The sequence below is a fragment of the Bos taurus genome, chromosome 2 (genome assembly GCF_002263795.3).
Source record: "Bos taurus isolate L1 Dominette 01449 registration number 42190680 breed Hereford chromosome 2, ARS-UCD2.0, whole genome shotgun sequence".
Classification (NCBI taxonomy): Eukaryota; Metazoa; Chordata; class Mammalia; order Artiodactyla; family Bovidae; genus Bos; species Bos taurus.
In genome coordinates this window covers 15,310,382-15,382,470 of record NC_037329.1, presented here as the reverse complement: position 1 = coordinate 15,382,470, position 72,089 = coordinate 15,310,382, and the positions used below count along the sequence as shown (strand labels likewise).

Here is a 72,089-nt window from a genome sequence, read left to right as displayed (position 1 = left end):
AGTACTGGAGTGGGGTGCCATTGCCTTCTCCAGTGAAACAAACTAGATAAAAGTAAAAGATCGTCATGTAGTCCAATTGCTTTTAAACAAGACTGCTCATTAGAAACATCTGGAGCTCTGGAGAAAAAAGCAATACTTGAGCATTTGTATTTTTCAAAATATTTCAAGATAATTCTGATATGCATCTGGATTTTAAAAGTAATTACAGGTTTTTCTATTAGGTCCCAGTTTTGGTGATATAGAGTTCTATTATTTTTTTCTGTTGACCAATCATGATACAGTGGTATTAAGTGAGTAATAGTTACATAATCACAATAGTAAAAGATGTTTATCAGTTTTCATACTTGATAGCCAGATGAAAAATAAAAGATAAAAATAATTACAATTGCAAGCCATAATGGGAACATGATTAACCTAACAATATAAAATAATCACATACAATTTGGAGGGGATCAAGCAGAGTGATGTGGTAAGAGGAAGTGCATACATGCACTTGTTTTCATCCACCCAGTCAGTCTATGTCTTTTGGTTTGTGCATTTAATCCATTTACATTTAAGGCAATGGCACCCCACTCCAGTACTTTTGCCTAGAAAATCCCATGGATGGAGGAGCCTAGTAGGCTGCAGTCCATGGGGTCACTAGAGTCGGACGTGACTGAGCGACTTCACTTTCACTTTTCACTTTCATGCATTGGAGAAGGAAATGGCAACCCACTCCAGTGTTCTTGCCTGGAGAATGCCAGGGACGGGGAAGCCTGGTGGGCTGCCATCTATGGGGTCGCACAGAGTCTGACACGACTGAAGCGACTTAGCAGCAGCAGCAGCATGATCCTATTACCATTTTCTAAATTGTCTTGTTTTTTTTCTGTAGGTCTTTCCCTTCTTGTGTGTTTCCCGCCTAAAGAAGTTCCTTTAGCATTTGTTATAAAGCTGGTTTGGTTGTGCTGAATTCTCTCAACTTTTGCCTTTCTGGAAAGGTTTTGATTTCTCCATCAAATCTAAGGAGAGTCTTGCTGGGTAGAGTATTCTTGGTTGTAGGTTCTTCCCTTTCATCACTTTAAATATGTCATGCCATTCCCTTCAGGCTTGTAGAGTTTCTGTTGAGAAATCAGTTGATACCCTGATGGGACTTCCCTTGTATGTTATTTGTCCTTTTTCCCTTGTTGCTTTTAATATTTTACCTCTGTCTTTAATTTTTGTCTGCTTGATTACTATGTGTCTCAGTGTGTTCCTCCTTGAGTTTATCCTTCCTGGAACTCTCTGTGCTTCCTGGACTTGGTTGACTATTTCCTTTCTCATGTTCTGGAATTTTTAATCTATTATCTCTTCAAATATTTTCTCATGTCCTTTCTCTCTTGTCCTTCTGGGACCCTTATAATGCAAATGTTGGTGCATTTAATGTTCCAGAGGTCTCTGAGTCTGTCTTCATTTCTTTTCATTCTTTGTTCTGGGACAGAGATTTCCACCATTCTGTCCTCCAGGTCATATATCTGTCTTCTGCCTCAGTTATTCTGTTATTGATACCTTCTAGTGTATTATTCATCTCTGTTTGTTTGTTCTTTAGTTCTTTGGTAAACATTTCTTGCATCTTCCCAATCTTTGCCTCCATTCTTTTCCCGAGATTCTGGACCATTTTCACTATCATTATTCTGTATTCTTTTTCTGGAAGGTTGCCTATCTCCACTTCCTTTAGTTGTTTTCCTGGGATTGTATCTTGTCCCTTCATCTGGGACATAACTTTCTTCTTTTTCATGGTGATTAACTTTCTATAATATGGTTTTTGTTTTAGCTGCTGTGAGACTGTGCTTCTTGCTCCTTCTGTCTGCTCTCTGCCTTCTAGATGAAGCTAAGAGGCCTGTGTAAACTTCTTGATGGGAAGGACCAGTAATGGAAAAAACTGGGTCTTGCTCTGGTGGGCAGGGCCTTGCTTAGTACCGCTTTAATCCAATTATCTACTGATGGGTGGGATTGTACTCCCTCCCTGGTAGTTGTTTGGCCTGTGGGGTCTACAGGCTCTATGGTAGGGTTAATGGTGAACTGGAGGGTTTACACCAAGGGGGACCTTCCAGTGCCCCCATTCCTGTGGTGAGCCCCTGCCCAAGCCATGCCTCCACAGGAGGTCCTCCAACACTAGCGGGTAGTTTTGGATCAGCTTCCTGTGGGGTCACGGCTTCTCTCCTCTGGGTCTTGGTGGATGCAGAATTTTGTTTGTGCCCTCTAAGACTGGACTCTCTGGTTACCTTAGTCCTCGGGAAGGCCAATGATCAAATCCTGCTGCCCTTAAGGCCAGATTCCCTGGGTATTCCCAGTCTCTGTTGGATCCCCAGGCTGGGAAGCCTGACATGGGGTTCAGAACCTTCACAATAGTGCAAGAACTTCTTTGGTATTGTCGTTTTCCCATCTGTGGGTCACCCACCTGGCATTTCTGGGATTTGATATAATTGTGATTGCACCCCTCCTACCAACTCACTGCAGTTGCCTCTTTGTCTTTCGACGTGGGGTATCTTTATTTGGTGGGTCCCCACATCCTCTTCTTTTTATTTTATTTTATTTTTTAACTTTACAATATTGTATTGGTTTTGCCATGTATCAACATGAATCTTCACAGGTATACACGTGTTCCCCATCCTGAACCCTCTTCCCTCCTCCCTCCCCGTACCATCTCTCTGGGTCGTCCCAGTGCACCGGCCCCAAGCATCCAGTATTGTGCATCGAACCTGGACTGGCAATTCATTTCATATACAAAGGCTCATAAGAGACTACTATCAGCAATTATATGCCAATAAAATGGACAACGTGGAAGAAATGGACAAATTCTTAGAAAAGTACAACTTTCCAAAACTGGACAAGGAAGAAATAGAAAATCTTAACAGACCCACCACAAGCATGGAAATTGAAACTGTAACCAGAGGAGGGTTCAGGGTGGGGAACACATGTATACCTGTGGCGGATTCATTTTGATATTTGGCAAAACATACAATTTTGTAAAGTTTAAAAATAAAAAAAAAAGAAAAAGGAAAAACTTAAAAAAAAAAAAAAAAAGAAAAGAAATTTTCCGGCAAACAAAAGACCAGGTCAAGATGGCTTCACAGCTGAATTCTACCAAAAATTTAGAGAAGAGCTAACATCTATCCCACATCCTCTTCTTGATGGTTGCTCAATAGCTAGTTGCAATTTTGGTCTCTTGAAGGAGGAGATGAGCACACATCCTTCTATTCCACCATCTTGAACTGAAAGCCTCCGAACTCATTCTTTTTTTGAATACTTGTATTTAATATTAAGTAAGATGGACATAGCTAAATAGTTACTCAGTATCTTCTTACCTTGTGATATAACAGTTTTTATTGATGAAAGATTATATTTCATGTAATTTTCCATGATATATTTCCTGAATATGTGAATTCTGTGTCAGAATGGCACTTTTTGAGGACTCATTTAGAAATTGTCTTGTAGCCTAGGAGTACACTAAGCTCTTATAAAAGTCCTGTTATAAACCAGACTCCTAAGATCCTTGAATGCTCAGTCCGAATCATTTTAGCAGCATATTCCTGGGAAAGAATGCATGGATTTGCAAAGGAAACTTTGCTATTTATTATTTAACACATACTTCCACAGCAAGGTCACTGTTTTGAGAAGGTTGACTTGGTGTTGAATAATGGAAACTTCAGTCTGCTGTATTTGTGATTTTCAAATCCACGTATTTCTGTATGTGGCAGTAGTGCAGTACTATTTTGTTTTTGACATTTCTTTTCAAATGCTGCTGGAGGCCTTCATCAAGAGGATCCTTGAAACATAGCCACTTGACAGTTCGGGGACAATTCTCCACTCCGCAGGAGTGAGAACTTTTCAGGTTGTTTGATTTCGTTAGAATGGAATAATCTACCTCAGAGTTGATGTGGTCATATTTTACAGCATAACGGGTACAAAAGGTAGCAATACCAAAAATCAGAAAGTCAGATCTTCAGTTATAAGTGTTTCTTGTGGCTGCGACTCTTTTCGAAGTTTAAAGTTGAATTTAAGACCCCTTTTTTTGGTCATTTTCTATATTTTCAATCTTGGTGAATAACTCTGCCCTGAGGGCCAAAATATTTTATTTGACAAGCATTTTAATAGTGTTTATGAGCCCACGTATATCCTCAAATAGGAGAAAGAAGTGATGGTATAACATTTGCTGGAGGCATTCTTGTAAAACAAATGATTTTTCTTACATGATCTTAAAACACACCAGTTTCAGAATATATATGTTAAAGATACCCAAATTATGTGTATGCATACATGTTTGTTTATATTATGTAGTTCATAAATTGCTTGAACATTCCTTCACCAAAAGGAGCTATGTTTATCTTTGAAAATATTAAATGTTCAAAGAGATGACATTACTCACAAGAACTAAAACTGTGCTTTTATTATTTGAAATAAGTATGTTATAGAGAAGCACTTAATTTTTAAAACTGCATATTTCATAGCATTAAGTTCATAATGTGGTGGGAGCTGCTCTATAAAACTTTATCATTCCCAAGACTTTCCAATAAAAGTAATCTGTCATTCAGGGGAGCCACCATTTACTAATACTATTCATATGAAGAAACTATATGGGATACAAAGATGAACAGGGCACTGTATTTGGAAAGTAGCACACGTAAGACTGTAATCTTTTTTAAAATAAATGAATAATTTTTCTGAGACTTAACAAAATACCATGTTTTCTATTTCTTTTTCTCACAAATGAAACTCTTTGATTTTTCCCTGATTGTTGTAGTTCAATCACTCAGTCATGTGGAATTCTTTGTGATACCATGGAGTGCAGCACACCAGGCTTCCCTGTCCTTCACTATCTCTTGGAGTTTGCACAGACTCATGTCCATTGAGTTGATGATGCCATCCAACCATCTGTCCTCTGTCACCCCTTCTCTTCCTGCTCTCAATATTTTCCAGCATGAGGATCTTTTCCAGTGAGTCAAATCTTTGCATCAGGTGGCCAAAGTATTCGAGCCTCAGCTTCAGCATCAGTCTTTCCAGTGAATATTCAGGGTTGATTTCCTTTAGTTTTGACTGGTTGAACTCCTTGATGTTCAAGAGATTCTCAAGTGTCTTCTCCAACACCACAGTTCAAAAGCATCAATTATTCAGTGCTCAATCATCTTTGTGGTCCAACTCTCACATCTATACATGACTAATGGAAAAATCATAGCTTTGATTAGACAGACCTTTGTCAGTAAAGTGATGTCTCTGCTTTTTAATATGCTGTCTAAATTGGTCATAGCTTTGCTTCCAAGGAGCAAGAGTCTTTTAATTTCATGGCTGCAGTAACCATCCACAATGATATTGGAGTCCAAGAAAATAAAATCTGTCACTGTTTCCATTTTCCCCATCTATTTGCCATGATGGGACTGGATGCCATGATCTTTGTTTTTTGAATGTAGAGTTTTAAGCCAGCTTTTTCACTCTCCTCTTTCACCTTCATCAAGAGGCTCTTTAGTTCCTCTTCACTTTCTACCATGAGTGGTGTCATCTGTGTATCTGGGGTTATAGATATTTCTCCTGGCAATCTTGATTCCTGCTTGTGATTTATCAAGCCTGGCATTTAGCTTGACGTACTCTGCATATAAATTAAATAATCAGGGTGAAAATATACAGCTGTATCATACTCTTTTCCCAATTTTGAACCCATCAGTTGTTCCATGCCTAGGTCTAACTGTTGCTTCTTGACCCACATACAGGTTTCTCAGGAGACAGGTAAAGTTAAGGTGGTCTGGTATTCCCATCTTTTGAAGAATTTTCCACAGTTTATTGTGATCCACACAGTCAAAGGCTTTAATATAGCCAGTGAAGCAGAAGTAAATGTTTTTCTGGAACTCCCCTGCTGTCTCCATGAGCCAACAAACATTGCAATTTGATCTCTAGTTCCTCTGCTTCTTCAAAACCCAGCTTGTACATCTGGAAGTTCTTGGTTCACATACCACTGAAGCCTAGCTTGAAGGATTTTGAGAGTAATAGGCATAATTGTATTGTAGTTAGAACATTCTTTGGCATTGCCCTTCTTTGGAATTGGAATGGAAACTGACCTTTTTCAGTCCTGTGGCCACTGCTGAATTTTCCAAACTTGCTGACATACTGAGTGCAGCACTTTAATAGCAATATCTTCTAGGATTTTAAACAGCTCAGCTGGAATTCCATCACCTCCACTAGCTTTATTCATGTAATGCTTCCTAAGGTCCACTTGACTTCACACTCCAGAATGTTTGGCTCTAGGTGAGTAATCACATCATCATAGTTATCTGGGTCATTAAGACCTTTTGTACAGTTCTGTATTAACTTATGGACTTTTTTTTGCTTTATTATTGTTATTTTCCTGATAATAAAGCAAAAAGCATCCATAATAAAAACAAGTCAAACAAATACTGTTTTGTGGAGTAGAAAGAGTATCTTATCCTTCTTGAACTCCCCTGCCTGTAAACCTCCTCCTTCTATTCTCCCATTCTTTTCCAGTACTCCCACTCCCCCAGGATAATAAAAGGTTGAGGCGTATGTTCACATGTATTTGTGAATATGTACTGACATGAGTGTGTACTGGAACCTGTAGCACTTGGTGTGTATCATAGTACTTGTCATGTGGTAAGCACACGATAGATGTGAGCTAAATTATAATTGCATATTTGGTTTTATAAATTTTATTTGTAGTTTATGTATTTAACCCTATAACGTAGAAGTAGTTTCTTATACAGTTTATATTGTCATAGATTTCTCTTATAAGTTTTAATGAATATTTAGCATTCATCTTATTGTTATATATTAATTCATTAGTCAAGTCCCTTTTTTATTGAGGGATAACTGACAGACATTGTATTAATTCATGTGTACAATATAAGGATTTGATTTTTATATATCAGTTCAGTTCAGTTGCTCAGTCATGTCCAACTCTTTGTAACCCCATGGACTGCAACACACCAGATCTCCCTATCCAACCTGGAGTTGACTCAAACTCATGTCCATAGAGTCGGTGATGCCATCCAACCATCTCATCCTTTGTTGTCCCCTTCTCCTCCCACCTTCAATCTTTCCCATCATTAGGGTATTTTCAAATGAGTCATTTCTTTCTATCAGGTGGCCAGGGTATTGGAGTTTCAGCTTTAGCATCAGTCCTTCCAATGAATATTCAGGACTGATTTCCTTTAGGATGGACTGGTTGGATCTCCTTGCAGTCAAGGGACTCTCAAGAGTCTTCTCCAACACCACAGTTCAAAAGCATCAATTCTCTGTGATGTGCTCAGCTTTCTTTATAGTCCATATATTATAACACAATTACCATAGTAAGTCTAGTTAACATCTGTCACCATACATAGTTACAGAATATTTTTTCCTTGTGATGGTAAATTTACGATCCACTCTTTTAACAACTTTATATATGCAATATGGTACTGTTAACTATAGTTGCCATGCTGTAATTACCTCCCCACAGCTCACTTATAACCATAAGTTTGTACCATTTGACCTTCTTCACTCATTTATCCCACCCCCACATTGAACCTCTGTCAACCACTCATCTTTTCTCTATCTATGAGCTTATTTTGTTCTTTATCTTGTTTTCTAGATTCCACATATAAGTGATACCCTTTAGTATTTGTCTTTCCTATTTCACTTAGCCTAATGACCTCAAGGTCTGTCCATGTTGTTGCACATAGCAAGTTTCCTTCTTTTTAATGTCTGAATGGCAGAAAGTGAAGCGGAACTAAAACGCCTCTTGATGAAAGTGAAAGAGGAGAGTGAAAAAGTTGGCTTAAAGCTCAACATTCAGAAAATGAAGATCATGGCATCTGGTCCCATCACTTCATGGGAAATAGATGGGGAAACAGTGGAAACAGTGTCAGACTTTATTTTCTGGGGCTCCAAAATCACTGCAGATGGTGATTGCAGCCATGAAATTAAAATATGCTTGCTCCTTGGAAGGAAAGTTATGACCAACCTAGATAGCATATTCAAAAGCAGAGACATTACTTTGCCAACAAAGTTCTGTCTAGTCAAGGCTTTGGTTTTTCCAGTAGTTATGTATGGATGTGAGAGTTGGACTGTGAAGAAAGCTGAGCACTGAAGAATTGATGCTTTTGAACTGTGGTGTTGGAGAAGACTCCTTAGACTCCCTTGGACTGCAAGCAGATCCAACCAGTCCATTCTAAAGGAGATCAGCCCTGGGTGTTCTCTGGAAAGAATGATGTTAAAGCTGAAACTCCAGTACTTTGGCCACGTCATGTGAAGAGTTGACTCATTGGAAAAGACTCTGATGCTGGGAGGGATTGGGGGTAGGAGGAGAGGGGGATGACAGAGGATGAGATGGCTGGATGGCATCACTGACTCGATGGATGTGAGTCTGAGCAAACTCCGGGAGTTGGTGATGGACAGGGAGGCCTGGCGTGCTGCGATTCATGGGGTCGCAAAGAGTCGGACACGACTGAGTGACTAAACTGAACTGAACTGAGGGTTAGTTCTCTGGTAGTCTAGGGTATTGGAGTCCGTGCTCCCACTCCAAAGGCTCAGAGTTTGATCTCTGGTCAAGAATGAAGATTTCACAAGTGGTTTGTTATGGCATTAAGAGAGATTAAAGTAAATATCCAAAAATGAGAAATGAAAGGTGAACCTCAGACAAATGGCAGTTACAATATCAGGCAAATAATAATTAAAATAATGGAATATACACCCATGAGCAAAGTCAAAGCAGTGTAACAAAAATAAAGTGAGTAGACTGACCTGATGAACAAAGGAAATAAAAACTTATACTTACCAGTTAAGAACAAAACTAAGTAAAACACACACTGGAAAACAAAACTAAAGCAGGGTGCCAAGTGGGGAATAAAGCAATGGAAACAAAACTAACAAATATGTTGAGAGGAAAGGAAAGAAAAGAAAGGAAAATAGATATGCAAATTTAAATAGAGGTAGGTGAAGATTTATATACATTAAAGGTTAACTGCAAGGGGAAAAAAACAGTAGGAAAGGCAAACAAGGAATAAATATAGAAAAAATATGGTAGGTTTAAAAAAATTAAAAATCAAAATTAGAAAAAAGAGAAAAAACAAAACAGAAGAAAAAAGGAAAAAATAGGAAAGCTCCACAGAACTGCAAAAGCCCAAGGGAGAGGCAGATGTTTATAACAACAATAAAAAATGTGACTAAATATATACATATACACCTATAAGCAAAATCAAAACAATCCAACAAAAATAAAGTACAATAGATTTACCCAGCAAACAAGGGAAACAAAAAATTATATCTACCAGAACAAAACTAACTAACACACAAACTGGAAAATAAAACTAAAGCAAGGTGCCAATTGAGGAATAAAGCAATGAAAATAAAATTAACAAATACTTTGAGAGGAAAGGGGAGAAAGAAAAGAAAGAACAAATAGATATGCAAAGTTAGACAGAGGTAGATAAAGAAGATTTATATATGTCAAAGATGAACTGCAATGGGAAAAAAAGAGTAGGAAAAGCAAACAAAGGAATAAATGTAGAAAAAATAATAATAGATTTAAAAATTAAAATTAGAGAGAGAGAAGGGGAAGAAAAAAGAAAATTCCACAGAACTGCAGAAGCCCAGCGTAGAGGCAGAGGTTTATAACAACAATTAAAAAAGAAAAAAAATGTGAGTGAGAGAGAAAAAAGCTCCAAAGCTTAATTGGATTTCACAGTGCCAATAAAGTCGACAACTACAACAGAGAGGGATTAAAAAAAAGAAAAAAAAATCCAAAAGAATCTACAGAACAAGTCAAAAAATAAGAATAATAAATGTTTTTCTTGGAAAGCCACAATCTACAGGGTCACAAAGAGTTGGACACGACCAAAGTGACTGTGCGCATAGATGCAAGACTTCTTTTGCCTGTGGCAGCTCTGCCCCAATGAGAGTTGAGCATGAAGGTGGCACAGCTGCTTGGCTTGCAGGGACCCTGGTGGCACCAGGTGCGCAGGGACACGGACTGTCTATGCCACAGGAGTTACAGCCCTATCAGAGTCTTTTTTCAAGCCTCTTATAGCTGGCAACCAGAAGGTCTTTTTGGCCCGTCTTTCTCTGTAGCTCCACTTGTTCAGGCACTTAGAGGGCTCCCTTGCTTGGGGTCCTTCTCTGTTGTTCAGCGTGTCAGGCACATAGAGGGGCCCCCTTGGTTCAGTGCGTCAGGTGTTTGATGGGTCAGCCTCTCTACTGTTCAGCTGCCGATGCCGGCATGTTGCGGGAGAGAGGCTATGGTGATGGCTCCACCCTCTATGCGTGACTCAGCAGAATCGCTGTGCTACCATGGCTGCCTGGCTTTCCTCCATTGGCATTTCCCACCACTATCTCCTCCCTCACATCCCCTTAATCCATCTCTCTACAGTTACAGGAGTCCTCACCCTGGGATTGCTTCACAATCCCTAAACTTCAGTTCCCAGCTGCTGTGCCTTCCAGGGGACCAGCTTTCCTGTCCGGGATGTGTATGGCTGTGGCAAGGACTGTCTGATTCTCATCCCATTTAGGCTGCCACAGATCAGCTCTTTCACTCTCAACCTTAAATGTTTCTCCTCTGACTCAGACAATTGCCCTGATGTGGGGATTGGACCCTTGCTTCATTTCCCTCACCGGCCAAGGGCAGGTCCGGCCCTATTAAGACTCCTTTTTTTTCCCCCTAGTTCCTTTGTCCTACTGAGTTTTGCTTGGTTCTGTATATTCTTCTCCACTGGTCAGGTACTCCTGTCCAGTTTCAGCTGGTGTTCTGCATACATTTCTGTTTCTGAAGGTATCTTCCTGATATATCCATGGAGAGAGATGTACTCCACATCCACCTACTCCTCCGCCATCTTGTCACCTCTAGTTTCTTTTTAACAACAGGGAGTATGAGAAAAGAAACAGTTCTTTCAGAAATATTTGTTTATTTAGTTTTTGTTGTCATTTTGAAAGCTTTACTGTGAACTCTACTCATTGATAGATGTTTTATACACATTCTCATGGCAACCCACTTCAGTACTATTGCCTGGAAAATCCCATGGACGGAGGAGCCTGATAGGCTACAGTCCATGGGGTCACAAAGAGTTGACATGATTGAGCGACTTCACTTTCACTAATCTTCAAAAATAGGCATGACCATTTCCCTCTTAAAGAAGGGAAACTGAAGTTAGGAAAGCCAGATAATTTGTCCAATTAATACAGCTAGTAAGTAACAGATTTGAAAGCTAAACCTATAGTTGATTGTGCTGGAAAGTATATTCTAATAACTCTACATACTGCTCTATTCTCTTTCTAAATTAGTATCATATCATTATCCATTTAGTTTGACTGTCCAGTACATTTATCTGGAAGCACTTACTGTTATTGCTTTTTATGAGTGAGGTACTTTTCTAGATGTTGAGTTTATACAGATGAATAAGACATGGTCTCTGCATACATTCTAATCCTTGAAGAACTCCTAGTTCAAAGGAAAGTAGACAAGTAAACTATTAAATTACAGTATAGCAAGTGCAGTACAAACAGTCCTACAGTAACATAGAGGTTGAATATTTATGACACGTTAGCCCATCAGTGTTCAAGGTTAAAGTAAATAGAATGTAAAGATATTAAAGTACTTTTTATTATTTTACACATAGAATGGAGCAAATGTTATCTTTAATTTGAACTGAATAGAAAATAAGAAACTACTAAGACCAGACCTAATAGGAAATATTGGAGCATCAGACTTGATCATACTCATCATCATTGTTTATCTGGTCACATCTCATTCCAGTACAGAAAAGTGACTAATGAAGACAAGTCAAGCCAATTGGGGTGCATGGGACATAGCTAATGTGCTTTTCTCTTATTTTTATTCAAGGCGAAATATTTCTCTTGGAGGATCAATTTGACTTTTTTTTTTTTAATTGAGATCAACAAAGGTATTAATTTCTCTATCATTTTTCTGAGACTGAATATTACTATATTAAGGGAAAAAAAGACAATTCCTGAAAATTTCCCACTAGCTTTACCCTGTATTGGAAATACGGCCAGGAGTAAATTTCAAATGATCCAACTTTATGTGGTTTCTTAACTCTAGAGTAACCTAAGACTTTCAGAGTCTGTTCCCACCTTGAATATTCTGAAAGGGCATGTCATTTTGGTTCCTTTTTACATCAGGGAAAGTAAAAAATACCTTAAGACACCAAAGATCACAGAAGTGCATTATGTCTATTGTGTCATAATTAGTATTATGCCCTCACAGACTTCATGCAGAAACAATCTGACTTTATAATAGACATATTTTACATCATAGAAGTAAATGATATTTTGTCTGAGGAAGTTTTGGATTCAGTGGTATTCCAACATAAATGAAGATTAATTCTGTGTGTGCAAAGCTGATGGGGATTAGATATTTTCATAAGGACACCAGGTTTAAAAGTTAATCTAAAAAGTTAACTTGGAATCCTGGCCTCAGTGAAAAGGGATAGGAATGGTTGATAAATTAGACATGAATAAGCAACTCATATTTCTTGAACTATTAGAAAATTTTACCACAATTAAGTAGGCCAATTTCATAATGTTATATAGCAAATGTGACAAGTGCTCATGTTTCAGAAAATACTTGAAGAATTGTGTATAATAATATATATGGCCTGGGATTATTTTCTTTGTGGTATATTATTTTAGTTTAACATTTAATTCACAAAACATGCATGGAATCTTATTATTTTGGTAAGGTTCAATTCAGAGTCTAAAGATTGCAGAATGTCCTTTTTAACTGATACAGCCATACAAAGATCAGACATACTGCAGTTATTGAGGTCTTGTTTGCCCTTAAAGGTCTTGCCAAAGGTTAGAAACAAACCAAAAGCTCAAGTCAGTAATCTCTTTTTTTATTGGCTGGTGTAGAAAAACTGTTTGGTGAGGAACTTGAAAAATGGGCCATTGTGAAATGAATAATCATAGTCATCTTGACAGGTAATTTTATCTGTAGGAAATTAGATTTTTATAATTTCAGTTGAATAACTTGGTTCTGCAGATCTGTTTTTTTGAATCACAAGTAAATAACAAAATGTGTGGTTAGGATTTAACCTCATATCTCATGCTGTTTGCATGGCATAAAGTGAAACTGACTGGCCCAGAGAGTAGTGTGTGGTAACTTGAGGAAACCACACTGTGAAACAAAAGGATGTTGAAAAGGTTAGAAAGCAAAATCAATTTACATCCTTGCCACTGCTATGCTGTTGTTAAACAACATCGCTTCATGCCATCAAATCACGCATTTTCAGTATTTCAGTTTTTCAATAAGGCAATATCTCTCAGTGACCAGTTTAGTGGTCTGGAGATCCACGTTCCTCTGCTCTTCCCTCTTCTTCAGTTCAGTTCAGTTCAGTTCAGTCACTCAGTCGTGTCCAACTCTTTGCAACCCCATGAATCGCAGCACGCCAGGCCTCCCTGTCCATCACCATCTCCTGGAGTTCACCGAGACTCACGTCCATCGAGTCAGTGATGCCATCCAGCCATCTCATCCTCTGTCGTCCCCTTTTCCTCCTGCCCCCAATCCCTCCCAGCATGAGTCTTTTCCAATGAATCAACTCTTTGCACGAGGTGGCCAAAGTACTGGAGTTTCAGCTTTAGCATTTCTCTACCTTATCTCTTGGATTGATCTTACACAATCAGGGCTTCAGTGATTGCCCTGGTCTAGTTCCTTTATCATATCCATGACATCCTTCTTACTGAATATCCTCAGTTGGATGGCCCATGCAAACCTCAAACACATCTCAAAGTACACTTATCTTCTCGGTCTTCTCCTTCCTTTCAAGCTACAAATCTGTTTCTCCTTCTGTGCTCTGATCTCAGTAAATAGTACCACTAACTACAAATGCTGTTGCACATGAAACTTGATCATTATCCTGATTCCTATCTTTTTCCTACATCTAATGAACCACCAAGGCCTGTCAATTCTATGACCTGTATCTAAAGACTATCCACTTCTCTCCAATCTCAGTACTATTATAGTAGTTCGGGCTCTCATTCAATTTCTTCTAGATTACTGCAGCAGTTTTCTAATTATTGAAAATACCACTTATGCACAATTTTTTCAGGATGTCCTTATAATGAAGCAGGTATTATTATAATATTTATTATACTTAAGCAGATTGTATCCTATGTCTTTGTTGTTTAGTTGCTAAGTCATGGAAATGGCAACCCACTCCAGTGTTCTTGCCTGGAGAATCCCAGGGATGGCAGAGCCTGGTAGGCTGCCATCTATGGGGTCGCACAGAGTTGGACACAACTGAAGTGACTTAGCAGTAGCAGCAGCATGTCTGATGCCTTTGCAATCTCATGGATTATAGCCCACCAGGCTCCTGTATCCATGGGATTTTTCAGGCTAGAATACTGGAGTGGGTTGCCACTCCTTCTCCAGGGCATCTTCTGATCCAGAGATCAAACCTACATCTCCTGCATTGGCAGGCAAATTCTTTACCACTTAGCCCAGGGAAGCCCATCCTATGTGGTGGTTATTAACAAAAGTTTGGCATTGGGCTTTAGTGTGAATGACTAATTCGGGCATAAAGATCTTATCCCTGCATATGACTAAACCTGTGTATGTGTAATTTGTAGTTATTACCCTTCAGTGATTCCCTCATCTGAACTGTGAGGTCAGCTTATTGATGGTTCCCAAGATACGCCATTTGAGAGTTTTGATTTTAACTTCAGTTCTCACCCAGTATTAGGCTGCTTTGATAGCTGGAGAATCATTTCAGCTTATGCTAGGAATGCCAGACCAAGAGGGAAATAGGTAGGAAACACCTTGTGTGAGCATGTTTTAAGGAACATGCTCACATGTAAATTTCAAAATTCTTCACTCTTGTTTGCAATTAGGAGTAGTGAAGTAGTGAAGAGCTACTAAGGGTCTACTCAAGCTGAGGGTCATAATAATTTTAAAAAACTACTTCTTATTGGAGAAGATAGAAAAATAACACTATAATTTTGTAAGAGTAGAATTTGTATCCCCGCATTAGAAAACATTACTTTTCTTAACGTAATTGTTCATTTCCAGTAATTAAAAAGAGATGTTCAGTATCATGCACCTGTATCTCAAATAATGGGATCAGAACTTAAGCACATCCGTGTGGTTCAGTTCGTCCTATTGTGAGCGGCATGTGTGGCCTCTCAGCTTGACCCGTTTGAGTTACTTTTCTCACATGTAATGTATGATAAACACTCTGGAGAGATCGAAGATGAACCAAACTTGGCTCCTACTCTGGAAGAAACTAAAAATTGATTTCAAATAAGAGTAAGTTAGCAGTATGTGCCCTCTAATGTGAAGGAAATCAAACCTCTGGGTTGGTTGATTTCATTCAGTACCAACATGAGAACACAGCTCTTCAGTGCTTTTCACTTCTGTAAATATTACCATAAGCCATAGGAAAAACTATTGCTTTTGAAGCATATAGCTTTATAAATTATAAACATCTTATGTTTGTTTGGTCTGTTTGATCAACTGTGTAATAAATTCAGTGAATAAAGCATGAATAATCATTTAAGCTGGTTAGTTGGTAATAGTTTTGAGTAAAATAATCATTGACTTTATATTTGTAATAAATTCAGTGAATAAAGCATAAATAATCATTTAAGCTGGTTAGTTGGTAATAGTTTTGAGTAAAATAATCATTGACTTTATATTCTTTTTGTTCAATTGGTTGTTAGATTATGGCTATATATTTTTCTCTTTCTAGGCATAGTCTAAATGCAAATATAATATTAAAAAACATAAAATATTACCCATGATGGTTTACATATATATATATTCCACTATTCACCAGCATAGGTCCATCGACAGAAACATGATGCTCATTCACAGAGGAGAAATAGTGGATCCACTTGTCAGCTCTTCACTACTCCTAATTGCAGACAAGAGTGAAGAATTGTGAAATTTACATGTGCAAGACATGCTACAAATTCTAGTGTAAATTATGAGAGTGCCTATATCCTGTGTTTAATTATAATTCATACTCTTATGATATTCTTAATGAATAAGAGAGCTATTATTGTTTCTGTCTAGTCGCTGAATCGTGTCTGACTCTTTTGTGACTCTAAGCACTGCAGTCAGTGAGGCTCCTCTGCCGATGGGATTTCCCAGGCAAGAATACTGGAGTGGGTTGACATTCCCTTCTCCAGTGGATCTTCCCAACCAAGGGATTGAACCCATGTTTTATGCATTGGCAAGCGGATTCTTTACCACTAAGCTTTGTCATAAAAACAAAATGTAAAAAAAAAAAATTGAAGATGACAAATATCATTATTTCAAGTTATGACTGGATCATAATTTTATTTCTGTATATAGAGGTTGTATAGTCAATGACTGTACTTTGCACAGCCAACTTTCTGAGATCTGATTTTTTTACTACTTAACAATAATGCATGGCATGTTGATAAGAGCCAATTATAACCTTAACTGATACATTATAGGATAAAAATGTTATGAACTATACAAAAGCATTGTTTATATAGTGTACATATATATTCACAGTAAATACTTCTTTAATCTGATCTTGAAATTGAACACATTTAAAAGCAGAACCCTGTATATTAACATATTAAGTAAAATAAATAGTGTATTGAATGTGGTTTATATATTTAAATATTAAAATATATACTATTTATATACATGTATTAATTAATGCTTATTAATATAAGCGACATAATATTTCAATCATTAAAAAACTTTCTGACTTCTTACCTAGTTGAACTTGAGATTTTGATCTAAATCTTATGTTGTTTTTCTGAATATCTTGGTGCTGTCCATGAGGGGGGTAGACTATTTTTATTTAAGAAACTCTATCAAAGAGCCTCCTGAAGCCACCAGCGTTCCAGCCGCTCTACAGATACTAATTCAGTTAACCCTCCTGACAATGCTGGGAACAGCAGCAGAAACTACTCTAGTGCCCAGTTTGTAGATAAGAAAGTTAAGTAACCTACTATAGGCCAGACAGCTGATTGGCAGAATCAGAATTTAAAATTACTTCAGAGTCCTTATGATATTGCTTCAATGTGGAACCGAAAAAAAAAAAAAAAAAGGATACAAATGAACTTAGTCATAAAACAGAAGAGAGTCACAGATGTAGAAAACAAACATGGTTACCAGGGAATAAAACGGGGAGGGGTAAATTGGGAGATTGGGACTAATATACAGACACTGCTATTTATGAAATAGATAACTAATAAGAACCTATTACATTCTGCTCACCACTCTGTAATGCCTATATGGGAAAAGAATCTTAAAAAAGTAGTGGAGGTATACCTGAAACTAACACAACAGTTAAAATTAAAACAACAACAACAAAATTACTCCAGAGTCCACCTGTCAGTTTGAAAAGGATTGACAGTTGTATCTGAGCATTGTGTGCTCAGATATTGGTTTGACACCAAGGGCACAGACAATTCTACCCAACCCTTGGTAGCTTGGTGGCAAGACATCCAAATACCTGGAGTCTCAGCTTTCTGTTGCCAGCCTGTGTGTTACCCAAGAGTTAGAGCCACGTCTTACCTGCCTTCCTCTGCAGAGCACCCTGGCAGCAAAAAGGGAAAGCTGGCATCTGTAGTAGCCCTTCTCTTTAGGTGACACAAAAATGACCTCTTGTTATCTTTTACTGACTCCACAGCTGCTATAGTATTCGGTTAGCCATGGTTACGAACTGGGTTTTGTGGTAAGTTTGACTTTTGTAATTCTTTGAAGCCTTTGCTAGAACTAGAGATTTGAGTCTTTATATCATTTCCCTTGTTAGTGACATAAATTTGTGAGTTTATCTAGCTATAGATCTTTACATACTGCAGCTTAAGCTTGCTCCTTCAACAAGATATTGAGGACTGCTCTTTATTACTATAGGATGTTTTTCACTGTCTTCTAGAATTTAATTAAAAGTTTAAAAAATCTCTTTTCTGTTTGGGTAGTGATGATGAGTTTTAGATTCTTTTTCACGAGCTTGGGTGACTTTAAATGTAGGTTCCTTATACTAGAAAAGAAAATAAGGTTTTAAGTGACAACTATACTTAATATGTAACTTTTTCCCATTTTACCACTGAACCTTGAATAATAGAACTTAAGTAGTTGTTTGGATTTAAATTATTCCTATGTCTTAAATTATAGTTCAAACACAGTAAAATCATCATATGTCTTATTTCAGAAAGTAAAAAGCCCTCAAAATTGCCTCAAAAATTTTATTTCCTTATAATTTAAACTTGGTAGTTTTCCTCAATAATTAAAAAAAAAAGTTGTTCAAAGGTAAATACAGCTTGTAAACTTAGTATTGTTTTTCCACATGAGGGAGAAGGGCCAACATTTACTGTGTATTCACAGTACGGCAGACGCTTGACCTCACTTAAACCCCACACCAAAGGTATGAAGTGGGTATCTTTCTTCCCGTTTTTATTGAAAGAATAACTCTCAGAGATATTAGATGAATAGTCTAAGGCCACAATGGGTCTTCCATGGAATACAAACTAGAGTTATCATGACCGCAGAAATTGTTCTTTGTTCATTACAATTTACTTTGAATTGGGAATTTAAAAAATACTGGTTATTTTCACCTTTAAATTAATCATCAGTATCAACAGTGCACCTTAAAGAAGGAGTGCATTTCTAGAAAAAGTGTGAGCTATTTACTGTTATCATTGGAGGCAGAAATCATGCTGAATATGAAGTCTGATTTACCTTGGTAAGTGCCCTGGTTTAAATTGACAGGTGCTGGTGGACTTAGTTAAATGCCTCTTTGGAAACAAGAGATTCCTTGTGGACCCAACGCATACTTGTTGTAGTTGTGTGCTCCTCAGAGTCTTCTTACTGATTGCTCAGAGGGATTACAGGGGAGTCAGCAGGTAAGAAGCATGAAAGGTGACTGCTAACAGTGTCCTTTACCGTCAGTGCAGGCCAGAGGCTCGGAGTAACTGCCAATAGAAAAGAAGCTATCGTACAAGAGAATTGCTTAAAACATGTCCGTTGCTCTCCCTGCAGAGTGGAGGCACTGTTTGTGGTTTGGAAAGCATGGTGACAGTTGAAGCTGTTTCACCAATTCAGAGTGTGTGTATATATATATACGTCTGCAATGCGGTATGCTTTCTTATCTTGAGGAGCATGTGTTACAACAGTTGATGTATGTTGACAAAATGGGGTCTGTAAGGAAAGATCAAGTCTTGATATTTCCTCACTTCATAGTTAGTGTTCAGTTGGTAGTGTGAGTGTCGATAAAGGACAGCATTAGTGCCCGTTGGAGATGAGAAGATATCAGTTAAAAGATGATCAATTATGGATAGGACTATTTCTGGTTTTCTCTATCTCTTGACAGCTGTGAGCAAGGCTATTCTAAAGTTCCATTATAGTATAGCAAGTTTATTACTTCCCTGGACAAATAAAATACAAATATAACTTCACCCTGAAAAGAGACTATTAAGCTAATGTTGCAAAAACTTGCTAATCTTATTAATTTAACAGTTCATAGTACTGAATAGGGAAACTCAAGATAACATGATTTTAGATCCTGAGGGTGTGTTGCAAATCATATATTAAAGGCCCCCCCCAAAAGTAAGTATACATAAATACAATTCTTGCTGAGAGTTCTCACTTCTCAGTTGTATCTCCATTTCTCTGTGTGAAGTGGACATATTTATCTCTGATAGTTTTAGGTTTGTCTTTCAAGGATCTTGAGTACTTCAGACAAAGTGACCATACTGTTTGTTATACCAGTCACACACACACACACACACACACACACACACACAGAGGCACTAACCAGGAACCTCTTGCATATTTGGGAAGGTAAGAATACTTGTTTTTCCTGTGACTTAGCAATCAACATCTTCTGCCTTTGACCACAAGAGTAGGAAAAGTCTTGTTTACCACGGATGTTCACTACTGAGCCTGATGAACAAACCGTCAGTGGTGTTTCTGGATAGTTTGAGTTTCCATAAGCAAGCCACCTTTTGAAAGGGTTGTCCTAAATGCCAAGTTCATAGAGTCTAAGAAGAAGCTACCCTGAATTTTCTTTGCCAGTATCAACTATTTTAGTATTTCCTGAGCAGGATTAATTAGACCTGAAAGATATATCTAGTCCCTTACAGAAAATTCAGTCAAAATGTTCCTGCTTGTTTAATACATAGTTTGTAAACATATCTGAGAGTTTTCATATTATTTGTCTTTTTCCCTTTCACTATTGATTTAATTCTCAGTTCTGCCTAAATATCAGACTTCAAAAACTGTTCTTAATTTGTGCTTAAATATGGTTAGAAGCTTGATACTGAAATTATTCAGTAAATACTGAGTTTTGAAAAGTATTTACAACTAACCAAGGAAGGAGAACTTAATTCCTTACTCCTAAACTGAGTGTTTCTAATAAAGAGTTGTTTTTTATTGCAAAAAGTTGTTTTGTGATCTCACGTACTTGGAGAGTGAGATGTGGAGAATTTACCAAGGCACAAAGATGGACAAAAGAGAGTCGATGGGCAGACAGCGACTGATAAAGAAGGCAGATAAATGAGGAAAGGAAAAGAACATTTTGAAAAATTTCTGTGATATCTTTACTTAAGATAATATTTAAGAGAATGTTGTTCACAGCTGCAAAAGAGATTCAGAAATGAAACATAGAAAAGATATTGAAAAATGGGAAAGGGGGGGAGTGGGAGGGAGAAAAATGATACATAGATGGTGAAAGAAAATGTCTAGAAGAACAAAGGTATTTATAAAATAGCTGTGAGTCCTCTGCTCTTCAGTCTTGAAAATCCTCTGGTTTCATAGTCTCTGCTTCTTGACACAGGATGTACATTTATAGATTGTTTACTTAGTAACTGGAACCTTTGCTTTTTTTCTCTTCAAAAAAAAAAAAAAATCATGAAGTTAGAGGGAGAAGTGTGTTCCCAATCACTTAGAAATGGAAACCTCATCTACGGGCAGTTGTAAAGAGTCAAAATATACTTTAATAATAAAAGTGATAAACTGTTAAAATGCTCAGGCTATTTCTCTTGGTTATTGAAGTTCTTAGAACTTTTTTTTCTGCAAAATATTAGAGTGATATCAGTGGCATTGCTTGAGAATCAATTTAAGCACAGTAGTGACAGTTTTGTACTGACTCAGTGGACAAGCATTTGAGCAAACTCCAGGACAGTGGAGGACAGAGGAGCCTGGCGTGCTACAGTCCATGGGACATGACATAGCGACTGAGCAACAACAACAAATGGCCATTTTTGCTATACAATTATTTTAGAATTTTTATATTAAGTCAGTAAACACACATAACCCAATAGCTGTTAGGAAACTGTGACTATATTCCTTGAATTTAAGAGACATCATCTTAAAAACTCTCTTTAGAAAACTGTCTCTTTGCTGAAGACACAGTGGTAGGCTCTGAGCCCAGGCTGTCTGGGCTGTAGACCCAGCTTTGTCTCTTACTGTCCGGGTAACTTGGAACAGTAATTTCTCCTCTCAGAAGGTACAGGTGATGTATCATGAGGCTGGGCTATTGGATAATTAAGTGCAAATAACTCAGAAGAATGTCTGACGTATAAGAAGTATCCAATAAATTTAAGGTATCAGGATGCGTTGTTCAATAGAAAAGAAAAAAAAAATCACATCAACATATAAACAGAAAGCCACAAAAGAAGTAAATATGTTTGGTAGTCATGCAAGGTGACTATTATTCTTTAAAAAAAAATCTATCAAAGTATCTTCCACATAGTTAGCAGTTTAATAAATATGTACTGAAAAGATGAGTGGTTAAGAGAATAAAATGTGAAACTGGAGGTACTCATCAGAAGTATTTATTGAGATCTCATACACACTTATAACTATATTGGATCTGCTTTAGTTAGTGGGAAAATATGATATAACATATCTTCAAGGTTGTTTCAGCTGGTTGCAGAGAGATTACATATATGTATGACAGACATAAGATAAGCCTTTGCAAGTAGTAAGCACTCAGTAAGTACTCAAGAACTCACTCAATGAATGAATGGGAAAATATGAAATAATTCTAAATGATAACAGAAATATAAGGAATTATAACATAGGTAGTCTGGCAATCATAAGACCCAAATGAGTTGATGTAGTTCTGAAAGTAGGATTCAGGCAGATATTTAAAGAATGTGTATTTTAAGCTTGTCATTTTCAAGCCTGGGGCTTCCCTGGTGGCCTCAGATGGTAAAGAATCTGCCTGCAATGCAGGGGACCTAGGTTCAATGGGAGGGTCCCCTGGAGGTATACTCTAGTATTCTTGCCTGGAGAATCCCAAGGACAGAGAAGCCTAGTAGGGTACAGTCCATGGAGTCACAAAGAGTCGGACACCACTGACTAACACTTTCATTTTTCACTTTTTCAACCTTAGTTGCACACTGAAATAGTGAATATCCATAGCCATCCCAAGAAAATCTTATTTGACTTATGTGAAGCCCAGGAGGCATTTATATAGTTTAAAAGCTACTGAGGCATCTGATATGAAGGCATCTGATATCAACATATACAGTTAGCAAATATTTTTCAAAAAAAAAGCTATTGAGATGATTCTAATATTCAGTCAAGGTGGGACTCACTGGTATAAATGATCAAAAACACAGAAAATATCATTTGGGCAGGCCTGACGTGGAGAGAGATGGTAGTGTGGCGGCATTTGTGTGTAGGACTGTGAAAAGATGTGCAGTGACACAGAAGGGAGTTGCGCTGAGGCTAGACTAGCTTAGTTTAAGGTAACAGCATCCTCCATGGGGATGGACGACATAGAAGTGACAGATATGTGACTTTCTCATATGCATGGGCTTTGACTTCAGGCCCAACTTAAATCCCCTGCGCAGGTGGAAAGGATGTAGTGAAAGGAAGAACTAAGTTAAGTAAATTAAGTTACTGGGAAAACCGTGTGTCATGGCCAGGCAGGAAAATGGAAGGGGCCAAAAAGGGAACAAAAATAAGTCACATACTTCTTGAATTTGTAAGGCTTCATAAATAGAGAAATTTGTCTTTCCAAAACTCTCCAAGTACAATATATGGTGGATCAGAAAATCTCTGTTTTATGGAACAAAGTAAATTCCCTCCTCATAGTTGCTCACTATAAATTCCCTCTCAAAACTGGTTATACCAACTCAGAAATGAAACTAGAGCTGTGCACAACAGGTTGGGCAAAATAAGAAATAACCCTCTTGAAAGTTTACTTACTGTTTCAAATGTTCACATTAGAAGCAGAAGTATTTAAGTCCCGTGAGAAAACGCTAAATGAAAATAGGAAGTATTGAAAATGAAAGCCACATACATTTTGTAAGAATTTGACCTTCCATATTCTTTCTGTAGATTTTTTTCTACATAAAGTAATTGAAATTGTTAGACCTTCTGATGAATAATATCTATGTGGAGGCACATATTAATACTGCTATTTCTAAATTAAAGAAATGTGATTGCCTAGAAACATATTGAATGACCATCATTTTTGTTTAAAAAGAAAAAAATGTGTTAAATGAGGCAGAGTGATCTAGCGAAGAGTTGACCTGTATTTATATTGTCTTTTTAATCTGAAGCTATTGTATTAGTTTTGCACATGGACTTTTGAAATGTCTTCTAGATATCATTGGCCTAAATATTTCTGTTATCTCCAAGTATTATTATTCATGTTTGCTTACTTTGTTGCCATACAAACTCTGAGAGATGGATATGGTATCCCACTGTACATAGAAGAAGGCGAGTTTCAAAGAGGGGCTTGCCTCAGTAAGCAATCATAATGACCAGGCTAGAACACAACTTCTTGAGTTTCTGTGTGACATCTCATTTTATACTAACATATTCATTCCAGTGGTTACTGACCTTTTAAAATCACAAACTCTAGTCAGCCTGATATAACACAAATGAAAGCAAGTATATTCACTTTTTCAAATTACATATTACTTGAACTCTGACTAATGTTAGTTTTTAAAGGAAGCAATGTTTCATATTTTCAGTATGATTTTCAGCAGGCTTTGATTTTAGGTAGACCCAGCTTAAAATCCTAGAAGAATTTTCATTATCTCTATATGCCTCAGACTTCTCATATGTAAACTAGATAATAATTTGTACTTTATATGTGTAAGAATCTTATCAAGTAAGAATGCATGTAATATTCTTAACACACGGTAGGCTTAATACAGGCTATTTACATAATTCTGAAGTTGAAATAACTGTTTCATAAAGGTATAAATAGGTCTCATTAATTTATTATTACAAAAATTGTACTTTTTAAAGAAACCATGGTCTCTGTTAAAATTGAAGATAGTTTGAAAAAGAATTCAGGTTAAAATATGCAAAATATTTTTAAAATACATAAATATGAAAGGTATGATAAAAGTATCAAAAGACATTTTTATAAAGCAAGGTGAAAGTGAAAGTCACTCTGACTCTTTGCGACCCCATGTCTGACTCATGTCTGACTCTTTGCGACCCCATGGACTGTAGCCTACAAGGCTCCTCTGTCCATGGAATTTTCCAGGCAAGAGTATTGGAGTGGTTTGCCATTTCCTTCTCCAGGGGATCTTCCCAACCCAGGGATCGAACCTGGGTCTCCCACATTGCAGGCAGATGCTTTACTATCTGAGCCACCAAATCATGCATAAAAATAAACGTACAGGAATAGCAAAGAGAACACTAGAAAGAAAGGCTATGTGGACAGCCATATGCAAAAGAATGAAATAGACTGCTATCTTACACCAAACAAAAAAATCAACTCATGGATTTAAAACTTGAACATAAGACCTGAAACTGTAAAACTCCTAGAAGAAGACAGTGGGTAAGCTCCTTGACCATTAGTCTTGGCAATGATTTTTTTGAATTTGACCCCAAGAGGCAGCAAAAGCAAAAATAAACAAGTGGGATTACATCAAACTAAAAAGTTTCTGCATACCAAAGGAAATCATCAACAAAATGAAAAGGCAACCTACTGAATGGGAGAAAATATTTTAAAATCATGATTCTGATAAGGGATAATATCCCAAATATGTAAAGAACTGATTAACTCAATAGCAAAAACAGTCTTATTTACAAATTAGTAGACCTCTGTAGACATTTTCCCAAAGAAAACATACAAATGGCCCAGCAGGTACACAGAAAGGTGCTGAACATCCTCAACATCACTAGTCATTAGGTAAAATGCAAATTAAAGCCATAGTGAGATATCACCACATACCTGTCAGAATGGTTGTTATCAAAAATAAAAACTGATGATGAGGACGTGGAGAAAAAGAAACCTGCATCCTTTTGGGTTCCTGTAGTTGCTGTAAACTGATGCAGCTACTACAGGAAATAGTATGGAAGTTCCTCAAAAAATTAAAAATAGAACTACCATATGATCCAGCATTCCCACTGTGAGCATTTATGCCAAAGAAACAAAATCATATTAGGGGTTATTTGAGGAGTCTTTAAGCATAGCGCAGGAAATAAGAGAAGCAAAAACAAGGAAGAAAGGGAAAGGTATACCTAACTGAATGCAGAGTTCCAGATAATAGCAAAGAGGGACAAGAAGGCCTTCTTCAATGAATGATGCAAAGAAATAGTGGAAAACAACAGAAGGTGAAAGATCAGCGATCTCTTCAAGAAAACTGAAAATATCAAAGAAACGTGTCAGCCAAAGATGGGCACAATAAAGGACAGAAATGGTAAAGACCTAAAAGAAGCAGAAGAGATAGCAAGAATACACAGAACTGCACAAAAAAGATTTTAATGACCCAGATAACCATGATGGTGTGGTCACTCACCCAGAGCCAGAAATTCTGCAGCATGAAGTTAAGTGGACCTTTAGAAGCACTGCTGCCAGTAAAGCTAGTGGATGTGATGGAATTCCAGCAGAGCTATTTAAAATCCTAAAAGATGATGCTATCAAAGTGCTGTACTCAATATGTCAGCAAATTTGGAAAACCCAACAGTGGCCACAGGACTGAAAAAGGTCAATCTTCATCCCAATTCCCAAGAAGGGTAGTACTAAAGAATGTTCAAACTACTGGACAATTGCACTTATCTCCCATGCTAATAAGGTTATGCTGAAAATTCTTCAAGCTTGGCTTCAACAGTTCATGAATCGAGAACTTCCAGATGTTCAAGCTAGGTTTAGAAAAGGCAGAACCAGAGATCAAATTGCCAAGATTCCATGAATCATAGAGAAATCAAAAGAATTCTAGAAAAACATACCTCTGTTTCATTGACTATGCTAAAGCCTTTGACTGTGTAGATCACAACAAACTGTGGAAAACTCTTTAAAGAAATGGGGATACCAGACCACCTTACCTGTTTCCTGAGAAACCTGTATGCTGGTCAAGAAGCAGCAGTCAGAACCCTTTATGAAACAACTGACTGGTTCAGGATTTAGAAAGGAGTACAACAAGGATGTTTATTGTCATCCTGTTTAACTTATACATGAGCACATCATGCAAAATGCTGGGCTGGATGAGTTACAAGCTGGAATCAAGATTGCTGGAAGAAAAATCAACAACCTCAGATATGTGGATGATGTATCACTCTAATGGCAGAAAGCAAAGAGTAACTAAAGAGCTTCTTGATGAGGGTGGATGCTAAGTCACTTCAGTTGTGCCCAACTCTTTGTGACTCTATCAACTGTAGCCTGCCAGGCTGCTCTGTCCATGGGGTTCTCCAAGCAAGAATATTGGAGTGGGTTCCCATGCTCTTCTCCAGATGAGGGTGAAAGAGGAGCATGAAAAAACCAGCTTAAAACCCAATATTAAAAAAACTAAGATCATGCATCCAGTCCCATCACTTCATGGCAAATAGAAGGGGAAGAGGTGGAAGCAGTAACAGATTTCCTCTTCTTGGGCTCTAAAATCACTGCAGATGGTGACTGTAGCCATGAAATTAGGAGATGACTGCTTCTTGGCAGGAAAGCTATGACAAACCTAGACAATGTATTAAAAAGCAAAGACATAACCTTTGCCAACAAAGGTCCATATAGTGAAGGCTATGGTCTTTCCAGTAGCCATGTATGGATGTGAGAGTTGGACCAAGAAGGCAGAGCACTAAAGAATTGATGCTTTTGAACTGTGGTGCTGGAAGACTCTCAAGAGTCCCTTGGACAAAAGGAGGTCAAATCAGTCAATCCTAAAGGAAATAAACCCTGCATACTCATTGGAAGGACTGATGCTGAAGCTCTAATACTTTGGCCACCTGATGTGAAGAGCCTGGAGAAGACCCTGATGCTGGGAAAGATTGAAGGCAGAAGAAAGGGGTGACAGAGGATGAGATGGTTGGATGACATCACTGCTTCAATGGACATGAACTTGGGCAAACTCCAGGAGATGGTGAGCAACAGGGAGGCCTGGTGTGCTGCAGTCCATGGGATTGCAAAGAGTCAGACATGACTTGGCAACTGAACAACAACAACAACATTATAATAATGCAGCATGATTTACAGTAGCCAGAACATGGAAAAAACCCAAGTGTAATAGATGAATAGGTAAAGTATATGTTTGTATGTTTACATGTATGTTACACATATAAAACATGGGTAGACCTTGACAGCATTATGTTGCGTGAAATAAATCAGACAGTGACAAATACCATATGACTTCATTTGTATATGAAATCTGAAAGAAAAAAAAAAAACCTGAACTCATAGATACAGAGAACAGATTGGTGAGTACAAGGTAAGGTAAGTAAATCTGGCAATGTAGTGAACAACACAGTGACTATAGTTGTTAACTATACTAATTAATATTGTACTGCATGTTTGAAAGTTGCTAAGAAAGTAGATTTTAAAAGTCTTCATCACAAGAAAAAAATGTAACTGCATGTGGTGATGGATGTTAGCTAAACTTGTTGGAGTAATAGTTTTGCAATGTACACATATGTCAAATGATTATGCTATACACCTAAAACTAATACAACATTTTCTGTCAGTTAAATTTCAATTTAAAAAAGAAATAAGCAGAAAAACAAAGACACAGGCAAAAAGGAAACATTAAGTGAGAACTATCTCTAACAGATGTTAAAACCTTACGGTAAGTTGTGAATAATTGAAAAGTGTGGTATTGGTGCACCATAGAGAGATGGACCAGTGGAATGATTGGATGAAGCAAAAATAGTCCCAGGTACAAATAGAGCTTCAGCGTTTATGTGCGTATCTGTATATTTATATCTATTTCCAAGTCTTCTGCCCAACCTGAAAGTCTGCCATTTCTCTGACTCTGCTCTGGCACTGCGTGGGGTTGCCATCCTGGCAGGTGTACTTTGCACACCATACTTCTAAATGTTGATTTCATTCTACACCAGGACTGTGTATCTTTCTGTATTGATAGAAATGGTGTAAAATCTGGACTGTCCAATAAGTTGGCTATTGAACCCTTGAAATATGGCTAGTGCAACCGACTTACTTTAAAAGTCTATTTAATTTTAATTTATATTTGAAAGCCTACATGAGGTTAGTGGAAACTCTACTGAATGATCACACTTTAGATTCTAAGCTCTTTGAGGACAGATTCACATCTGTTTAGTTCACACTAATGTCTAACATGGTTCCTGAGGGCTGACTGGATTTTATTTTTCCAATTGATATTAATTCCATGACAAATATTTGACAGGAGATCTGGGTGCACCCTGATGTTCAGCTCCATCATGGTACACAGTCAGGGAGGAGATCTTCAGCTGTAATAGGTGCTTCTTGAGTGTTTTTTCTCTTTGCTGATCAGAAACTAGCTTATCCTTAAACATACAGGCTTGAAAGATTCACTTTAATTTGCAGGAAACTCGGTCTTGTTTTTATGTGATAGTGAATGAAAAACAAAAGCAGATGTAAGTATATTTATTCACCTGCTTTAAGGAAACTACAGCTTCCTTAAAGCAATATTTTCAGCTCTGCTCATAGAGAAATTTGTCTTTGAGGAAACATATGCAGTCAACGGTTTACATAAACACTGGTCTCAGAAGAGCAAAACATCAGATGGAGGGCTCAACAGCAACAGAAGGGGAAGATTAGAATTTTGAAAAGGAGTTTCTGTTAACCTAAAGATTGTTCAAATCAGATCTTCACAGACAATTTGGGGCAAAGTAAAATAAAGTGTTAAGTAGCATGCTGGTGAGGAAAGAGCTAGGGCTAAATGTCACTGATCATTCATTTGACTTTCAGCTTTTCTGTTCCCTTTAGCTGTGTGATGACATCTATTCAGCTTCTCAGTACCAATTCTTTATCTGGCAAAAAGAGAAGAAGGATTGTATTGTGCAAATGTGGTTTGGGGTATGGAATGAACTAATCTAAGTAAATGCTCATCAGAGGTATATTTTCCTCTACTCAACTCTCCTCCCACACACTGACACTACCTCCAAAATGTTGTTGTGTTGAGTTAAGAGGGTGAGAGCTGGAGAAGATTCTAGGAAATACCCAATCAAATACCTTCTCTTTATAAATCTGGAAATTGAATATGGGTTATGGGAAAGCAAAAGTGATACCAGCTGCAGACTCTAAAAGAGGAGATGGCAGATGCCCTCAGCATCACACCTGCTCCATGCTCTGTGCCACCACCTTTGCAATCAGTACTCACTGCTGAAGATTCAGAGACGCAAACATGTGCCTGCATGTTTTAAGTTCTTTCTCACACTGATTTTCAATGTTTGCTTTTTTCTTTACTTTATTAAAAGTATTACCAGAGCAGTTGTGCTGTGCTAAAGTCGCTTCAGTCACATCTGACTCTTTTTGACCCTAGGGACTGTATCCCACCAGGCTCCTCTGTCCATGGGATTCTCCAGGCAAGAATACTGGAGTGCATTGCCATGCCCTCCTCCATTAATTTTCTCTATTTGAGCCTTTAGTTACAGTCACATTAAATACAAAATAAAAAAGGAAACATGTATACCTAATGCTGATTCCTGTTGATGTATGGTAGAACCCATCACAATATAATTAAATAAATACATATGTATAAACAAAAATATGAAATAACTGCCTCAACATTATTTTATCTAGTAGGAGGGCAAGTTCTTTGCTATCAGTGGTCAAATTCTTCTACACTTTTCTCCCTTCTAATGTGCTTTGGCATCTCCTGAATTTTAACACACAATTTTTATTTAAAAAAACAAAAAACAAAACTCTGGCTTCACTGTCTTATCTTTTGGTGACTGTAAGACAGGGCAGGGAAATGTCTAACTGTGATAAAGGACCAGTGAAATTACACATGAGAAACAAAGAGCACTTGAGCGATGCCAGTTATGAGAACTGGTATTTGACAGCTCAGTGTGTCGTGCAGCATCAATGCACAGATCAGGTATTTGCTTGTAGGAAAATTCCTGAAAGTAGCAGAGTGGGGGAATTTGTATTTTTCAGCATTGACTATGCTTTTGGTTTACAGCAACTATAAAACACATTTCCCATGTTTCCTAATTTAGGTATTTAGTTTCACATAGGTAAACACATACAAAACTTTTTTGTGTTAGTTGATTTTCTCATACAGAATTTTTTACCTTAACTACAATTTTAGTCCAATCCCAAATAAGGGCAATGCCAAAGACTATTCCAACTACTGCACAATTGTGTTCATTTAACTTGCTAGCAAGGTAATGCTCAAAATCCTTCAAGCTAGGCTTCAACAGTACATGAACTGAGAACTTCCAGATATACAAGCTGGATTTAGAAAAGGCAGAGGAAGCAGAGATCAAATTGCCAACATCTATTGGATGATAGAAAAAGCAAAAGAATTCCAGAAAAAACATCTACTTCTGCTCCATTGAAAAAGCCTTTGACTGTGTGGACCACAACAAACTGTGGACAGTTCCGAAAGAGATGGGAATACCAGACCACCTTACCTGTGTCCTGAGAAACATGTGTGCAGGACAAGAAGCATAGATAGAACCATAAATGAAACAATGGACTGGTTCACAATTGGGAAAGGAGTACGTCAAGGCTGTATATTATCACCCTGCTTATTTAACTTATATGCAGAGTACATTGTGTGAAATGACACGCTGAATAAATCACAGGCTATAATCAAGATTGCTGGGAGAAATATCAGTAACCTCATATATGCAGTTGATACCACCCTAATGGCAGAAAGTGAAGAGGAACTAAAAAGCCTCTTGATGAAAGTGAAGGAGGAGAGTGAAAAAGTTGGCTTAAAACTCAGCAATCAAAAAACTAAGATCATGGCATCCAGTCTTATCACTTCATGATGGGGGAAAAAAATGGAAACAGTGACAGACTTTATTTTCTAGGCTCCAAAATTACTGCAGATGGTGACTGCAATCATGAAATTAAGACACCTGTTCTTTGGAAGAAAAGCTATGACAAACCTAGACGGCATTCAAAAGCAAAGACATTACTTTGCCAACAAAGGTCTGTCTAGTCAAGGTTATGGTTCTTCCAGTAGTCATGTATGGATGTGAGAGTTGGATCATAAAGAAAGCTGAGCACCGAAGAATCGGTGCTTTTGAACTGTGGTGCTGAAAAAGACTCTTGAGAGTCCCTTGGACTGCAAGGAGATCAAATCAGTCAATCCTAAAGGAAATCAACCCTGAATACTCATTGAAAGGACTGATGCTGAAGCTCCAATACTCTGGCCACCTGATGCAAAGAGCTGACTTGTTAGAAAAGACCCTGATGCTGGGGAAGATTGAGGGAAGGAGGAAAAGGGAGTGACACAGTATGAAATGATTTGATGGCATTATCGACTCAATGCACATGAGTTTGAGCAAACTCCAGGAGATAGTGAAGGACAGGAAAGCATGGTGTGCTGCAGTTCATGGGGTCGCAAAGAGTCAGATATGAACTGAGCAACTGAACAATAACAACATATATGATGAGCGAAATAATACATAACTAATATTTTATCCAATTTTAGAGCATAACAAGAGTATGTTTTCCTATTCTTACAGAAATGAATATAGGCTTAGAGAATATGGATACTCATATTAAGACTAAAATGTAAATTATAAAAATATCTGGCTTCCCAGGTAGCTCAGCTGGTAAAGAATCTGCCTGAAAGGCATGAGACCCCAGTTTGATTCCTGTGTTGAGAAGTTCCTCTGGAGAAGGGATAGGCTACCCACTCTAGTGTTCTATGTCTTCCCTGGTAGGTCAGACAGGAGAGAATCCACTTGCAATGTGGGAGACCTGGGTTCAATCCCTAGGTTGGGAAGATACCTGTATATGGGCGTGGCAACCCACACCAGTATTCTCCCCATGAAGAAAGGAGTCTGGCAGGCTACAGTCCTTGAGGTCATAAAGAGTCCACCACGACTGAGCGACTGAGCAGTCTAATAGATGTTATTTCTTTTGAATGGAGTTTGTCATGGTACATATTCTCTGTCATGTATATCCCTTTCTTTATTTGTCTATTAACATTTTCCCCAGAAAATAGAATATTGTTCAGTGGTATCACTCTGTAGATGAACACACAGAAGATTTCCCTTTCTCTTCATATCTTGTTGCCACAGCTTCTCTTTTATTTTTATTTATTTATAAACTTATTTGTTTGGCTGTGCCTGTCTTAGTTGGGCAATCAGGATCTTTTTTTTAACTGTGGCATGTGGGATGATCTAGTTCCCTGACTAGGGATCAAACCTGGGCCCCTGCATTGGGAGCATGGAGTCCTAGCTACTGGGCCACTGGGAAGCTCCTTGTCTTTTATTTTTGGCACCCTCTCCCCTCTCATTCACACATATTTATATTTCCATATTTATATGTATTTTAAAAATATATATCCCACCTATCTATTCTTATTTATCTATCTTATTCAGGAAGGACTCATAAGATGATAAGGCTCATATTAATCATAATAAAGAGGATTCTGAAAGAAGGCTTCCAGCCACATTGTTGAATCTTTGCCTCTTTATTTTTCCATTAAAGACAATATTTAGAAAACTCACAGAATGAAATCTCTTCTAAACTGTTGCTTCCTAAAGTGAAGCTATTTTATAGTTCATTTTCTCCCCCCTCCCTTTTTTTTTTTTTTTTTGAGAAATAATTGAAATAATTACTGTATAAGTTTAAGGCATACAGCATGGCAGTTTGATTTACATATATTGTAAAATAATTACCACCATAGGTTCAGCTAACATCCATCTTCCCATATAGATAGAAAGAACTCGAAAGATATTCTTGTGATGAGAGCTCTTAGGATTTGTTTAGTCTCTTAATAACTTACAGCAGTGTTAACTACAACCATCCTGCTGTACATTCCATCCACAGTCCTTCTTTATCTGGTAGCTGGGAGTTTGTACCTTTTGACCACCTTTCTCCAATTCCTCCTTTCCCCACCCTCTGCCTCTAGAAACCACAGGGCTGAACTCTATTTCTATGAGGATTGTTTTTGTTACTGCTTTTTTAATTCTACCTAGAGGTGAGATCATACAGTATTTGTCTTTGTCTGACTTATTTCATTTAGCATAATATCCTCAAAGTCACCCATGTTGTTGCAGATTCTCCCTTTGCAATATCGTGTTTGGTGCATTATTTCTGGGCACTTAACCTCTTACTCAGTTTCAACAAGAACCTCTTTCTTTACTGAGAGTAACAAAGCCAGGAGAGAAAGCCAGTTTTCAAAAAGCTTCAGTGACCACAAGTAGGGAAATTGAAAAAATACATATTTATCCTCAGTCTATCTAAAGCATATGATATATTGCAATTTGCCTTCCTAAGTATAATATTGTCAGATTTATTCAATTTGCTTAACTTGTGACTGCATGCTACAGCCTTGCCAGAAAATTTCTGGGACATCCTAATTTTTCCTGTTCTTGCTAATGAGACAGGAGCCCCAGACAGGACACTGCTTTGACACAGCTCATGCCCTGACTCAGGGGTGATGGGCCTAACCAGAATAAGGACAGAAGTGCTTCCCAGGACCTTCATCATTAGTACTTTATAATCATAGTCTGTAGGAATTTACAGATCAGCAATCAAAAAGTCCAATCTTGAGACGTTATTTTAATAATATGAGTTAGTTATAAAGCCATAATGTTGTATAAATTAAATTATAATAACACAGTTCACTACTTTTATTTCCTAATTGAATGTAAAGTGATCCAAAATGATATATAGAAATAATTAAACTTTTAAAAGTGATAAATTAGTGAAATTAACTTGTTAATTATTGTGAGACATTGAAATATTAGTACTCTCCAATCAGATAGGAAAAATATGGGAGAAATTAAGTGATTATATCTCTTCTTATTTTTCTCCTATATCACATCTCTTCTGAATTCTCTAAGAGTTCTAAGATATATGTTTAAAATTTCTGAAATAAACTTTGATTTTTCATTCATATCAGTTAAATATGCTTTCTTTAAAGCATATTTAAAGAAAGCACAAAATATATATCTTAGGTTGCATTTGAGGTGTCATTTAAAAAACACCTTAAATTCTTAACATCCTATAAAAGGAAAAATGGACATTGTTGTATATTATTATTAGGTAGTAAATTGGTAGAGTCTCTGTGAGGAACAATTTGGCAACATACATTAAAATTTTTAAAGTGTGTAATATTTGGTCTATAAGTTCCATTTCTAGATATTTATCCTCTGTACATACAGATTCATGTGCAAAATGCTGCATGTACCATGATATGGCTTTGCTGATGGCTCAAAGAACGACAAAGAATGATGACAAAGAATCTGCCTGCAGTGAAGAAGACCCGGTTCAGTCTCTGGGTGGGGAAGATCCCCTGGAGAAGGGAATGACAACCCACTCCAAGATTCTTGCCTGGAGAATCCTATAGACAGAGGAGCCCAGAGGGCTACAGTCCATGGGTTTGCAAAATTTGGACATGACTGAGTGAGTAACACTTCTACCATGATAGGCGCTGGAGCATTTGTACAATAATGATGATTAGAAACAAGCCACGTCTTTAATAGAGAACTGGTAAAAAGGTTTTGCTACATTCATTGTGTGGGATGACAAAGAAGTATTAAAATAGTACATGAAATAAAATGAAGAAGCCATTAAAGTCATAATAATGCTTATCATTTGTTGAACAGTTCATTTGTATGAATTCGTTTAATCCTTATAATATCCCTATGATGTTTATACTGTTATTTACAGATTAAAAAAAAAAACAAACTGAAGTGTGAAAAAGTTTCCTTTAACGACCAAGATAGAATGTAGTGTGACTACTATACAAACCTAGCCAATTCTATACTGTTATACTACATAAACAATTATAAAAGTATATAGAGTGTGCACTGTTTTGTAAGAGAAATACATATTTAGAAAGGAAGGAAAGAAGGGAAAGGAGAGAATCTACAGCCTTCATTTATCTAAAGAATATGATTCTTTACAAATACTTTTTTATAATATTATATTATTTGTTAATGCACATAATAATTTGTTATATATTAGAAAATAAATATTTTTCAATGAAGGTAAAGGTTTTATACATCATACATTGCAGTGTATGTGCTGCAGTATGTAATAGACAGCTTTAGCAACATGTAGCTCTCCAATATTTGATATATGGCTATTACAAATTGAAATATGCTATAAATATGAAATATTCATCAGATTTTGAAGGTTTAGTACCAAAAATATAAAATATCTTATTAATAACTTCATTGATTATGTTATGAAGTAATATTTTAATTAAACTAGGTTAAATAAAATATATTTTTAAATAAAATTTACCTTTTAAAAACTTTATAATATAACCATTAGATAATTTTGTTACTGTAGGTCATTCACCTAGAGCCAGACATCCTGGAATGTGAAGTCAAGGGGTCCTTAGAAAGCATCACTGCAAGCAAAGCTCGTGGAGGTGATGGAATTCCAGTAGAGCTATTTCAAATCCTGAAAGATGATGCTGTGAAAGTGCTGCACTCAATATGCCAGCAAATTTGGAAAACTCAGCAGTGGCCACAGGACTGGAAAAGGGTAGTTTTCATTCTAATCCCAAAGAAAGTCAATGCCAAAGAATGCTCAAACTACCGCACAATTGCACTCATCTCACACACTAGTAAAGTAATGCTCAAAATTCTCCAAGCCAGGCTTCTGCAATACGTGAACCGTGAACTTCAGATGTTCAAGCTGGTTTTAGAAAAGGCAGAGGAACCAGAGATCAAATTGCCAACATCTGCTGGATCATGGAAAAAGCAAGAGAGTTCCAGAAAAACATCTATTTCTGCTTTATTGACTATGCCAAAGCCTTTGACTGTGTGAATCACAATAAAATGTGGACAATTCTGAAAGAGATGGGAATACCAGACGACCCAACCTGCCTTTTGAGAAACCTATATGCAGGTCAGGAAGCAATAGTTAGAACTGGACATGAAACAACAGACCGGTTCCAAATAGGAAAAGCAGCACATCAAGGCTGTATATTGTCGCCCTGCTTATTTAACTTATATGCAGAGTACATCATGAGAAACGCTGGACTGAAAGAAACACAAGCTGGAATCAAGATTGTCAGGAGAAATATCAATAACCTCAGATATGCAGATGACACCACCCTTATGGCAGAAAGTGAAGAGGAACTCAAAAGCCTCTTAATGAAAGTGAAAGAGGAGAGTGAAAAAGTTGGCTTAAAGCTCAACATTCAGAAAATGAAGATCATGGCATCCAATCCCATCACTTCATGGGAAATAGATGGGGAAACAGTGGAAACAGTGTCAGATTTTATTTTTTGGGGCTCCAAAGTCACTGTAGGTGGTGAATGCAGCCATTAAATTAAAAGATGCTTACTCCTTGGAAGAAAAGTTATGACCAACCTAGACAGCCAAAGGACTTCCCTGGTCGCTCAGAGGTTATAGCATCAGCCTGGAATGCAGGAGACCCGGGTTCGATCCCTGGGTCGGGAAGATCCCCTGGAGAAGGAAATGGCAACCCACTCCAGTACTCTTGCCTGGAGAATCCCATGGAGGGAGGAGCCTGGTAGGCTACAGTCCATGGGGTTGCAAAGAGTCAGACATGACTGAGCGACTTCACTTTCACTTTCAGACAGCATATTAAAAAGCAGAGACATTACTTTGCCAACAAAGGTCCATCTAGTCAAGGCTATGGTTTTTCCAGTGGTCATATATGGATGTGAGAGTTGGACTATAGAGAAAGCTGAGTGCCAAAGAATTGATGCTTTTGAACTGTGGTGTTGGAGAAGACTTGAGAGTCCCTTGGAAAGCAAGGAGATCCAACCAGTCCATCCTAAAGGAAACCAGTCCTGGGTGCTCATTGGAAGGACTGATGCTGAGGCTGAAACTCCAATACTTTGGCCACCTCATGCGAAGAGTTGACTCATTGGAAAAGACCCTGATGCTGGGAGGGATTTGGGGCAAGAGGAGAAGGGGACGACAGAGGATGAGATGGCTAGATGGCATCACCAACTCGATGCACATGAGTTTGAGTGAACTCCGGAAGTTGGTGATGGACAGGGAGGCCTGGTGTGCTGCGATTCATGGGGTCGCAGAGTCAAACACGACTGAGCGACTGAACTGAACTGAGTTATATTTCTATTAAATACCAGTAATCAAATACAATCAAGTTTTATTGTACTTCACTTACTTCCCCTCCAGGATTATTTCTCTAGCACAATGATAATCAACTCTTGTACATTAGAATCACCTGAGAAACTTTAAAACGCACCTGGCCCCCCCCCCCAGGGGTTCAGGATTAGCTATTCTGGGCTGGGGTGCCGGCATCCTCACCCTTTTTAAGATTTGCATTCTAATATGAAACCAAGGTAAGGAACTACTGCTTTAACCCTCTGTGCCTATAGAGTATACAAGGGACTTAATTTTTTTCAAGTAATGCTTGAAAAGTTAAAGTTTGCATTTTCTTAACTAGGTAGGGATTTTTATTTTTTTGAACATGTCAAAGTATAGGAGATTTTCAAGTAAAGAAATATTCAGAAATGTTCTTGAGTCTTGGTTAATTAAATTTGTTTAATTATTGGTAAAACAAAGAGGCCTGATCCATATCGCTGTTTGTTCTACAAACTTTCCTAAGGAAAACTAAGTGTTTTTAAAGCCCTTCATTTTTTTTAATGTTTTATGTTTTTTTAATGTTTTTTTAAATTTTTTTAATAGTTTAACTTTTATTTTATACTGAAGTATAGTTGAAATATACTGAAACATACTGAAATACAGCACAGTGATTCAGTTATACATACACATGTGTTTATCCTTTTTTATTTTCCCATTTATGTTTTTACACAATATTGAGCAGAGTTCCCTGTGCTATACAGTAGATCCTTGTTGGTTATCTATTTTAAATATAGCAGTGTGTACATGTCAATACCAGACTCCTTAACTGTCACTTCCCCCATCCTTCCCCTCTGGTAACCATAAGTTTGTGAGTCTGTTTGTTCTGTAAATAAGTTCATTAATATTAAATTTTTAGATTATACATATAAGTGATATCCTATAATATTTGTCTCTCCCTCTCTTACTTACTTCACTCAGTATGACAATCTCTAGGTCTATCTGTGTTGCTGCAAATGACATTATTTAATTCTTTTTAATGGATGAGTAATATTTTATTGTACATATGTACCACGCCTGTTTATCCATTTCCTTGTCAATAGATATTTAGGTTTCTTCCATCTCTTGCTATTCTAAATAGTGCTGCAATGAACATTGGCATATATGTGTCCTTTCAGACTATGCTTTTCTCCAGGTATATGCCCAGGAGGGCTTCCCTGGTGACTCACACAGTAAAGACTCTGCCTTCAGTGCGGGAGACCTGGATTTGATCCCTGGTTGGGAAGATCCCCTGGAGAAGGGAAAGGCTACCCACTCCAGTATTCTTGCCTGAAGAATTCCATGGACAGAGGAGTCTGGTGGGATACAGTCCATGGGGTTGCAAAGAGTCAGACACAACTGAGCAACTAACACTTTTACTTTCTTTCACTGTATGCCCAGGAATGGGACTGCAGGATCATATGATAGCTCTATTTTTAGATTTTTAAGGAACTTCCATGCTGTTGTCCAAAGTGGTTATACAAATTTACATTCCCACCGACAGTGCAGGAGGGTAAAGCACTTCAAACAGAGCAAATAAAAGTTGCAAGCCTGTTTGTATTGTGACCACGAATGTGGCCAACAGTGTTGGGTCAAAGATTGCTGCTGCTGCTGCTAAGTCGCTTCAGTCATGTCTGACTCTGTGTGACCCCATAGACGGCAGCCCACCAGGCTCCCCCGTTCCTGGGATTCTCCAGGCAAGAACACTGAGGTGGGTTGCCATTTCCTTCTCCAGGGTCAAAGATTATGTCTTTACAAATCACAGAACAGAGTTTTCTGTCCCCTAACATTCTCAGTGTCATATAAACAGACTGTGGTAAACATACTAAATAGAATTTTTGTACCCTTCTGGATAAACCCGAGTTTTATAAGTGCCACTGAAAGACGATTCTTTATCATGCATCAATGGGACCAGTATTCAGCCTCTCAGTTTTTATATCATTTTCACAGCTGATTGCCTTTTCTGCCACGGTGTTCTGCTCCATATTTTGACTCCCACTGCTTATTGGGTTGTGGTGATGAAACGCTGCTGATTGAAAAAAGAAACTGAAGGAAAATTAAATTGTGACTTTTAAAAAAATCTGTTTTCAGGGAGAGAGAAATTACTTACAAGATCTTGGATTTTTTTCCTGGCCTCTTTGGTATTAGCTACATAATTGTTTTCTGTTTGTAATATACCAGAACCTGAACCTTTATACTAGAACTAAGACTCAAAGTTTTATTAGTATTCAAGCTGTTCGAAAGTAACCTTCAGTATGATTGTGTGTGTGCACTCAACTGTGCCTGACTCTTTGCAACCCCATGGACTGTAGCCTGCCAGACTCCTCTGTCCACCGGATTGTCGAGGCAAGAATACTGGAGTGGTTTGCCATTTCCTACTCCAGGGGATCTTCCTGACCCAGGGATCGAAACTGTGTCTTTTCTTGCAGCTGGGTTCTTTCCCAGCTGAGCCACTGGAGAAGTTGTCAGTATGATTATTTTTTCCCAAATTTCTGAAATTCTTTTTCAAATTGGCTATATTGACAAGCTAGAATATAAATTCCTTGATGCCAGGCACCTATCTATCTACCTTGTTCAGTGCATCTCCCCAGAGTCCAGTAAGAATAACTATCACATGCATTTTTAAATAAAAGAAAAACGAAAAATTTGTGATGGAGTATTTCAAGGTACAATATAACCCCATTATGATACAAGAATGGAGTAAAGTTGTAATTTAACCACTGAATTTTGCACCTTCACCATTTCTGAAACCTTGTTAAATGTTGTAGAGAGAACTCCTACCAGAAGTACAAAACCCTTAACAAAATGATCCTAATGATTCTGAGAATTTTTCAGGCCTCTCTCTAATCTGTCATTAATATATTTTAAAGATGTGCTTAAAAGTTAATAAAACTAGCAGCAAATAAAAATTCATACATATATTAACTTTAAAACAATCTAAAATTAATCTCTATCAATTGTGCGATATTTAATTTTTCAAGAGCCCAAATATTCTGGAAATATGATTCTACTAGATTATCCCTAGGAAATATTGTTATGCAGACAAGTTCTGCACAATAGGATTATGTTATGCAGCATCCTGTTAAATGGCAACAAAATATAAAAGTCATAAACTCATTTGTCAGGATTCTAAATGAATTCTCTTTGAATCATGGTTGTTCTGTTAGGTTGGTGCAAAAGTAATAGCCGTTTTGCATTGTTGAACTATGCTGTTTGATATTAGAATACATTCTTAAATGTGATTATGCTCTATATCATTTTAATGTGCACTTCTCACTTTATGTTTTTTGTTAATAACTTATTCCTTGATGTTTATTTTATGTTTATTTTAGACTATAGAAATGATGGTAGCCAAAAAGTATATTCATATGATTTTTTTATTCGAGTTCAAAATGAGTTGTAAAGCAGCAGACAACTTGCAACATCAACAATGCATTTGGCCCAGGAATTGCTAACGAACATACAGTGCAGTGGTGGCTCAAGAAGTTTTGCAAAGGAGACGAGAGCCTTGAAAATGAGGAGCTCAGTGGCCAGCTATCAGAAGTTGACAACAATCAATTGAGAGCAATCATTGAAGCTAATCCTCTTACAACTATGTGAGAAGTTACGCAAGAACTCAATGTTGAACATTCTATGATCCTTTGGCATTTGAAGCAAATTGGAAAGGTGAAAAATCTTGATAAGTGAGTGCCTCATGAGCTGACTGAAAATCAAGAAGCTGGTCATTCTGACATGTCATCTTCTCTTACTGTATACAACAACAATGAACCATTTCTCCATCAGATTGTGACATGCGATGAAAAGTGGATTTTATACAACAACCAGCAATGACCAGCTCAGTGGTTGGACGGAGGAGAAGCTCCAAAGCACTTTCCAAAGCCAACGTTGCACCATAAAAGGTCATGGTCACTGGTGGTGTGCTGCCCATCTCATCCACTAGAGCTTTCTGAATCCCAGCGAAACCATTACATTTGAAAGTATGCTCAGCAAATTGATGACATGCGCCGAAAACTACAGTGTGTGCAGCCGGCACTGGTCAACAGAAAGGGCCCAATTCTTCATCATGACAACACCCAAGCACACCTCACACAGCCAGCACTTCAGTAGTTGAACAAATTGGGCTGAGAAGTTTTGCCTCATCCACCATATTTACCTGACCTCTGGCCAACTGACCACCACTACTTCAAGCATCTTGACAACTTTTTGCATGGAAAACGCTTCCGCAAACAGCAGAAGACAGAAAATGCATTCCAAGAGTTCATGGAATCCCAAAGCATGTATTTTTATGCTACAGGAATAAACTTATTTCTCATTGGCAAAAATGTGTTGATTGTAATGGTTCCTATTTTGATTAATAAAGATATCTTTGAGCCTAGTTATAATGATTTAAAATTTATGATCTGAAACCACAGAAAAGGTAATGGCACCCCACTCCAGTACTCTTGCCTGGGAAATCCCATGGACGGAGGAGCCTGGAAGGCTGCAGTCCATGGGGTCGCTGAGGGTTGGACATGACTGAGCGACTTCACTTTCACTTTTCACTTTCATGCATTGGAGAAGGAAATGGCAGCCCACTCCAGTGTTCTTGCCTGGAGAATCCCGGGGACGGGGGAGCCTGGTGGGCTGCCATCTATGGGGTCGCACAGAGTCGGACACGACTGAAGTGACTTAGCAGTAGCAATAATTACTAGCTGTATGGCTATGTGGTTACATAACTTCTCTGCATCTCAGACCCCTCCTTATTAAAATAGGAAAAGTAATGATACACAGTGTTGTAGGGATGTGGTAAGAAATGACTTAGGTAACAGCTATAAAGCAGTTCCTATATAGCCTTGATGAAAGTGAAAGAGGAGAGTGAAAAAGTTGGCTTAAAGCTCAACATTCAGAAAACAAAGATCGTGGCATCTGGTTCCATCACTTCATGGCGAATAGATGGAGGAACAGTGGAAACAGTAGCAGGCTTTATTTTTGGGGCTCCAAAATTACTGCAGATGGTAACTGCAGCCATGAAATTAAAAGATGCTTACTCCTTGGAAGAAAAATTATAACCAACATAGACAGCATATTAAAAAGCAGAGATATCACTTTGCCAACAAAGGTCCATCTCGTCAAGGCTATGGTTTTTCCAGTAGTCATGTATGGATGTGAGAGTTGGACTATAAAGAAAGCTGAGCATTGAAGAATTGATGCTTTTGAACTGTGGTGTTGGAGAAGACTCTTGAGAGTCCTTTGGATTGCAAGGAGATCCAACCAGTCCATCCTAAAGGAAATCACTCCTGAATATTCATTGAAAGGACTGATACTGAAGCTGAAATTCTAATACTTTGGCCACCTGGTGTGAAGAGCTGACTCCTTAGAAAAGACCCTGATGCTGGGAAAGGTTGAGGTGGGAGGAGAAGGGGGCGACAGAGGATGAGATGGTTCGATGGGATCACCAACTCTTAAGTAGAGATGAGTTTGAGTAAACTCTGGGAGCTGGTGATGGACAGGGAGGCCTGGCATGCTGTAGTCAGTCCATGGTATCTCAAAGAGTTGGACATGACTGAGCAACTGAACTGAACTTATATAGCCAATATTCAATTTAATATAATATTCACTATCAATATTATTGGTTACATGACCATATGAAGTTATATAACTGTTTGTGCAAGCAGAACTGTGCACTACCCTTCACAAGAGTAGAAAGTCCAGCTTTAGTCATTAATTTCTTCAGCTAAAAAATCACATTAGTACAGCAGGGCTAACTTGTTTTTTGTTCTCTGAAGTGATTGCTGCTTAATCACTGAGGGCATAGAGTTAATGGGCTGATATACAAATGCAAATCCTAATATTCTTAGTTAACAACAAAAAAGTCTGTATGAATCTAGTGTTTATATCATCATAGTAGTCAAGATTTATAAAAATTTACTCTCTTCTAGACACTCCATATGGGTAATTTCATTTAATCTTCACAATAACTCAATGATAGAAATATACTATTATTTTTCCTTTTATGGGTCAAAGATCTGAAGACTAGAGAAGTTATATAAACTTGCCCCAAGGCCTGAAGTTTACCAGTATGAAATATTAATTAGAACTGAAAGTTAATCACAGAAAATCATACATTACATTATAGTGTAACATACAGTATTTCTAAATGTATAATATATATGTTACAGGATTTAAAATAATTTACATAGTTATTTAAATATGTATTTTAAGATTTTGACTTAAATCAGTGTTCTTAAAATATTTTCACATGGGATGTGGCTAACTTAGTTAGCCCAAGGGGCGACTGTGTACCTAGGCCTCGTGTGTCTTGTGATGGTGTTCAGGCACACCTATTAAGACCCTTTGAAGTGAAACTCCTAGGATGTTAGTATGAAATAGCTTGTTTGATCACTAAAATGGATCCTCATATACTGAATTTTTGTGTTTTTATGGCGTTTTTTCATTGATGGCACCTACCTATCATTTTAAACAGTAAATATTAACTGTATTTGGGATTGTGGATTCTTTGATTTCCTTTTTTTCCTTGAACCTATCACACACAGTTCTGGGCTTTATATATAAGTCTTTTAAAGCATTATACCTGAAGAGGTTGATGGAAATATGGGTGCAATGGTGTTTGTAATGAAATGAGTCATATGCTTTCAGAATAGTAGGAAGGTCAAATTGATGAACCATCTGATACCACCTGTTACTGTTGTAAAAACACCAGCTGTAAACAAGAAATATGGACATACAGTGAAAATTGTTTTATATTTGGATTTTAGTGGGTTGAAAATGAACATAAATTCTTCCATTAGAATAAGCATGTTTAGGGACATTCACAGTGGTGGCAAGGAAGCATTCTATCTGAAACATCAATTTTGAAATGTACAAGGACTACTATGTGAAATGTTGAGCTTTTTAAAACAAAGCAGGAAGGCATTGGATAGACAGAAACATCAACGCAGGGTGGTAGATGAAACTGCAAAAGTTGCAGAAGTCTTGTTTACAGTGTGTTCAACGTCAAAGTTAGAGTTATTCGAGTTATTGATGAGACACCCATTACTGTTTGGCTGCCATACAGTGCAAATAATGCTCTCTGGAACAAAGCGAAGGAAAAAAAAATCCTGTGGAGCAACTCTGTCAAATGTAATAATTTATCAAACAATGACAGAGGTAGTCCAAATATGGGGCTCCATTTGTTGTGTTGATTACAAAAGAGTCCATAATACTCCCCGGAGTCTCTAAGACGAATTCTCTGATATAGCCACTCAGCTGATCTTTTGGTGTTTGTGAAACGTAATTTGGATAAAGCAGTCCAAGAAGAAATATTGTTTGGCCATTCTTTATTAACTCTTAGAACTGGGAAAGAAATTTTAAAATTATTGATAACTTCAAGGTGAACAATAGCACACAAGTGATGTACTGGGTTATGCATAGATGGTGCTAAGGCAGTGGTACCTAATGAGAACAACTTGTTCCATATGTTTAAGGTGCTGTTCTGAAAATAAGATCTACTAGCTATGTCGTGCATCCCAGAAGCTCTCCCTACCAGAGATGTTTTTAAAATTTAAGGGAAAGAACCAAATGAAGCTATAATGATTGTCAATTGTGCTAAGGACAGACAAATTGAATGCTCTATTTTTGTCTCAGCTGTGAGAAAGTATTAGCAATGATGACAAACAATTACTGTTTTCTGTGATAATTTGGAGGAAAATTTCATGTCTTTCATGATAAGATCTACACAGTGAGTAGGAACATATGCATAATTTAGATTGACTTTGCAGATCAGCACGTCAGTGATATATTTTCTCTCCTTTGAATAGACTAAATTTATTCTTTCAAGGTAAACAAAATTTATTATTATTCCACATGAAATCAGTACTGAATGTGACAGTTGCAGATCTGGATCTGGAACACATGCCTTGGTTGGAGTTGTTGTTGTTGCTCAGTTGCTAAGTCGTGCCCACCTCTTTGTGACCCATGGACTGCAGCACACCAGGATCCTTTGTCTTTCACATTTTCCCAGAATTTGCTCAGATTCATATCTGTTGAGTCAGTGATGCCATCCAACCATCTCATCTTCTGCTGCCCTTTCTCCTTTTACCTTCAATCTTTCTCAGAATTAGGGTCTTTTCCAATGTGTTGGCTGTTCGCATGGGTGGCCAAGGTATCGGAGCTTCAGCTTCAGCATCAGTCCTTACAATGAATATTCAGGGTTGATTTCCTTTAGGATGGACTACTTTGATCTCCTTGCAGTCCCAGGACTCTTAAGAGTCTTCTCCAGCACCACAGTTCAAAAGCATCAATTCTTTGGTACTCAGCCTTCTTTCTGGTGTAACTCTCACGTCTGTACATAACTACTAGTTGGAGTAAGCTAAATTATTATATTAATCTGAATAACCTTGTAAACATTCATTAAAAGAAGTCACTGAAAATATTCTGAAAATTATGAAATAGTCTTTTGATAAATAACTCCATAAACACTTGTCCATGGTAAATGACTGGTAAGTAAGTAAATCCACAGTTTCACAACCATGACATATTCTGTTAACATACATTCTGCAAATGGTTCTTTCTAAAAGCGTGCTGACCTAAAGTTACTTATGAAATTTTATTGCACTATGATCTATTAAAATGGCTTATATTGGTCTGTTATACTTGTATTGGTTGTTTTGAGGTTATTACATATGATCATTTTTTGGTAAATTTTTCAAAGACAGTTGAAAAATGGAGACTCCCTCCTTATATGCTATAGAACTCATGATATAACTGTTAAATAAACTTTAGGAATGGTATCATTCATGTCCTCTATAACCTTAATCATTTTTATCTGATGTTCTTTAAAAAAAAACCTGTGAGCTAAAGTTTCCCATTACTTTTCTGTGTTTTTTCTTTAGTTTTACTTCATAAATACTTTGATACTAAATTATTCAGCATTTTATGATTACAGCAATTATACTGTCATAATAGGCTTTGGTTGTCTTTAAAGCAAGTTGAACTGCTAATAAGTAAATAAATAGTAAGATTATCCAACATTTTCCTTTTATTCACTAAGTTTCATTATGTGTATAGCTTATAGATATTTTGTACATAGCATATAAATTTTCATTTTTTGACCAAATGTTGGAAATCTCTTTATTTCAGTAATATATTTATCCTATTCATCTTGTCATTTTTAGGCTGACTCTCCTTCCCACTCATTCTTTCTCTTTTACTTTAGTTTCATCTTTTAATTTTTTGCTTCTCAGTGTTTTTTGTTTATTTTCCTTTAGCTGTATTATCTAAGATTTCTTTCATTTATTTCTCTCTTGCAATTTTAATGTATAAGATTTGCATTTAGACATCTGTTAAATACTTATTGAAAAACTCTGTAAATGTTTATTTTCTAAGTTACTGACTTCAAAAATTAATCAGCTGTGTTTCTGATATCATGGCATCCCACCTTCTCAGACTTGTGATGCTTATATTTCCTTCCCCTTTAAAAAAGTTTTACTTATTATCATTCTCCCCTCAAATGTATAATTCTTAACTGCTTTTAAGCATATCATATCTCACCTATAAAAAGGAATCTTTTTTCCATGACTGCACATCTCTCCCTGCAACTGCATCTTCTCCTTTCCTCACTATCAAACTTCTTAAAAGATAATTGTTGATACCAACTCCCATTTCTCACCACCTGCTGCTGCTGCTGCTGCTAAATAGCTTCAGTCGTGTCCAACTCTGTGCGACCCCATAGACGGCAGCCCACCAGGCTCCCCCATCCCTGGGATTCTCCAGGGAAGAACACTGGAGTGGGTTGCCATTTCCTTCTCCAATGCATGAAAGTGAAAAGTGAAAGTGAAGTTGCCCAGTCGTGGTCTGACTCCTAGCGACTCCATGGACTGCAGCCTACCAGGCTTCTCAGTCCATGGGATTTTCCAGGCAAGAGTACTGGAGTGGGGTGCCATTGCCTACTCCGCCTCACCTCCTGGGCTTCTACCAAATCACTCTCCCAATTTTCCTCTTTCCTCTTGGTGGCTGCTTATCTGTCTTTTTTATAAAGTTATATTCCTGTGGTTCTAGGTTCCTTATCTCCTCTTTCTAGGACATCCACGCCAAGAGTTCCAAATGACACATGCGCAGATGACTTGCAGATATATATCTCTAGTTCCAGACATTTCTGCTTGGATTCCAGATCCATGATGAAACTGCCTTCTTCATGTCTCTAGGATATGTCACAAGTACATTAAAATCAGTATCTCTACAACTGAACTCTTGACTGTCCTCCCTGAACCAACTTAGGCTCTCATTCCCTTCAACAAAGAGAGCCTTGAGAGAACCTAGAATGAATGGGAAGAAATGAGATTGTGTCTGGGGCCCAATTACCAGCAGGCTTGGAGGTCACAGTGTTTGGATTTTACTTTGAGATGCAAAGCCATCTCAGAGTTTTAAATAGGGAAGTATTAAGATTTGTATTTTTAAGGATTCCTCTGTCAGTGGAGGGGGTTGGCAAGAGCAGAACAGGAAGACCAGGTAGAAGCCTGTTGCAGAGGTTTGGGTGATTGGCAGAGGCCCATAAGAGGAGGTAGCAGTGGAAGAGACCAAATGTGGTCAGATTTCTGATACTCTTTCAGGGTAAATTAAACAATATGTTGATAGATTTGGCTTCCCAGGTGGTGCTAGTGGTAAAGAACACACCAGCTGATGCAGGAGACCCAAGAGAAGCAGGTTTGATCCCTGGGTCAGGAAGATCTCTTGGAGGAGGGCATGGCAATGGGCTCCAGTATTCTTGCCTGGGAAATCCCACAGACAGAAAAGTTTGGCAGGCTACAATCCATACGGTCACAAAGGGTTGGATGTGACTGAAGCATGCATGCACGTGTTGATGGATTCGATTTAGAAAATAAGATAAAGAGAAGAATCCAGTATAAGTTCTGTGTTTTTGTTGTCATTTTCTGATGAAGAAAATTTGGAGAAGGGCAAAGGTGCAGAGCAACTGGAATCAGGAGTTGAGTTTAAAACGTGATGCTATGAGATGCATATTAGACATCAGCTACTTGAGTTGGCAAGGGGATTCACAAATCAAGTTCAGGGTAGAGGTCAGAACTGCAGATACAAATTTGAAAGTCATCAGCATAGGTATGAGCTTTAAAACCACTTGAGGGACCAGTGTAAATTACAGATGAGAAGCGCAAGCTCTGAGCAAAGAAAATTGGTAAAAGACAGAAAGAAAAAATTGGACTGCTTATATATGTGTGTGTGTGTGTGTGTGTGAGGGTGGGAAGGGATGTGTGTGTGTGTGTGTGTGTGTGTGGCAGCTAGCTATGATTCATATTGGTATTGTGACAGAAAACTCGTCTTTAAGTGGAGTTTGGTCATCATTTCTTTCAGAGCCTTTCTTGATAGTCGCTAGTACTCCAGATTAGAGGCTACTTTATGATTCATAAAAAGCTTCCTAGTGTCAACTGCACCCTTCCCAGTACATGACACTCCTGACTTGGAGTTTGATAAGGCTATGCATTTCTCTCCTTCCAGCTCCGATGGGGTGTTTAAGAATGAGAGCAAGTTTCTTCAGTGTTGTCGGCCCCTATCTCTCCCATGGCCTGCCCTCGTCTCACCTCTCACCCCTCCAAATCAAGGCATGTCTGTGAGTACTTAATAGAGTTTATGAAAATGTATTTCTTTCTTTTCACCCACAATCCCTCATTCTGTTAAGAAGAGCATTGATGTTTTATTCTGTTTGTTTCTGTCTTTGCTATATTTAAGTATAATTCCTAAAGGGAGGTTTGTGACACATTAATTTTGAAGAGACTTCATAAGCAGATGAGAGTTGTGGTTTATTAATCCTGTTTTCTAGTTAAACTCCTTAATAGATACATCCCACTTGTAAGAAAACCGAGGCATTAGATGGTAAACAACTTTCATTAAGATCACATAGCCAGTGAAGGAGACTTTGTTAGACTTTGCATGCTACAAAATCAAAGTATGTGATTAATTTATAAAAAGCATAATAGTTCTATCCCTACTCTTCAGATATTTTTCTGTTGATGTGACAGAATTTTAGTTTTCTGGATAAAGATACTAAAGAGATAGTACCAAGGTATTGTTGTTGTCTTTATGACTTAATTTATGTTACTCTAAGAAATTCACAGCCGTGTTTCAAGTCAAGACACTTAGGCTTTGTAGAGAACTTTCATCATGAATGTATGTAACTTTCGAATTTTGAACTCTATAGAGACATAAACATTTTATCTTGATAAATACCTGCCTGAGGAACGGAAGGGTTTTTCACTTCATACGGTTGAATTCATTAGCACAGCATATACACCTTCCATGGGCAGGCTACCTGTCTCTCCAGCTTCTCTCTTTGCAGGTCTCATCCTCACACCCTGCTGTCTGGCTGTGTACTTAATCAGCAGCGTTCTCCTAACATGCCAGACTGTCTCCTACCTCCGTGCCTTGATCCATATGTTCCCCACTTGTAATGCTCTTTGCTCTGTTGGTCCCTGCAAGAACAACACCTTCCAAGATTTAATCCAAACATCATCTGCTTAGGAAGTCTTTCCAGTCACTATTGCTCCTCCTTGTACCCTGTCAAACTCCCTTTCAAACCCTGTAAATGCCCCTAACATAACAATCATCATCTTTTACTCCACTCTTTTCTTTACATGTCCTTCTCTCACACTAGATTTTGAGCTGGTGTGTCTAATTAATATCAATGTCCCTACACTGTTCAATGTAATAGAAGATGCTTAGTAGTATTTTGTTATATGCAAAGATGATATCCAGAATCTTCAGCAGCCGTACTGAATGAGAAATGACCAATCTTAACAGATATTTAAGTTATAATACTGGTGCATATCAGCTAAATATCAGCTCATCAAATTTTGCTTTATTTCCATTTCACACCTTCTTATTATTTTGATCTTTATGGATCTGGTAAGATAATATACAGCCAATAATTCTATAGCTAAGTACATAGCTTTTTTTTTTCCCCCCAAAAAAATCTGTTTTCCTAAAACAGCTATGGTCTACACTCCTACTGTGTCAAATTCAATGACAGGATCTTATTAGATCTTCATATTAAAGCATCTGCCAAGTTATTTAAGAGAATTGCATTTTGTTTGCCTTATGAATTGTTGGTTTTGACACTCCCTATATAGTTCTACATCATATGAAGCACTGACACACCAGTTGGATCACTGAGAACAGTGAAATTATAAGCCTTTTATTGAGGGATTATTTCTACAGCAGCCGGAACTATCTTACTCCTTAGTAAATGATAAGTGAAAATCCACCATCAGTTTGTGGCCCGCATTATTACAAGGAGAGAAACCAACCTGTAAGACCAAGGCATCCATGGGTGCTTAAAGAAGGTGCTTTGTTTTGATTTTGATGCTCTTCTTCTGGAAACATTTAACAAGAGTTAAGCTGAAACGAAAGCAAAGAAATATATGGTATTTTCTGTGATCCCCAAAGAATGGTATACAGATATGGATTTTAGCATTGTATTATGAGACAGTGCCTTTTAGAATTTCAGCATGTAGGATCACAAATCATCCCCAAAGCTGCTTAATCTGTAGAAAGTATTTACAACAAGCTAATGCCCCCTAGAATAAAAGGGAGCATTTAATGTGGCAGACCATGATGGAGGGGAAGCAATAAAAGAGAAAGCACAGCTTGAAGTGCAGTATAACCGGGTGACTTACACCTCCCCACCGAAGGCAGCAGACTTGCAGTTACGGAACTGCTAATCTGTTCTACTGTTTTTTAATCAGATGTTGGCATTATCTGCCACTAATTGCTTTTTCATTTCCACTTGTAATTATTCCATTGCATGTTTGTAGTGAGAAGCTGAAAATGAGGCAGATCACTGAGAAAGAATTAATTGTTAATGAATAATCATCAGTAGGAAGCCAATTTCATTATCTTCAAAGAGGTAGCCAGAGATTAACCACTAGCTGTGGTTCTCCTACTTTCTGTGCATGACTGTAAAGTAATCACAAATAATCACGCCCTCCAACTTCATCAATTATTTTCTATTATGTGGATTGATACCCATTTTTGTCTTTGTTGTTTAATGATAATGGCAGTATTCATGCTGGGGAGTGCTAATTGGAAGGTGTTACATTCAGTGGGCTCTAGGCCTAATTATTAGAGCATCTTCTTCATTAGCACATGATCCTTCAAGGGTTGCATGGTGGGAGTTACTAATTTTTCCAAGTTATAAGACTATTGTAATAGGAAACTTTTGCATGTCCTTATGCCAAGTAACACACAGAAAATCTTTGTCTGGTCAAAGTTGTGTGGCTACCAACAGAGGTTTTCTGTTTAAGTAAAATAGAACGTTTTAACCTGATAGAAGTCTTTGAACACAAAGCTCATTTCTGCCCTAGGAGCTCGGTCTGCCCAGGACTGTTGATGAGCTTTCGCTTCTGCTTTGTTTCTGAACTAACACGTGTTCTTCAGAACGGCTCGCACGGCCCCGTGGGATTATGACAGCTCTCAGCCGAGCTCTGCCAGCTATTAATAGAAATACTATGAGGTGAGTTTGAAAGTCAGGATGGAAGCCTCCTAATGCTTGTTGCCGCAGTGGCCAGTTGATGTCACTCCCAGACTTAGGGAGAAAGTAAACATGCAGCTTGATCGCATGTTTGCATGCGTGCTCAGTCGTGTCTGACTCTCTGTGACCCCGTAGACTGTATCCCACCAGGCTCCTCTGTCCATTGAGTTTCCCAGGCAAGAGTACTGGAGTGGGTTGCCATTTCCTCCTAGTAGGGGATTTCCTGACCCAGAGATTGAACCCACATCTCCTGCGGCTCTCACGCTGCAGGTGGATTCTTTACTGCTGAGACACCTGGGGAGCCATAGGGCTACCTAACTTGTCAAGGCTCCTTCACGTGCATTGACTCTCAATGGCCTTTCACAGAGCAGTAGAATTTGCTGCTTACAGACGTGCTATAGCCCCAGGAACTGTTGCAGAAAACCTCCTGTCCAGACTAGCATGGGTGCATTCTCCTGCCTCCCTTTCCATGGTGCACTACAGTTCTTTAATTACTGTGGCAAAATAGCTACCCTTACAATGGGAAAGAACTTCTTCAGTGCTTGCAATCACTCCCAGGCAACCCAGGCCTTATTCCTAACTAGACCCACAGCTAAAGACAGCATGTATGGTGGTGCAGCAGTCTTAAGTATTGGGTGACATGTTTTTCAAACATCTCCAGGAGAGAAACTTGCAAAGAGATAGAAACATTAGATGTAGTTCAAAGAGTGTAGGCTTTGGGGTTAGTTTTGTGAGTTGGTGTACATTATTTAACCTCTCAGAAGCTCATTTTCCCTCATTCAGTTCAGTTCAGTTCAGTTCAGTCACTTAGTCATGTCTAACTCTTTGCAACCCCATGAATCACAGCATGCCAGGCCTCCCTGTCCATCACCAACTCCCACAGTTCACTCAGACTCATGCCCATCGAGTCAGTGATGACATCCAGCCATCTCATCCTCTGTCGTCCCCCTCTCCTCCTGCCCCCAATCTCTCCCAGCATCAGAGTCTTTTCCAATGAGTCAACTTTTCGCATGAGGTGGCCAAAGTACTGGAGTTTCAGCTTTAACATCAGTCCTTCCAAAGAAATCCGAGGGCTGATCTCCTTCAGAATGGACTGGTTGGATGTCCTTGCAGTCCAAGAGACTCTCAAGAGTCTTCTCCAACACCACAGTTCAAAAGCATCAATTCTTCGGCGCTCAGCTTTCTTCACAGTCCAACTGTCACATCCATACATGACCACTGAAAAACCATAGCCTTGATTAGACAGACCTTTGTTGGCAAAGTAAGTCTCTGCTTTTGAATATGCTATCTAGGTTGGTCATCACTTTCCTTCCAAGGAGTAAGTGTCTTTTAATTTCATGGTTGCAGTCACCATCTGCAGTGATTTTGGAGCCCAAAAAGATAAAGTCTGACACTGTTTCTCCTGTTTCCCCATCTATTTCCCATGAAGTGATGGCACCAGATGCCATGATCTTCGTTTTCTGAATGTTGAGCTTTAAGTCAACTTTTTCATTAGGTTTCCCTCTTTAGGTTGTTATAAAGGTGAATGAGAGGTTGCATGTAAAGTATAATGCTAAACTCAAGGTCTGGCATCTGATCCGCACTTGCCTTGGTTAGAAGCAGATCAGGAAGAACCTTAATTGTCTAAGTAAAAGGTTGTTTTCTGGAAATTAAATTTAAAAAGGTTCAGAGAATATTAAGAATATCACACAAGTTCTGCAACAGGCAGATCCTGAAAAGCCAATGACTAGGTATAAGAGCATTTATTTCTTCCTCATAAAAACCTGCTGTGAAGTAGTTATGTCTTTCTTCTCTGCAGTCAGCTGGGTATCCAGACTCCCTTAATCCGATGGTGTTGCCCTCTGATGACACAGCTTCCCAAATCACCATGGAAGGGAAAAGAGAGATGGCTGAGGCATAGTGGCTGTCGTGTACCTTCACCAGATGTGATGATTGTGTCAGATCATATTCCGTGTGCTGGAACACAGCCATGTGGTTCCAATCTAGTGACTTGTGGTCCTTCTCCGTGACTGGTGTGACAAACAGCATCACGTATCTGCTATGGTGTGCAAAGAGTAAAATAACCAAGAGATTAATTTGAAAAGATTGTACTGAGAGTTCATAGAGATTGTTGGGAGCAGAAGAAAGACTAGAATCCAAGATGCTCTTCAGAAGAGTATTAGAATCACAGAAGGAAAGAGATCATGTAAGCTTGAGAATAGTTTAGAAACCATGATTTAAAATGTCCAACATTTCTAATGTCAGAGTCATTATGTCTAACGTCAGAAAGAAGTCACAGACATAAAATTCCAAGCTGACACAGAAGTTGAGTAGAAACACTGGCTTTGTATAAAGAGACAAGGTATGGCTAATGAGAGTGGGAAAAGCATATCAGGTGGTCTTCAAAGCAGACTAAGTTATATAGCAGATCACTGCTGATATGATCAGGGGAGGAATAACCATAAACAAGAGGGAAATATACCTCCAAAAGACCTGGACATTCAAATATCTGGGAGAAAGGTTCAAATGTTTCCTATAGAGTCACTGATGAGAAGTATCAAGCTTCTAGGCATGTGAAGAGGGTCTCTGAATTGTGTGGTGAAGATCCTACTCAGAACTTCTCTCTTGAATACAGTAATACTATAATTTTTGTACATAATGACTTTTACTCTAGCACAAAACAACCTTCCAAGCCCAATAGCATGAGGCTCTTGGTTCATCTGTTGTTAAATAGCAGATTGGGAAGGAGGAGGTGAGAAGTGGGGGAAAGGGAATGGAATACACAGGCTTACCCACGTCTTCGTTGTTTTTGATGTTCCATGTGAGAAAAGTGATCGCTGTGCAATGAACCTAATAGGTTGCTAACTTATTAACCAGTGGCATTCTTTTGGCATTTGGGCATTGGATTATTCTTAGACGCCAAGCTATAAATTGATGCTATGGACTGAAATGCTTTCTTTTGATTAAGTTTTAACTAAGACCCCTTGCTCACATGCTGTATTTGTCTGACTTAAATTATTATATATGACATTTCACAGGGCGTTAACCGTGCACTTCAAGATCCTGACCTTATGTAGGCATTCAAGCTGGTTTACTGGGGCTTAGCTTCTGTTTCCAGAGGTTTTGTTTCTGTGTCTCACCCCCTTCTCAATCACTTGACTAATGTCTTTGATGAAAAAAGCATTCTATTCTCCTGTCTCCAACCTTACCATTCTACTTCACCATGGCTGCCACCATGCCACTGTTCCAAAGTTAGAAGGTGATGGTTTCATTTTTATTTTTTAACCTGTTTTGCTTGGAAAAAAAGGGATGTTCAAGCTGAAGGTAGGATGACACAGTTAACGATCCTTTGGTTGCAACTTCATTCTGTCAGAGACTAGAAAAGAGGAAACCAGTCCTTGAGAGCAAGCATGAGCACTTTGAGTAAAAAGGCATCCTGGAAGTAGGGTATACAGAGCATCCCAGCCCTACAAGACATTTTAAGACCTAGATATAGAAATCAAATCTAAGAGCTCTAATTATTGCTTTTTAGTAATTGTGTATAATAATAGTGTTAGTTGTTCAGTCATGTCCAACTCTTTGCAACCCCATGGACTGTAGCCCACCAGGCTCCTCTGTCCATGGGAATTCTCCAGGCAAGAATACTGGAGTGGGTTGCCATGCCCTTCTCCAGAGGACCTTCCTGTCCCAAGGATTGAACTCAGGTCTCCTGCCTTGCAGGCAGGTTCTTTGCAGTCTGAGCTGCTAGGAAAGCCCCAATAATAATAATAATAATAATGTTACCTTAAGTTTTAACACTTAAAGAACTTTATTCATGAATTCAGGTGTCTAGTACTGTATAAAGGGTATGAAAATGAAGAGCAAGCAGTTCTTGCTCTCCAAAATTTAAACTCATATAATTTTATCTCCTAACAGTGGCCCTATTTCAGAGTGCTTCATGGGTGAGCAAAAGAAAACCAAAATAGAGATTTTAGAGGCCTCTGTTTTCAGGGATAAAGGTAGTTTTAAAAATTAAATAATATGGTAAAAATAATGATTTTTTATGAAACCATAGTTTTGGACTTCAGGCTGAAATCTGTAAATAAGTTAGTGATAAAAGTAAGTGAGGTTATCACATATGAAAATAAGTCTTGATATAATTAAGAAAATCCTAAAATGTCTTTGGGAGCTTTTTATTCTGTCAATAAACTCAGTCATCATATATTTACAAATGAGACATCTTTCTAGCACCAATTGTATTTTCAGTATTTTATGCAAGAGATAAGAGCTAATTACATAACATCAGGCTCACATCCTATACATTTTCATGGGAAAAACTAGGTTCTGAATCGACCATAAAGATTAGCAGAGAGTCTCATGAAAGAAGCCATAACAGAGACTGTTCTCAAGTGAAAACTTTACCCTACATTGGTATTCTCCCATTTTGTCATCTAATATCAATTTTAATACCTTATATCTCATCAGAGAGCAGTTATACTCTGACATGTTCCCTCCTGGTGCAAAATTGCAGCTTCTAAAATATAAATCACTGCAGAGAATTGCTGGATTTAGAGCCAATTCTTCTAATCGAAAACAATAGCAATGTTAATTTCAGCTTGAGAATGATGATTTTTGTATGGTGATATAATGGTGTCAACCACAGCCATAAAATATGCTTCAAATGGGGTACCTTTTTTTGCATTTAGACTAGGGTGACTTCTGTCACATTTCTTTCTTTGGCATGGAAACTGACAATCTATTAAATAAATATTAATCCCTAGCAGTCTTCAAAGCAGCCTCAACCATATCAGGATTTTAAATAACTTCATTAATTGCTTAACTACCTTTCCCCTGAATTCCTGAGGGATGCTTTGATGCTCGTCACTCTAATGAGTTACCAAGTGATTCATGACTTCAACCTGTTATCACGCAAAATACATTTCCAGTTGGAAATTTTTACAGAAGGTTATGCCAGAAAGTTCGTAATGACTCTAGACTTTACAGAGGGCAGATTTTGTTTATGAAGAAAAATAATTTGACTTTCTTTTTTTCCTTTTTTTAAAACAGTATACTCTAAAAGGGTGTAATGTGTCCAGAAATTCAATTTGGGCAATATATGATCAAAGGAATTATATTTGAATAATGAAGATGATCTGGATTATTTCTGGGGGTTTCCCTGGTGGAACAGTAGTAAAGAATCCACCTGCGATGGAGGAGACATGGGTTCAGTCCCTGGGTCAGGAAGATACCCTGGAGGAGGACATGGCAACCCACTCCAGTATTCTTGCCTGGAGAATCCCATGGACAGAGGAGTCTAGCAGGCTACAGTCCCTGCATTCGCAGAGTGGGACACAACTAAACGACCGAGTATGTATGCACAAAGTATCCGTAACCGCGGCAATGTCTTACTAGTCCTGACTTTCCTTGTAAGATTTCATATCACTTCTCTCTTCCCAAAGTAATCATTAAAAACAGAGGATGACTTTTTTTTATTAATTTAAATAGGATACAAATTGAAAAGGTAACTATTTTTTCAAAGCAAGAAGAAACTATTTTTAGAAATCTATTTTTCAAAAGTTATGTTTGTTGCTCTCCACTTGAATTGTAATCAAGCACTGAGTATTCTTTATTTATTATTTATTCATTTTTCATTTATTGTTGTCATGCAAACACCAATACACAATTCTTATAAGTACTGTAAAGCTAATAAGGAGAAGCGTGCTTCCTGGAGAAACCTTTCCGGTAGCCCTCTGCTCTCTCTTGCGTTCTAGATTGCCGACCCTCCAGGAGTGGTGCTGAGCCATCACCTTAGCATTTCCTGTTGCCTCTGACCTCTGAGGAGTCACCCATTTCCAGGGTTCTGAAAACTAAATAGAGACAGAGGGCTAAAAGAAAGTACAGCCTTCTTTTTTGTTAAATTACCTTTCATGGGAATATAGCTTCTTTACAGTGTTGTGTTGGCTTCTACTGTACAGCAAAGTGAATCAGCTATGTGTATACACATATCGCCTCTTTTTTGGATTTCCTTCTCATTTAGGTCACCGCAGAGCATTGAGTAGTGTTTCCTGTGCTCTGCAGTTGGTTCTCATTAGTTATCTATTTATTTTTTATTTTTTTAATATAAATTTATTTATTTTAATTGGAGGCTAATTACTTTATAATAGTGTATTGGTTTCGGCATACATCATCATGAGTCCGCCACGGTGTACACGTGCTCCCCATCCTGAACCTCCCTCCCACCTCTAGTATCAGAAGTGTATGTCTGTCAATCCTAATCTCCCACTTAATCTCCCAGCCCCCAAGTACGACTTTCTGTTACTTTTCCTTACAAAATTTGTCTTTGAATCAGAGGCCTTACTAGAGATTAAACCTTCTATTTCCTGGAAAGATAATTGAGGGGTAATTGAAAGTTAGTTTAAAAAAAGATAATTGAAAGTTAATAGTTGCTTAACTCAAATCTTCTTGTTTATAGCCCCTCTTCTGACTCTTATCTTCAGAACCTGGTGTGTCCAGTTCCCTAGCCTTTCTGGGGTTTTGTGGCACAAATCAATTCATTTTCCTGGAGCCTACAGATTTCACCTTTCTTCTTTAAAATGTGTTGACATTAGTGTTACGCTGTGGATTTTTCTTCTTTTGGTCTTTTTGGGTAGTGATGATGTTGGTGATTGACCATCCCTTTAGCAGTGTGAAGGACTAGAGCCGGGATAACAGATTTGTTGAGGCTGCCATGCTAACTAGGTGTTGACATTTGTCAAATCTTGTCTTTTTGTCAGGGATCTGGGAGTCAACAAACAGTAGGTCTAATTTGCACAGAAAGTATTTCCAGTCTATATGATTGAAATGCCTTTTTAAGTGTTTCAGTCACATGACTCCTCAGAACCGTAGAGATTCCACAGAACTTTCCTGGGTACCTAGCATCCAAGGAAGGCAGGAATAAAAGGTTGTTAGTGGGTGGGACCTTGGGCCACCAATCGTACCTCTCACTTTTATTACTAGTTTTAGTTGTTATATTTTGCATATGATTTTAATTGAACAGAATTTCAAATATATATAATGTTTGAATCCAGTTAAAGTGAAGTGAGCTCAGTCATGTCCGACTCTGTGACCCCATGGATAGTCCATGGAGTTCTCCAGGCCAGAATACTGGAATGGGTAGTTATTCCCTTCTCCAGGGGATCTTCCCAACTCAGGGATTGAACCCATGTCTCCCACATTGCAGGTGGAATCTTTACCAGCTGAGCCATCAGGGAAACCCAAAAAGACTAGAGTGGGTAGCCTATCCATTCTCCAGGGAATTTTCCTGACCCAGGAATTGAACTGGGGTCTCCTGCACTGCAGGCAGATTCTTTACCAATTGAGCTACTAGGGAAGCCCAAGTGAAGTAAAAATACAGTTAAATATAGACTATCTTGAGAGCTCTTGAGAGCTCTTGAGGATAAGTGGCTGACCTTTATGAGACCCCATACTTTATTACCCTTGATGTGCTGAAACGTTTGTCTTAATTGTTTTGTCTTTGCTATCACTTATATATATATGTAGGCTATGGGATAGGCTTCTGTGTCAACACACAGTCACGCTCACAGTGGAGATTCTTTGTACCTTAAAGAGCTGCTGACTTGGTATTGATGCAAATAGTGGCTGAGTCCCTCAGACTGCACAACTGCTATAATTTGTGGGTTTTATTTTCTCCTTGTTTTTACTCTTTCTCATCTTGTTTGCACTTATACCAACTAATCCAGAAGTTCGTGCTTTTTGTATTACCTGTCCAGCATATTTAGATATCACAATCAAATAATTCTTTTACTCTACAAAGTACCCTGTCAATTAGCCCACATTCCATATAATCATCAAGAAAGTATTTCTGTCTATTCCATGCTCACTTTAATACTAAAGATTTCATTTTCCCAGGCACAGAGCCATTTCAAAACTTCATATTTTCAGAAACCTGAATTTTTTATCAGAGGATAATTAATGATACAGGAAAATAATAGACATACATTCTCTGTTTCATAGACAGCCAAGTGAGAGGTAGGTAAACACCTAATTTATTTCACAAAGGAGCATGTCTCCTGTGCCCTTCTTATTCTTGTTGGGAGTGTTGCCATTGAGGAGAACACAGTTCCCACCCAGATCTTTGTCCCTCCTTGGCCTACTTCAGAGGCTTCCTCCATCTGTTAAATCTGAAGGAATTTATTCCTGAGTCAATTGTTGACCAGTGCTTTTTTAAATTATTAATTTATTTTAATTGGAGGCCAATTACTTTACAATATTGTGGTGGTTTTTGCCATACGTTGACATGAATCAGCCATGGGTGTGCGTGTGTCCCCCCGTCCCAATCCCCGCTCCCCCACCCCATCCCATCCCTCTGGGTTGTCCCAGTGCACAGCTTTGAGTGCCCTGTTTCATGCATCGAACTTGGACTGGTCATCTATTTCACATATGGTAACATATATGTTTCAATGCTATTCTCTCAAATCATCCTACCCTTGGTTTCTCCCACAGAGTCCAAAAGTCTATTCCTTACATCTGTGTCTTTTGCTGTCTCACAGATGGTCGTAGTTACCATCTTTCTAAATTCCATATATATGCATTAATATACTACATTGGTGTTTTTCTTTCTGATTTACTTCACTCTGTATAATAAGCTTCAGTTTCATCCACCTCATTAGAACTGACTCAAATGCATTCTTTTTAATAGCTGAGTAATATTCCATTGTGTATATGTACCACAACTTTCTTATCCATTCATCTGCAGATGGAGACCAGTGCTTTTAAATCACATATTTAAAATATATAATTTATAAAATATGAAAACATTTATTAGTGGACACATCTCATTGTATAAAAAGTCCAGTATGTGAAATGTTTGGAGGACATTCAGTTTTTACAAAAGAAAAGGGCTTGATATAGGACCAAATTTTTAATTATTTGAGATTCAAGGCATGAATTAGACTTTTCTCAGGGTTCCTCTTTGTGCATGTACATACTTTAGAGAAGAAAGCACATATACCAATTGACCATATTCATAACTGCTATTATACTGTCAAGTGATGCTTGATGTTTTTCTATGAAGAGGCAAATAAGTTATAAGAGAAAATTATGTGATATTGAAAAGAGATGCTTCCAGACACGAAGATGTTCATTGGCATTTTATAACAAATTTTACCCATAGGTTCTTAATTCCTAGACTACCTTACCCTTCTAAAACAAATACTGATAGGTAGAAGTTCAAGAATGTATTTCCTTTTTTCCCCCCAAGCACATAATGAAATCCTCCATGAGTAGAGAGCTCTGCCATGCTGCCATCGAGTAAGATCCGATCAGATAACATTGATGATCTTGCTGCTTCTGCAGCCTTTTTCTGTGCTGTGTCACATGTCACTCAAGGTGAACACCATTTCAGTGTCCTTCCTTTTGCTTTTTATACCTTTCATTAAAGAGAGAGGATACGGATTTTTCTCAGATAGCATGTATAGTAAGAGAATAAATCCTTTACTAGAATCCAAACCACAAAGCACAACTTTCTTAATCAGATAGCAAAATTGTATTAAAAAAAAAAGAAAAGAAACAAGAATCTTTTAGGTACCAGAAAAGTATACAGGTGCAGTGAATCTAAAATTAACCAGTTTGAACTATACCACAAGTCACATTCATTGCCAATGCCAACACAGAGTTCAAGTTCCGATTACAACATTCTTGTACAGTTCTGGTAACACCAGACTGTGGCTGCATCGAGCGTATTAACTGTTTGTGATAGATATGTGACAGTTGAGGAAGGTCAAATGCTTTGGTTTTTATGGTTTATGTGTTTGGTGGGGCTTTTACAAGTGCTAAAATATATTGTGGTCTCATCACTCAAAAAAGATACCCATTTATTTACACCCTGGACAAACTCTAGCCTAAGTGTTTCAACGGCTGAGTGAGTAAGCAGTTTGAAGTATAAATCATCTTTTCTCATAAAGTTTTAAAAGGACTAAGGTTAAGCAATTAGAAAGAAAATTAAAGGAATAAGGTCAAACAGATTAAATAAAGATTGATTTTTAGAATAAGACTTCAGCATCTGTTCTAATAGAATTTGGTGCTAAAGGATTTAGCAAAAAGTATAGAGAAAAGGAAATGACTTCTGAAGTCATATTATTAGATAAGCGAGTTAGGATTCTTTAGTCACTTGGACTAATGGATTCGTACTCTCTAGTCATTCAGCAAATTCATCAATTAAGTACTCAAATAATTCCCAAAATTTTCCAAGATAGTTGGGTACTTTGAAATAACTAAGCATAGTCTCTGTCCTCAAGATAGAAGGACATGGTATTAGATAATATAAACACGTAAGTACACAGCTATGCAGAAAGGAAACAAAGTCCTGGGTAAAGTTGGGTAAGAAAGAAAAAGGGCAATTTACAAGAAGGTAAAACTTAATTTCTCCTAAAGCTCAGAAATGTGCTTGATTTCTTTCCTGAGCACAAAAAGGAAAATAATGAGTCACTAACTAATCATTTTTGCAAAAAGCAGTTTTAGTTTCCATTGTTCTTTATATATCTATTTATAATAATAAAAATGTGCGATAGAAAGAAAATAATCCATAAAGTGAAAAATGTAAAGGTTTTTAACTTTGTAAGAATTATAGTTCAAGATATAACAAATATTTATAAAAAGAGCTAGCTATATTATATGACTTAACATTTTCATATTATGACTAAATATATATGTTCATCATCTTCCCTTCCATCATGCTCCCTGTCCAGTATTTCCTAGCTCTAATAATTGGCATCATTGCCTAAGTCAGAAATGTGGGCATCATTCTTAATTATTACCACTCTGTCAGGCTTCCCTGGTGGCTCAGCTGGTAAAGAATCCACCTGCAATGCAGGAGACCTGGGTTCAGTCCCTGGGTTGGGAAGATCCCCTGGAGAAGGGAAGGGCTACCCACTCCAGTATTCTGGCCTGGAGAATTCCATTGACTGTATAGCCCGTGGGGTCACAAAGAGTCGGACACAGCTGAGCGACCTTCACTTTCACTTTCATGATCTTAAGGATAAAGTTTAAAATCCCTAGGTTGCTTTCCCAAGCCCAGTCTAACCCGGAACCTGTTTGCCTCTCTGGCCTCACCTGCCTTTCTGGGTGCTCCAGCCCTCTTCCTTCCTCCACCGCAGTAATGCTGGGGATGCACTGTGGCACCACTCATGTCTGGGTTCTCAAGCAAATTCTGCCTTTTGCACAAAATGTTCTTCCCCCCCGTCTTCCCACACTGCCCGTCCCACTATAGTCGTAATTTCCTACCAGGTCCTCGGTTTACTTAGACTTTCCATAATACGCTTTTTCTTGACTTCTGTTCTTAAGTCTTTGGTTTATTGGAGGGTTTATTAGAGTAGGTGCCCCTTCTATTGTTATTGTATATTTACTTGTAAGTCTCACAAGTTCATTATTGAGAGTCGAAATGGTTTCTTATTTATCATTAGATTATATCCCAACATGTGGCATGTGGTCTGGCACTCAGTGAATATCTTTCGGAGGAGTTAGTTAATAATAGACATTTTCTTCTACAAAGCTTTGTTAAAAAGAAAGCAAAAACTCTGCTAATATCTAGAGATACAGCTAAGCTTCCCTAACACTATTTGTAGATAGTTCTGTGGTATTATTCATACTTGACTTTCTTTGCTCACAATCTTTAACTTAGGCAAGCTAAAAATGTTGACTGCTAACATTCATTAAGTCCTTACAACCTGTCAGGTACTTTCTTTACAAATGTGTTACATTCTTTACAAACACTATTTAATTTCAGTTACTCTGTTGAAAAACATGGCATCCAATCCTCTTTCCCCAGTTTTATTGGGGGTATAATTGACAAGATTGTAAGATATTTAAACAATATATCATGAGGATTTGATATATGTGCGTGTTATGAAAAAGATTCCTCCTACTTAATTAACACACCTATCACCTCATATATGTACTCTCCTTTTTTGCTGAGAACATTGAACTACACATTAGATCCTCAAAGCTTATTTATTGTATAGCTGAGTTGTGTCTTTTGACCAGCCTCCCCCTAATTCCCCAACTCCTGGGTCCTGGCCTGCACTATTTTACTCTTTGTTTCTCTCCATTCAGTTGTTTAATAAGATTCCACATATAAGTGATACCATGTAGTATTTTTCTTTGTTAAACTTGTTTCACTTAGTGTAATGCTCTCCAGGTTCATCTGTGTGGTCACAAATGGAACAATTGCCTTTTTCTTTAAAGACTGAATAATACTCCATTGTATACATAGGCCACGCTTTATTTGTCCATTCATCTATTGATGGGTACTTAGGTTAGTTCCATACCTTGGCTATTGTAAATAATGTTGTGAGTCTTGGAGTAAAGATATCTCTTTGTGATCATGATTTTGTTCTTTGGATACATACCTGGAAGTAGATTACTGGATCATAGGGGAGTTTGTTTTGTAATTTCTTGAGGAGCCTTAATACTGTGTTCTCTAGTGACTGTACCAACTTAGATTTCCACCAACACTGTACAGTCGTTCCCTTTTCTCCACATCTTCAGTAACATCTGTTGTCTCTTATCTTTCTGATAATAGCCATCCGAACAGGTGTGAGTTGATTTGCATTTCCTGATGATTAATAATATTGGGCATCTTTTCACGTGTCTGGTGGCCATCTGCATGTCTTCTTTGGAAAAATGTCTATTCAGATCCTTGGCCCATTTTGGGGGGACTATTTGGTTTTTTGCTCTTGAGTTCTATCAGTTCCTTGTTTTGGATATTAACCCCTTATTAGATGTGTGGTTTACAAATATTTTCTCCTACTCCACATTACCTTTTCTTTTTGTTCATGGTTTCCCTTGATGATCAAAAGCTTTTTAGTTTAATATATCCCACTTGTTTTTGCTTTTGTTGCTTTTTCTTTTGGCATCATATCCCCCAAACCATTAGACCAGTGTTGAGCAGCTTATTACCCCATGTGTGAGACTTGTACATGGTAGCCTTATTAGCCAGCAGAACCAGGAACTTTGGGGACTGGTCTATGGGGCAGCAGCCACAAAAGCTGCGATGCAGACATGTGTACAAACTCCTTTCAGGGAAATACTGGTGACTTAGAGCCAGCTTCAGCTAGAAGGAAAGGGAAGTGTCTGCAGGCTCCCCTGGTTTTCAGTGATGACCACAGCAAGTCCCTAGATATGTGCTAAATTAGCAGCCTGACCTCCAGGCAGCAGCTTCCAGAGTATGCAGATGGGCTCCTTTTAAGGAAAGCCTGGGGAATGAGTGATTTTTCTCTGCTCCGTCTGTGCTGGCAGAGGAAGAAGAGCCATGGTGAGGGCTTACGGACATGTTAACAGTTGCTCACTTGTTTGCTATATTCTCGTGGGTCTCTTGATGAAAGCCTCACTGACTTTCAGGGCTAGGTGTTTGGGGAATCCACCCCCAGGATGGAAATCATAAAAGCTGGGACCACTAACTGGGGGGTCCAAACTCTTAGGTCCTCAGGGAGAAGCTGGCAGTTGGGAGTTTGCTACTGACTGTATGTTAGTGTGTTGGGCTTTACGGCAAGAGTCTCAGACTTTCCATTTCATTGTAGGTATTTTTTTCACTTATATTATGTGTAGGAGTTGTTCAGCTACTTTCTGGAATTTTCTCAGAGGTAACTGCTCTGTGTATAGCTATACACTTGTTATGTCCGTGAGAAGGAGGGATGCTCAGGAGTCTCCTGTATCACCATTTTGGTCAGGCTTCCATTTACGCTTCTTCACCTTCCCATTTTCTCTCTTATGACCCTGGTTTAAGCTACCATTGTTTGTCTCTTTTGTAAAAGGTCTAATGTACTGAAATGTAATTTACATAGCACAAATTCTCACATTTAGTTTTGCAGTTTGGTAAGTTTCAGCAAGTGTAAATAACTGTGTAACAACCACCACAACTGAGACACAGAACATTTCTGTGACCCCAGACGTTTCCTCATGGCCCTTTGCGGTCAGTCCCCCACCCCTCCCCATCAGTGCTAATATCTGATCTGTTCTCTTTCTCTACAGTTTTGCCTTTTTAAGATTTTTATAGAAGTGAAATATTAAAGTGTCTAGCCTTTTGTCTTGGTGCAGGTAGCGGTATTTTGTTCCTGTCAGTGCTGAATAATGTTTTATGGATATACCACAGTTTATCTCTTAAGCAGTTAATAGACATCTGGGTTATTTCTAGAATAAATAACTATTTATAAAAAAGTTTCTTTAACGTTCTCATACACGTCTTTGTAGAGACAGATTTTTTTTTTTTCGTTTGAGTGAACATCTAGCAGTGGAATTTCTGGATTATTTGTTAGGTGTATGTCGACTTCTGCCAGAAACTGCTGTGTCCCAAAGTTGCTGTGTCATTGTGCAATCTCACTAGCAGTGTATGATTGTTTCACTTGCGCTGCCTCTTCCCAACACTTGGTATTTTCAGGTTGCTTTTCTTTAACGTTAACTGATATTAGTACATGGACAGTAGTGTATCATTGTGCTTTTAACTAGTAACCAATACGTTGAGAAATTTCACATGTGCTTATTTCTCCACCTGTATTTCTTTTGTAAAGTATCAGTTCAAATATTTTATAATTTGTTTTAAAGAATGTGGTATTTATCTTTTTTTCTTTTTTTTGAATTGTATGAATTATTTATATATGCTGAATCAGTTACTTTAAGAGGAGGTATGTGTTTTGCTAACAAGACTTTGGCTGATTTCCTTTCCTAACAGTGTCCTTTAAAGAGTACTTTCTAATTATAGTGAAATCCAATTTCTTATTATCCTATGTAAGAAACCTTAATTAAACTGAGGTTGTGGGAATTCCCTGGTGTCCAGAGGTTAGGACTCCAGACTCTCTCTGCTGAGAGCTCACATTCAACCCTTGGCCAGGGAATTAAGATCTCACAAGCCTGGAGTCACACCCAAAACAAAACAGAAACCCAACCTGAGGTCATGAAGATGTTCTCCTATGTTTACTCCTACAAGTTTTATAATTTTAGGTGTTGAGATAATGCTAGAAATGAATATTTTTGCTTAAGAGGTTCATTTTTTGCAGGTCATCACTACACCTGGATCTTCTCTGTTTTATAGGAGCTGATAAGGTCTTAATATCTATGCTTATTTATATTATCCCAAGAAAACATTTTCTTCCATGGTAGGCATAGGCCAGAACTGTCTTGTTTGACTCTCCTAGACATTGTAAGTAACTAATTTGGAATGTCTCTAGTTATAGTTATCTAGACTCAACTTGACTGCATCTGTGCATGCCACATCTCTGTCATATGAGCAGTGAACACTGAAGCAGATGATGCTGGTGGCACAATGACAAATTAGATCCAGGTGACGTGACCTGGTCGCTTCTCTTAAGTACTAATGGTAAATCATGTTGGATATGCTTTCAAACCTTCTCTATAGAAGGTGGTATCCTTAGTCTTCCCTGGGAAAGGAAATGGCAACCTTCTGTAGGATTCTTGCCTAGAAAATTCCATGGACAGAGGAGCTGGTGAACTATCAGTCCATGGGGGCTCAAAGGGTCAGTTGGAATTGAGCATGAGCACCATCCATACTCCTAGTATTGTAGTATTGTAATAAGTCATGCTTTCCACTTGGTAACATTTTTCTTTACCAGAACCATAAGATACTGAGTAACAAAGGATGAATGATGACTTTTTAAACATATAATTGCCTTTTTTATTTTTTAAGATGCCAAAGCAGATTTCATGATGGTATGTATAGAACTTAATTTGATTTTTAGAGTTTTCAGAAAACTGGAAATGAATTTCTCTTCTGGTTGGATATCTGTTGGGTTGTTAGTTCCTCCTCCCACAAATTTCCTCTCTATTTATTCTGTGTTATTCCACATGGATTCTATAGATTTGATATAAATTGCACCGACTTGCACAGACATATCTACCCTAGAGAAGTTTGACTCTTTTAACATTCTACTGACCACTAATGTTTCTGTTTCATTTGGGCTTTTAATTTGGATGAATTCCAAATTACTATTTATTCTGATAGAAACATTGCTAATTACACAAAGCATCTTAATAAAGAATAGAAACACAATTCAGAACTTCCTCCTTGTAGTATTCTAATACTTAGTGGCTTTCAAATAGCATTAAGGAACTTTTATTCTATATCTATTATCCCATGCTATTAAAACTCTTGCTACTTGATGTTTTTCTAATGTTGAGCAAACTTTATTTATTTACTTTTTTATAGTTTTTTAATTTAAATTTATTTATTTTAATTGGAGGCTAATTACTTTACAATATCGTATTGGTTTTGCCATACATCAACATGAATCCACCATGGGTGTACACGTGTTCCCCATCCTGAACCCCCCCTCCCCTCTCCCTCCCCATACCATCCCTCTGGGTCATCCCAGTGCACCAGCCCCAAGCATCCTGTATCCTGCATCGAACCTGGACTGGCGATTCATTTCATATATGATATTATACATATTTCAATGCATTCTCCCAAATCATCCCCTCCTCTCCCTCTCCCACAGAGTCCAAAAGACTGTTTTATACATCTGTGTCTCTTTTGCTGTCTTGCATACAGGGTTACCGTTACCATCTTTCTAAATTCCATATATATGCATTAGTATACTGTGTTGGTGTTTTCCTTTCTGGCTTACTTCACTCTGTATAATAGGCTCCAGTTTCATCCACCTCATTAGAACTGATTCAAATGTATTCTTTTTAATGGCTGAGTAATACTCCATTGTGTTTATGTACCACAGCATTCTTATCCATTCATCTGCTGTTGGACATCTAGGTTGCTTCCATGTCCTGGCTATTGCTACTTGATGTTTTTCTAATGTTGAGCAAACTTTAGATTCAAGGACTTATGGAGAGTTCTTGATCCTTCAGATAAATCTTAAATTTCACTAACTAGAAACACTTAAGCAAACATATTGGCTTGCTGCTAAGGTTTTAACATAAGTCACCAGAGTTGTAGTGAAAATAAAGGAATAAATTTTATTTGCTCAGTTCTGACATTTCTCAAAGTTTGTTAGTCCCTCAGTTGTGTCCAACTGTGTGTGACCCCATGGACTGTAGCTGGCCAGGCTCCTCTGTACATGGAATTCTCCAAGCAAGAGAATGCTGGAGAAGTTTATCATTTCCTCCTCCAGGGCATCTTCCAACTCAGGGATTGAACCCAGGTCTCCTGCATTGCAGGCAGATTCTTTACTGTTACTGGCTCTTATTCTCTTGTTCCCATCTTCATATTACTATAATCGATTGCATTACTTGCTGATTCTTCCTCCCCTCTTTTTATCCACACCTTGTGCTTTGTTTTGAAGTATTCCATCAAGAGGTGAAGTATTTTCCCTGCCTTTTTATTCTGAGTTTAGGCATGTGACTAGCTTAAGCCAATAAGATATCCATGAAGTGAAGTTGCTCAGTCATATCCGACTCTTTGAGACCTCATGGGCTGTAGCCTGCCAGGTTCCTCCATCCATGGGATTTTCCAGGCAAGAGTACTGGAATGAGTTGCCATTTCCTTCTCCAGAAGATCTTCCTGACCCAGGGATCAAACCTGGGTCTCCCGCATTTTAGGCAGACGCTTTACCATCTCAGCCACCAGGGAAGTCCATAACTGTGATGCAAACAGAGACTTGAAGGAGAGCTTCCAAACTGTGTTTATTCTCCTGTGCTTCAGCCATTGCCATGAAATGCCAGCCTCAGACTAGGTTGCTGGTTCCAGAATAAGGGTAATAAACATATGAAGCAGAACCCAACTGACCCAGCTAAAATCAGTCTAGATTAGTTTACCCTCAGATGCATGAATGAACCCAGTGTAGATAAACTGAATCTTGCAGACACAGAACAGATGTTTATTGCTATGAATATTGAGATTTGTCATTGTTCCATAGGTATGTTTAGAAAAAAGCTGATATAATCACCAACCAGGTTAAAAATCTTTTATGGGTACAGAACCTTTGTTTTATTCATTTTGCCTAGCACTCAGTAAAGGCTTATCTAATATACACCTAAATGACTTTGTGGGTGTGTGCTAGCTAAGTCGCTTCAGTTGTGTACAATCTGCAACCCTAGAGATCAAACCCATAACTCATGTTTCCTACACTGGCAGCTGGGTTCTTTACCACTAGCACCACCTGGAAAGCCCATGACTTCATCAGTAACAATCAGTTGAAAATAATTTTTCTCAAATTTTTGTGTTGATATTCTGAGAGATCATGCTAATAGCTACAATTGAATGTCACAAAATCTAATGCAGAAGTCCATTCAGTTACTAATCTGTAATCAATCATCACATTTTTTTCCTCCCAAGATCTCCAGGGATAATTTACATGAGCCTCTCTCAGTCCCTGACATACTTGATATTTAATAGCTCTTAATAGTAAGAGGTTGTGCTGACAAGGATAAGTAGCCATCTCAATGATCTGCAGATCATAAATGAGCAGTGCATGCAGCATTTTTTATACCCCAGATCAACATGGGCAGTAGCATTTTACTTCAAGAAGACTGATCAGATCAGATCAGATCAGTCACTCAGTCATGTCCAACTCCTTGCGACCCCATGAATCGCAGCACGCCAGGCCTCCCTGTCCATCACCAACTCCCGGAGTTCACTGAGACTCACATCCAAGCAGACTGAAGAGGGAGCTATTTTTAATCTCACATTCTCCTGTTTTTACCCCAAAGTAAATATCCTTATCTTTTTCCCTGTTAAGTGCTGTTCTTAAAAATGGATCTAAATGACATAAAGGAGAAATTGCAGGTAGTACTGCCTCTCATGAGGAGGTTTGTATATTAACATTCATTCATTTTTTTGTTCATTAAATTGTGCTGAGTGGCCATTCTGCCCAGCACTGTGAGAAGTGTTGGGGATGTAATGGTGACCAAGATAAACGTGATTTCTTCCTCCATGGAGCTCTTGACTTGGAGGTGGGGGCATATGGGAAGAGATAGACACTGAACAGGAGAAATACATGTGTGAGAAGGAGAGGTAAAGGGCATATTGGAGTGTATGGCCAGAGTTGCTAATCTGATCTGCAGAAGCAGGGAATTCCCCTGGGGAGGTGATGTTTACACTTGAAGTTGGAGTTGGCCCAAGAAGTATCGGAAAATCATTCCTAGAAAGGCAGCTGTTAATGTAAAAGTCCTGGGAGAGATTGATCACAGTTTGTTTCAGGAACTGAAGGTAGTCTAGGACCACTGGAGTCAAAAGAGGGGGATGATCCTGGATGATAACTTGAAAAGTATTCAAAGTTTTGTTTGTCAGAATACTGTCTAAGAGAAGTGTTTAGATTGCCTGGGATGCTTGTTAAACAAGCAGATTCTGGAATTTTCCCCTTTATTAGATGCTTAGAATCTCTAATCAGAGCCTCTGATCTGTATTTATTTTAATAGGTTCATCCAGCAATTCTTATGCCCCCCACCTAAATTTTGAGAACCACTGGCCTGAATGATTAACAAATAATCAAAGGTTGTTCCTGTTATACTTTTTGTGGCTGGTCTGGTAGTCATTTTTATACAGCCCTGTAATCATTTATATGATCTACTGGTAGATTCTCTCATTATCAGGGTGTTTATTCTTAACCACTGCAATTTAAACACTATATTTATTGGCAATTCCAGATGATAGATAAACATGTGCTAAGATGATATCTGTCCACATCTGACTCTTCCAAATATCCCTCAATTTACCACTAAATGGATCCTCAGAAAATATCTGTGATGGTTCCTTTAAGGTTCCTGTGCACATTTTGGTTAGCATTACAAATTGGCTGTCCAACAGAATTAGGTAGAGAAACTATGTATCAGATCCATGATGCTTTGTGAATAATTGACTAGCCACACAGGTGCATAAGATTGAAAATGTGTTTCCTTCTTTTTGTGAGGAATGTGTATTATTAAAATCTGGTGGGGAGGGGAAGATTCCAGGGATTTCTTTTCATCTTTACAATAACAAAATTTTATACATAGTTCATTATATGGCTTATCATGTAGCCAGCATTTTCTAAATTCCTTGACATTATTGTATTAATGCTATCACCTATACCACTGTTGCCCTGAGAAATAGAAATTCATTCTGATAATGATTGTTACACAATATTGGCTCTCTTTTCTTTTCTGGAGATGGGCATGGCTACAGCATGGTGCTCCAGTCATTCTCCCTAAAAGCACTCTGCTCTCTCACCTTGTGGCTTTTGTCACAGTTGTAGTGATGTAATAACTCATATAATCATTTCAAGTTTGTTACCATCA

At 38.0% G+C, this 72,089-nt stretch overlaps 2 long non-coding RNA genes and 1 other non-coding gene across 4 annotated transcripts; 1 reads left to right on the top strand and 2 right to left on the bottom strand.

The window, feature by feature from the left end:
• Positions 1 to 12,797: 12,797 nt before the first annotated feature.
• On the top strand, positions 12,798 to 43,467 carry LOC101905778 (uncharacterized). 2 transcript variants are annotated; one of them, XR_009491505.1, is made up of 5 exons: positions 12,798 to 17,669; positions 18,704 to 18,837; positions 34,475 to 34,715; positions 35,610 to 37,605; positions 40,717 to 43,467. It is a non-coding gene; the product is annotated as an uncharacterized lncRNA (long non-coding RNA). The 2 variants fall into 2 exon arrangements; XR_233518.5 differs by having other exon boundaries at positions 35,610 to 43,467.
• Positions 23,153 to 25,678, bottom strand: LOC112442540 (uncharacterized). Its single transcript, XR_003030601.2, has 2 exons — positions 25,143 to 25,678; positions 23,153 to 23,205 (listed from the first exon to the last, which is right to left on the bottom strand). It is a non-coding gene; the product is annotated as an uncharacterized lncRNA (long non-coding RNA).
• Positions 43,468 to 69,371: 25,904 nt separating the features above from the next.
• Positions 69,372 to 69,444, bottom strand: TRNAF-AAA (transfer RNA phenylalanine (anticodon AAA)). The gene has a single exon. It is a non-coding gene; the product is annotated as a tRNA-Phe (tRNA).
• Between the last annotated feature and the right edge of the window lie 2,645 nt (positions 69,445 to 72,089).